The sequence below is a fragment of the Mirounga angustirostris genome, unplaced genomic scaffold, assembly GCF_029215605.1.
Source record: "Mirounga angustirostris isolate CCGP_5_RB_7025 unplaced genomic scaffold, mMirAng1.0.hap1 SCAF_5, whole genome shotgun sequence".
NCBI classification, from domain to species: domain Eukaryota; kingdom Metazoa; phylum Chordata; class Mammalia; order Carnivora; family Phocidae; genus Mirounga; species Mirounga angustirostris.
Window position 1 is genome coordinate 85,796,687 of NW_026991713.1, and position 72,089 is coordinate 85,868,775.

At 40.3% G+C, this 72,089-nt stretch overlaps 1 long non-coding RNA gene across 1 annotated transcript; it reads right to left on the minus strand.

Annotated features, from left to right (window-relative positions):
* Positions 1 to 18,695: 18,695 nt before the first annotated feature.
* Positions 18,696 to 59,439, minus strand: LOC129045797 (uncharacterized). Its single transcript, XR_010411599.1, has 4 exons — positions 57,562 to 59,439; positions 54,141 to 54,200; positions 19,665 to 19,830; positions 18,696 to 19,251 (listed from the first exon to the last, which is right to left on the minus strand). It is a non-coding gene; the product is annotated as an uncharacterized LOC129045797 (long non-coding RNA).
* Between the last annotated feature and the right edge of the window lie 12,650 nt (positions 59,440 to 72,089).

A 72,089-nucleotide genomic window follows, 5' to 3' on the forward strand; every position in this document is an offset into this window, starting at 1 on the left:
ACGTGTACACACACACACACACACACACACAATGGAATATTATGCAGCCATCAAAAGGAATGAAATCTTGCCATTTGCAACGACGTGGATGGAACTGGAGGGTATTATGCTGAGCGGAATAAGTCAATCAGAGAAAGACATGTATCATATGATCTCACTGATATGAGGAATTCTTAATCTCAGGAAACAAACTGAGGGTTCCTGGAGTGGTGGGGGGTGGGAGGGATGGGGCGGCTGGGTGACAGACACTGGGGAGGGTATGTGCTATGGTGAGCGCTGTGAATTGTGTAAGACCAATGAATCACAGACCTGTACCTCTGAAACAAATAATACATTATATGTTAAAAAAAAAAAAAAAGATAGTAGGAAGGGAAAAATGAAGGGGGGGAAATCGGAGGGGGAGACGAACCATGAGAGACGAGGGACTCTGAAAAACAAACTGAGAGTTCCAGAGGGGAAGGGGGTGGGGGGATGGGTATTAAAGGTATTAAAAGGGTATTAAAGAGGGCACGTACTGAATGGAGCACTGGGTGTTATACGCAAACAATGAATCATGGAACACTACATCAAAAACTAATGATGTAATGTATGGTGATTAACATAATAAAATTTTTAAAATGTAAAAAAATAATAAAGTAATTTTTAAAAATTTTAAATGAAAAAAAAATATATATATATAACCTACTGAGACCGAATCATAAAGAAACAAAATCTGAACAAACCAATTGCTAGTAAGGAGATTGAATCAGTGATCAAAAACCTCCCAAAAAATCAAAAGTCCAGGACCAGATGGCTTCACTGGTAAATTCTACCAAACACTAAAAGAATTGATACCAATCCTTCTCAAACTCTCACAAAAAAAACAGAGGACAAGGGAACACTTCCAAACTCATTTTATGAAGCCATAGTATCCTAAAAGCAAAACCAGACAAGAACACCACAAGGTAATTATAGGACAATATTCCTGATGAACATATAGATGCAACAACATATTAGCAAACCAAATTCAACAATACATTAAAAGGATCACACACTGTGATCAAGTGGGATTTATTCCAGGGATGCAAGGATAGTTCAACATCTGCAAATCGATCTGATACAGCACACTAACAAAATGAAAGATAACAATCATATGATCATCTCAATACATGCAGAAGAAACATTTGAGAAAATTCAATCTCCATTTATGATAAAAACTCTCAACAAAGTAGGTACACAGAGAATGCATTTCACCATAATAAAGGCCATATGTGACAAGCCCACAGCTAATATCATACTCAATGGTGGAAAGCTGAAACTTTTCCTTCTAAGATCAGGAACAAGACAAGGATGTTCACTCTCACCACTTTTACTTACCAAAGTATTAAAAATTCTAGCCAGAACAATCAAGAAAAAGAAATAAAAGACATCCAAATCAGAAAAGGTGTAAAACTCACTATTTGTAGAAAACCCTAAATCCCCCACTAAAAAACTGTTAGAACAAAAAATCCAGTAAAGTTGCAAGTACACAATCATATATGAAAATCTGTTCCATTTCTATACCCTAATAACGATCAAAAAGAGAAATTAAGAAAACAATCCCATTTAAAATTGCATAAAAAAGAATACCTAGGAATAAATTTAACCAAGAAGGTGAAAAACCTGTATGCTGAAAACTGTAAGACTTTGATGAAAGAAACTGAAGACACAAATCAATAAAAAGACATTCTGTACTCACAGACTAAAAGAATATTGTAGTATTGGGGCACCTGGGTGGCTCAGTTGGTTGAGCATCCAGCTTTCGATTTTAGCTCAAGCCATGATCTCAGAGTCATGGGATCAAGCCCCATGTGAGACTCCATGCTAAGCGTGGAGCCTGCTTAGGATTCTCTCTCTCCCTCTCCCTCTGCCCCATTCATGCTCTCTATCCCTCAAAAAAATATATTAATATTATTTAATTAGTATTGGACTGATTAGTTCAATTAGTATGGACATACTACTGAAAGCAATCTACAGATTCAATGCAATTCCTATCAAAATTCTAATGGTATTTTTCACAGAAATAGAACAAACAATCCTAAAATTTGTGTAGAACACAAAAGGCCCCCAATAGCCAAGCAATCTTGAGAAAGAACAAAACTGGAGGCATCACACTTCCTGGTTTCAAACTATATTACAAAGCTATAGAAATCAAAATAGTATAGTAACAGACACACAGATTCATAAAACAAAACAGAGAGCCCAAGAATAAACCCACATATTTATATGGTCAATTAATTTATGACAAAGAAACTAAGAATATACAATGGGGAAAAGACAGTCTCTTCAATAAATGGTGTTTGAAAAACTGGACAGCCACATGAGAAAGAAAGCAACTGGACCACTATCTTACACCATACACAAGAATTAACTAAAAAGATCAAAGACTTAAACATAAGACCGGAATTCATATAACTCCTAGACGAAAACATAAGCAGTAAGCTCCTTGACATCATTCTCGACAACGATTTTTTGGAATTAACACCAAAACCAAAGGCTACAAAAGCAAAAATAAGTGAGATAACATCAAACTCAAAAGCTTCTGCAGAACAAAGGAAACCATTAAGAAAATGAAAAGGCAACCTACAAATGGCAGAAATTATTTGCAAAATCATATATCTGGTAAGGATATATAGATAAGGATATATTTGGATACATATCCAAAATATATAAAGAACTCACACATCTCAACACCATAAAAACAAACCAATTAAAAAATGGGCAGAGGATCTGAACATTTTTTCAAAGAAGATACACAGATGGCCAACAGATACATGAAAAAGTGCTCAATGTCACTCATCATCAGGGAAATGCAAATCAAAACTACAACAAGATATCAACTGACACCTACTAAAACTGCTATTATCAAAAAGATAAGAAATATAAAGTTTTAGTGAGAATGTGGAGGAAAAAGGAACCCTTGTGCATTGCTGAGGAGAATGTAAATTGGTACAGCCGCTGTGGAAAACAGTATGGAGGTTCCCCAAAAAGTAAAAATACAAATACCATACAATCCAGCAATTGCACTTCTAGGTATTTCTGCAAAGGAAACAAAAACTTTAACTCAGAAAGATATCTGCGGGGCACCTGGGTGGCTCAGTCGTTAAGCGTCTGCCTTCAGCTCAGGTCATGATCCCAGAGTCCTGGGATGGAGCCCCGCATCGGGCTCCCTGCTCAGCGGAAAGCCTGCTTCTCCCTCTCCCGCTGCCCCCGCTTTGTTCCCTCTCTCGCTGTGTCTCTCTCTGTCAAATAAATAAATAAAATCTTTAAAAAAAAAAGGAAAGATATCTGCACCTCCATGTTCATAGCGGCATTATTTATAATAGCCAAGATATGGAAACAACCCAAGTGTCCAGTGACAGATTAATGGATAAAAGAAAATGTGGTGTATATATACAATAAAATTTATTCAGCCATAAAAAAAAGGAGGAAATTTGCCATTTGCAACAACATGGATGGACTTTAAGGGCATTATGCTAAGTGAAAGAAGTCAGATAAAGAAAGACAAATACTGTATACTTTCACTTATATGTGGAATCTTAAAAAAAAAAGGAACTCACAGATACTGAGAACAGATTGGTAGTGACCAGAGGCAGAGAGGTTGAGGGTGGGCAAAACAGGTGAAAGGAGTCAAGATACAACCTTCCAGTTATAAAATAAATAAGTCCTGGAGATGTAATGTACAGCATGGCAACTACAGTTAGTAATATTGTACTGCATATTGAAAGTTGCTAAGAAAGTAAATCTTAAAAGTTCTCATCACAAGAAAAAGAAATTGGTAACTGTATGTGGTAATGGATGATATTAACTAGGCTGGACTTATTGTGGTGATCATTTCACAATATACATAAATGTCAAATTATTATGTTGTATACCTGAGATGTAATGCTATATGTCAATTATATCTCAATAAAGATAGAAATTTTTAATTTTTTTTTGTTAAGAAAATAACTTTCTCAAAGGAAGGAATACCACATTCAAAGTGTTGCCTTATATATTGGGCCAGTTTCAATTCTAAACATCAAGCACAAACATCTTTGTGCTTCTCTTCAGTGCACCATCTTCCCAAGCTTAAAGTAGGCCTAAGATTTTTCTTTTTTTTTTCTTTAAAGATTTATTTATTTATTTGAGAGCGAGCACACACAAGGGGGGTGGGAGGAGCAGAGGAAGAGAGACAAGCAGACTGCACTGAGCGCAGAGCCTGACACAGGGCTGGATCTCACGACCCTGAGATCATGACCTGAGCCACAATCAAGAGTTGGAAGCTTAACCGAGTTACCCAGGTGCCCCAGGCCTAAGATTTTTTCTATTCTTTGTCAGATTCTTGAGGATGTAAAAAAAATCACTTTTAGATATCAGTGGAGTAAATTTTAAATAAAGTAGTACTGCTTTTATCTTTACTGCCTTTTTGCTGAACACTCATAAGAGAGTTTAATTCTTTGGTGCTCAGGACCACACTTCATGTTCTATAATTAAAGGACACACTATATTTGTAAACTAACTGGGGCATGGCATTCAATCCAGATTTGCAGCAAATCTTCACCCATATTGCAAACCAGATGGAGAATTTAACTATTTTATAGCAACTAGCAGCTGTCTTCTTTTGGTGTTTATATGCCTAGAGTCAAAATCCATAGCCTGCTGTATGTCCCTAGTGAAGTAAGAGGCTTAGAAATGAGATTTTTCTAAGTTTTCCTCTGTTTCCCTTCTTAAAATATTTTTAAAACATTAACCAGCTTGATAGTACCCCAAATAAGCCAACAGAAGGAAATCCCTTCCAAATGTAGCCTTGCATCTATGCAGGACATACCTTCATTTTACCACATGGTGTATCCACAAACGTTTTTCTATATAGTCTGTACACAAACTGGGAATAAAGATCAATGAACTGCCCTCCTATATAACTTACTGCTCAATAGAAGGCCATCATAGGAGATTTGGCAACTAACCCTTACTGGCCAGAAAAACCTACATATGGTTCATCTCTTTCTGGTATACGCTAAATCAGAGCCTTAAAGAGAAATAGGTAGGAAGTTCAATTTAATGCTCTCATTACACAAGACAAATGGTAAAACAGATGGTAGAATATAAAGCAATTCCAGCTCTTTATCACTTTGGTTCTTACAGATTTAAACATTTAGACCACAGTGATTTTTAAATATATCCATGAAAAAGCAGAAAAAACAGAAAAGGCATGCATATTTTTCTGGAATGCAAGCCACAGTCATGGAGATGGAATTCGTCTGGGCCTCAATAAAATGAGAGTGTGTGAAGATGAGCTTTTAATACAAAATTAACATATGACCCAAAGCTCTCTGGTGCTTTCTGGTACTCAAATGGAAACTCTTAGAAAGTTGTTGTTTTGTTTTGTTTTGTTTTTAAGGCTGATTGAACTCTCAGCTGGATGGCAATCTTCAATTCATGTCATATACTTGACCAATTGTTTTAATGCTCATTTTGATAGTAACGGCCAAGAGCAGCTGTAGATTTAACAGACTGTGAAACCCTCAGATTCAATTTCACTGTGAAACTTCACTGTGAAATGTAGTCAGGGATCCGTGTGCAGAAAGACATTAACCAGTATGACTCCAGTCTCAGCCTAAAGACTCAACAAGGGTAGAGAGGCCAATGGAGAGGAAGGAGGGAATGAGTGGGAGAAGGCAGGGAAGCAAACACTTGGATCTTGGGTGCCCTAAATCATTACTGTGAATGAGCCTGATAACATACTCATACAGCATAATATAAACACAAACCTTACCAGGCTGGCATTCCTACACAGTTCCTGCTGCAACGTAATTAACGTGATAGTAAATCATGTCTTTCTTTAAGCAAGAGCAACATCAAGTCATTACAGAAGTGGACGGATTTCAAATAAAATGGAAAATTATGCCACAGTCTTAAGGACCTGAAAAGTCTGACATAATAGCAATGGCAAATTGAAGCCCTACGTCCCAAGACTATCGGTTGCAAGGGGCTCCTCTGCAGGGGCTTCAATCCACACAGAACAGCATTCCCTCAAAAGACTACACTGGACAAGAATGTTCAGCCTTTCTGACACCACGCTGCCCAACTCCACTGTCTCAGAAAGGATTAAGGATTCTGAGAGAAAGAAATTTATAGGCAGTTGGAATGTTCTCCCTACAGAGTGCCAGAAGAAATCAGAGATTAGGAAATCCTGAAGGAAATAAAGGTTTAGTTTTTATTACAAACTTAAGAACAAACTAAGGTGAATTATGGAGTAGGAAAAGCTTATATTCTGGGCCCTGATGCTTTTGTTTCCTTTTAACAGAGCAAAACAGAGAGGCTCTTGGGTATGGAAAAAAGCGCTATGTATATTTTATTTATTTATTTATTTTTAAAAAGCACTATGTATATTTTATTTATTTATTTAAAAAAAGCACTATGTATATTTTATTTATTTATTTATTCATTCATTCATTTATTCATTCATGAGAGAGAGCACAAGCAGGGGGAACAGCAGGCAGAGAGAGAGAAGCAGGCTCCCTACTGAGCAAGAAGCCCGATGCAGGACTCGATCATAGGACCCTGGGATCATGACCTGAGTCAAAGGCAGATGCTTACCAACTGAGCCACCCAGGCGTCCCTACAAAGTGCTGTATTTAGAGACAGATACACTTAACTCTGACACTTCATTTACCCAGTTACTTAATCTCCTCACTATGTTACTAAGTTAGATTTCAAAAAAAGGCAAACTTCATTCATTCTGACCTTGACCTCTAACAATGCCATCCTAGACACTGAAGTCCAAGAGATATCTCTACTCTTGCATTAGCTGTGGGGTGTGGGATGAGTCCACGTGTGCATGCCCAAAACAAAGACATGTTTTTCAAGAGGACGGAGCAATATGGCAATATGGGAACAGATGTGAAAAGTAAACACTATATCCTATAGTAAAATTTAAAGAAATTTGGAGCTTGGGGGCGCCTGGGTGGCTCAGATGGTTAAGCCTCTGCCTTCGGCTCAGGTCATGATCCCGGGGTCCTGGGATCGAGCCCCGCATCGGGCTCCCTGCTCCGCGGGAAGCCTGCTTCTCCCCCTCCTTCCTGCTCGAGCTCTCTCTCACTATCTCTGTCTCTCTCAAATAAATAAATAAAATATTAAAAAAAAAAAAAATGTGGAGCTTGTATAAGACACATTTGGGAAGGGCAAAGCTAAGGGCTCCAAACTAGAAGTGAGTCATCTTCCATCCCAGAGAACCTCACCTCACCCTACTGCCTAGTCAATCTCAATCCAAAGGGGTCCCAGCAAGGTGTCAATTCTCCTCCTTTAGGTATCAGTAAAGTCTTTAAGGTGTTCTTCCCTTGGTGTTCACCTACATGTAGTCAAAGTTCTTGAACTTTAATAGATCACTCATGAAGTCTAAAAAGCGATTACATACATCTCAAAGGAATCAATCTCTAATCATTAAATTTCAGAAAAGATCATAAAGCCTTGGGAGTTGTGGGACTGGGGTGCCCATGTATTCAGAATTCACCTCTCATATCCTACCCCATGGATAATTATATTCTTTTTCTAATCATAAACAGATTGAAAATCTTGCCTGAAAATCTTCAAAGAAATCTTTACCTAGGCAGCTATTTATTTTTTCATTCACTTAGATCAAGTTTGCCTAAATCATAAATTATTTTGTTTGCAAAAAGCCTAACACAGTGCCTTGCACATACTTACGTAATTGGTAAAAAAAAAAAAAAAAAAAATTCATTAAGTTTTTAGTCATAAGCTTTTCAGGCCAATTGAAGAAAATAATTTCTACTTCTAACCAATGAACTAAGGGGTGTGGCATTAGGGATGCAACCTTGAGCTTCTACAGAGTTCTGCCAAGTTTTGTGAAAGAGTTATTTTCCAGAAAGGTAGAATCAGTAGTTCAATCACTACCATTATACTTCTTTTTTTTTTTAAGATTTTATTTATTTGAGAGAGAGTGTGCACACAAGTGGGGTGAGGGGCAGAGAAGCAAGCTCTCCGTTGAGCAGAGAGCCCAATGAGGGGCTCGATCCCAGGACTCCGGGATCATGATCTGAGCCAAAGACAGATGCTTAACCGACTAAGCTACCCAGGCGCCCCAATACCATTATAATTTTTGGAGTGCTGCTCCACAGAACAGGAAGCAGTCTCAAAGCACAAGGGCAGTGGTTCTACTGTAGTTTAAAACGAGGCTCTGACCTTGGAGCAGTGTTCAAATCTCAACTCTCACTTTCTGGTTGTATGACCTTGGTCAGCTCATCCAACTTTGCTAAACATCAGCTCCTCTATCTGTAAAACAGAACTAATACACACCCATTTTTATGTGCACACTAAGCTTTTCCTTGTTTACCACACACAAACTTTCAGAATCTCCTATTATAATCCCCTATGGCCATTATGGACTATATCTCATTGAAACGCATACCCAGGAGCATACAAAATGAAGCCACACTAGACTAAGCTGGGAAATTAACCCAAGGAATCACTGCACAATATTCTAACAGCAATTCCTACAATGGGAGTTATATAATTAGAAATGACAGTTGAATTAAAATTCAAGATTAATTTTTTTTTTTAAAGATTGTTTATTTATTTGACAGAGACACAGTGAGAGAGGGAACACAAGCAGGGGGAGTGGGAGAGGGAGAAGCAGGCTTCCCGCGGAGCAGGGAGCCCAATGTGGGGCTCGATCCCAGGACCCTGGAATCATGACCCAAGCCGAAGGCAGATGCTTAATGACTGAGCCACCCAGGCGCCACCTCAAGATTAATTTTTTCAAGGCTCAAATCTAAACTTTTTGACTCGATAATGGACTACAGATAACTTCAAACTTCCTATTAACTAGAAAAGGTGGTGTATCATTGCCAAGGCTTCACGTGCATCTGGTCAGACAGAACAATTCATCTCTAAACAGAAAATGGCCACCTGGCCCTCCAAGGTAAACCCAAGTAAGTCTGGACTTTTTCTTGACCTAGGTTTGGCAATATGGAATCATGGCTTTGAAGCATTCTACAAAGTCTTATGCTCTTAGTCTTTGTACACATTGCAGCTGCCAAGTATAGACTGTCCAGTCTTAAGTGCTGCTGGGTAGCCACTGTCAAATCAGATGTCCCAACAAAAGAGATAGGGCCAGACCCGAGTCCAACTCCAAACTGGTATTTCTGAGATGAAGGTATAATCTAGAAATCACAACAGTGGTGGTGATCAGGAGTGACTGCGTTGTGGCCACCCCTCCAGCCTGGCCAGAAGATAGCTAAAGGGAGTGTGTGGAGGCTGAAAGCCCGAACAACCACCCCCATCAGTTATGCCATTACAACTACAGAATGCCTTGCAATTTGAGTAACACTTCCTTCTTTTCTCCCAAATCTCACCTTCCTTGCATCTACCTTCACCTCAAGTAATAAAGCAATCCAACAACCTGCCCAAGCTTCTGACATCTCATCCTAAGTTTATCTGAGCCCAAATTTTAAGTAATAAAAACCATGCACTAATGAGAACTCATTGCAGAATGATCTGTGTTTATCTATGTAGGGTAAAGTGTGAGCTGATTAGCCTGCAGCCCAGTATGAAATATTGGGGCTTCCTAAACTCTGCATTTCCAAAGCTTAGAGTTCCTCAGCTGGAACACGACCCCACTGCATACACAATATCCACATAGGCTGCTCCACATCACCCCTGTGGGACTTGGGAGGGCAAGAATTGTGTGAACATGAAGCTCACATTGTTTGTTGTGCCATGATTAATAAAGTCCTTTGTCTTTGACCCAGGAATCTCCTGTACTTTTCCAGCATCTATGAAACTGTGGCAAACTAACTTGTTAGCTGGCAAATAGGTCAAAATCTCAGGTCCTTTGCATTCCTTGTGATACATGTTGCTTTCCCATTTGTCATGTCTTCCAGAAAAAGGAAGAGAGTTAAACAAAAGCTGGAATACTGTCAGTTTTAGAAATTACAAACCCTTTGGATAGAATGCAAAAGCAAATAGTCATGAAAAAAAGTGGTATATAGTTTATATTGGGGTGCACTGGCCCAGATTCCCCCAGTGCAGCACCAACACAGTCATTTTCCAAGTTGCCAGGACTCTTGCCTCTATCACTTTCTAGGAATTGCCCTCGGCAGAAGGAATCTGCCTCACCCAAAGTTGCCCCCTCCCCAGGGGTAGCCTGCATTCAATGATAGGGTACCAAGGCTTGAGCCTTTGCCTCAATTCAAAACAAAATCAAATGGTCACTCTAAATCCATGGCTACCCACTGGATTACCAAGGCCACCATTAAAACTCTCTCATACAAAACATAAGAAGAACTTACACAATTCAACACCAAAAAAAACAAATAATCCAATTAAAAAATGGGCAGAAGACATGAACAGACATTTCTCCGAAGAAGACATACAGATGGCCAACAGACACATGAAAAGATGCTCAAGATCACTCATCACCAGGGAAATGCAAATCAAAACCACAATGAGCTATCACCTCACACCTGTCAGAATGGCTAAAATCAAAACTTCAAACAAGTGTTGGTGAGGCTGTGGAGAAAAGGAAGTCTCATGCACAGTTGATGGGAATGCAAACTGGTGCCGCCACTGTGGAAAACAGTATGAAGATTCCTCAAGAACTTAAAATTAGAACTACCCTACAATCCAGGAATCACACTACAGGGTATTTACCAAAAGAATATGAAAACACTAATTCAAAAGGATATATGCACCCCTATGTTTATTACAACATTATTCACAATAACCAAACTATGGAAGCAGCCCAAGTCTCCATCGATAGATGAATGGATAAGGAAGATGTGGTATATACACACACAATGGAATATTATTCAGCCATACAAAAGAAAGAAATCTTGCCATTTGCAACAACATGGATGGATGAAGAGAGTATTATTTTAAGCTAAGTAAGACAGAGAAAGACAAATACCATATGATTTCACTCATATGTGGAATTTAAGAAACAAAACAAAGGGGAGAAAAAGAGACAAACCAAAACAGATTCTTAACTGTAGAGAACAAATTGATGGTTACCAGAGGGGAGGTGGGTGGGGGGATGGGTGAAAAGGTGAAGGGGATTAAGGAGTACACTTATCTCAATGAGCGCTGAGTAATATATGGAACTGTTGAATCACTCTATTGTATATCTGAAACTAATATAACACTGTATGTTAACTATACTGGAAGTAAAATTTAATAACGAATAAACGAACGAACGAACGAAAGGAAAGAAGAAAGAAAGAAAGAGAGAAAGAAAAGTAGGAAAGAAGGAAAGCAAAGAAAAAGAAAAGAAAGAAAAGAAGGAAGGAAGGAAGAAAAAGGAAAAGAAAAGAAGGAAGGGAGAAAGGGAGGGAGGAAAGAAAGATGGAAAGAAGGAAGGGAGAGAAAGAGGGAGGGAGGGGGAGAGAGGGTGGGTGGGAGGGAGAAAGAAAGAAAGAAAACTAGATAATAAACCTCTGCTTTCACATTTTAAAAAATATATATTAAAAAAAGTAATATAAAAAATTTTTTAAAAACTATCATAGTTGAACTCCTCTCTCTGCCCTATCCTACTTCTTCACTTCCCTACAGGCAAATACGAGAAAATCATCCAACAATCCCCCTGCATGGAAATCTCAAGAGTCTCAGAGTTTGTGCTCAGGAACCTGACCTCAGCCGGGGAAAGTCTTTGCTTCTGTATATCCACAGGATTCTCACCAGCACTTCGCAATGGAGCCTAGACCTGAGTCCTCTGCTATTTAAAACTTCCTCACTGCACTCCTGCATATGCTCAAATTTCAGTCTAATCCATTAATGGTCATTCACCATTAGGAATTTTTTATTTAAGTCACTAACAGGCATATAAACAGTTACTTGATATCAGTCTCTTGAAAGACTTCCTGGAGGGAGATGGAACATCACAGGATTTCAACTCAAGGCAAATTAAGTAAAGATTTGCATGAGTTTAAATTTCCTGTGTGCTTTTTCTAAAATGATGGTCTGCTTCTAAGAGAACAGACTAAAAGCTATCGGGGTACTAGCATCAGCAAAAAAGGAGAGAAGGAAAGAATTGAGCGATTCTGACCAACACAGCCAGAATAAGCAGCCAATATAGTTAGGCCTTCCTTTCATTTTTGTTTTCTCTTATACTGAAGGATATCTTTTTTTTAAATAGAAACAGAGTTCCTTTGCCTGAAAGATTTGAATGCTGGGACTCTGGCCACTTCAGCTAAAATCGTTAATTACCTGGATATTTTTTTTTCTAATTCCAAAATGCTACATATCAGACCCAAAAGGCGTTTTGAAAGGAGTATACAAAACAGTTGTTTGTCAATGTTCATTTCCTGAAGGATTTTGCTTTAATACAACAGGAACTGGGTTTCTACCTTTCTACTAACAGCTAACAGAGCTGGAAAATCAAAAGGCACTAGGGTAGTTATTTTCCCTAAAAAAACAAAAGTAAAAGCACCAACTCTTCAGCCTCTGAGCAAAAAAAAAAAAAAAAAAAAAAAACAAACCTGCTTACTATCAGAAACAAAAGTTCACCCAAAGGTAAATCAGAGTCAACTGCCAGTCTTTTCAGGCAGAAGAAAGAACAAATGCATCAGTCACTGGCCTCGTTACAACACAGTGTTTATAAAACATTCAATGCAGCGTTTTCTTGCCAATTAAAAGTGAGTGTAGGATTTACCTTTCAGTTTTAATATCTTCGCCTGACTTTTATACTAGTAACATGAGCCAAAGGGATTAAGGAAACTATTGAATACATATTTTGGCAAAACTATCTTCACTGGAAATTACCTTCAGGGTAAAAGGAAACAATACTAGAGCCCTGAAAGTAAGGACAGACTGAATTTCCTTTAGATATAATTGGTACAACTTGAAATTTATTGGTATTTCTAATGTAAAAGCCTGATTATCTGGCCATCCCAGAGATTCTGTGAGCTACCTAATACCCTTTAATAAAGCCCTTTCTGTTATAACTAGCAAGAGAGGATTCAAACTAAGAACCGTAAGCCACAGAGCAACTGGTGCCAAGGAGTTTGCAGTCCACAGAGCCAGAGCCTCAAAAAAAAAAAAAAAAAAACCAAGAGTCTTCGGTTTTCTTCCTGGGTTGGGTTTGAAGGCAGTGAAGATATCACGACTTTTAAAGAACTGGCTGTTCACTTTACATAGGGCCGAAGTGGCACGTATGTGATCACCTGCAGTAACCTGGAACGCAGCACCTATCGCTGGCAACACGGCACTCTCCCTGCTTCCTCACTGAAGAGCTTAAAGAAAGAAAATGCCAAACTCAATATTTAAATTTCTTGGCTTCGGGCATAATTACCAAATAGAGTTTCTATGACTACCGTAAAAAAGAGTCTCCTATATCTTGCAGTTGGTTGGCGGAAATCGCTTGGAAGTCAGACACAGAGTGTGAACTTAAGTTGCACAATTGCAAGGTCGGTTGATTTCGCAGCCCTTCTCTGAAGTACTAGTTAGGGAATGGAATGAGAAAGAATAAGGCCCTAAGAGCTAGAATGGAGTCCACTGGTATCTCCAAATCTTCAAAAACACTAATCCTCCAGGGGCATCTGGGTGGCTCAGTCGGTTAAGCTTCTGACTTCGGCTCAGGTCATGATCTCAGGGTCCACTCAATGGGGAGCCTGCTTCTCCCTCCCTCTGCCCCTCTCCCCACTGGTATTCTCTCTCAAAAAGTAAATAAAATCTTAAAAAACAAAAACAGAAAAACACACACACACTAATCCTCCCTTGCCAGATGAAGTAGCTCTCTCTTCCCGTAAGTCCGTTCCTGACTTAATACAGAAGGCTTGATTGTAAATGACTCACCTAACATAGTTCCTTCACAAGGAGTGCCAATTTTCCCCATGTCCCGTTCTTTACAGGACTTCTATAACTAAAAGTAGAGATACATTCCACCACACCCTTTAAGGTAAATTACAAAGTCAAACCATGAATCTACAACAAGAAAAATTACAAGTGGTTAACTTCTATTACCAGAAATCTGGAGAATAAATATGAAAATGAATTGAGGATGTTAGAGGGAAAAGAACATAACTTTAGATTTACTAAGGTTATGAATATGGAAATAAATGCCAAGAATTCAGGACCCAATGTACTAGTTCTACATAACCCCAGTTGCTTCCAACTGTTTTCTTGGTTGCTTAGCTCAAATGTGGACTTGAGGGTGGCCTATGCTAAAGGAGGCTGAGATACCAGATTATATAATGTAGTAGAAAAAAAAAATACAAAGAGCCAGAGAGACAGAAATAATAAACTAAAATTATTATATACATTTATTTATCTATCCCAAATTATGTTTCCCAAGAAGGCCCAAGGTCTTTACCACAGCACTGAGAAATATTTAAATGTTGAGGTCTTTGAAAAGCACTTTAATGGTTGAACCCTGTGAATCAAGATAAGTAGGAAAGCCACCTTTGGAACAGGTCCCATTATTTCAATAAAGATTAGAGGATCCCAGAGTGGAAGAGGCCAACAGAGTCACCTAATCACAAGAGACAGGACTGGCTCCTGGCTCACTAACCATTATAAGCAGTAACGTAGAGCAGACAAGAATTTAATTTGCTTAATAGAGTTTACTCCAAAAACTATTGTATTAATGAAAGGTCCTCAATGTCTGTATAAGTCTGATTAAAATGTGTATATTAGTGCATCCAAAGTCAAAATACCAACAGGGTGAAAATAGCTATGGGATTAGAACACCAAAATCACTGTGAAGGAGTCAATTGTCCAGAACATGAGACACAGCAAAAGTGACCATTTCCCCAAGGAAGGGCAATGCCAAGCTGACTTGCTATGTCTATTGACCCAAAACTGGATTAGGGCCATGTCAAGCATTTTTTTTTAATTATCATTATTATAGATTATCTCTAGAATGATTCTGAGGCAGAAGTTGAGTAAAGAATCTCAGAAAGACCTCCAAATATATCTAAATCTTCTTTAAGAAACTGTGGTGCCACTCCTTGAGTCAGAAATTGTTACTCCAGAAGGACCTTGTTGATTTCAAAATTATACTCATAAATTGTCAGAAAAGTAACAAAAAAGAGACTACTTGATGCCAAAACCCATGGGCCACAGGTAAAGCTATACTCAAAGCCAAAATATACCATTAAATATCTCAATATGTGTTAATATTAAAAATGAAACAAGTACTAAATGTAAGACATTAAAAATATAACATCAAAAAATACCAAACTAAAGGAAATCATCATTAGCATCTAAAATTTACATTTTGATCAGAATGCAGTAAGAAATAAGAAACGTATAAAACTTTCTCTGCAAGAAGTTTTTTCTGCTAACATTCCTTAAAAATGCATAAACCCCTGGAGAGCCTAATTAATGGAAAAAGAGAAAAAAAAAACAAGAATATACAACCTTAAAAAAGATGATAACCACAGATATTTTTTTTATTTTTGATTGTGATAAAACCACAGATTTTTTAAGTGATTTAAAAATCATAAAAGAATATATATGCAAATCTATGGAAATTGTTTCAGACACATTTCAAGGGTCACCTCAGATTCTCAAGACTGCACCCGTCTCCTGGAGCCCTCAGCCCACAGCTGCCACCACCACTGATCTTTTCGTTCTCTCCTGAGGTGACAGCCAGGCCCTGGGAAACATGGTGTCCCTCACCCCTTCCCATCACGACAGAAGCCACAGGGCTTCGAAACATTGGCATTCCACGATAGTGGTATCCAGTTTCCACAGCAAAGAGGCCAGGTGACGTAGGCTGGCAGGGCAGGGAGTAACCTCCCAACGGGGCCAACACTGACCAATGAGAGAAAGGAGATGGGAGGGAGCTGGCAGATAAATCCACCTCCCTTCCTCTCTCCTGCAGACTATTCCAAAACATTTTCCATACAACCTGTTTGGAGATGCCCTTCACCCTTCAGGAAGCACTGGGCATCATGGTCATGCACCAACTTGCATTTGCTTCCCATCCTTCCCAGGCTCCCTTTTCCCTCTCTTTCCCAAGCCTGTCCCAGGATAGCACCTCCCAATAAAACAGCACTACAGCCTTGCCTCAGCCTGTGTGTTCTAGGCATCCCAAGCTAAGACAGTGATAAATATGAAAATTTAGAGAAACACTGATTTTCAACCAAAAGAAAAATTATAATACATTTGACCAAGTAGTAGATAGAAAGCTTGAAGAGATTAATAATCACAAAAAAATATTGAACAGCAAAGTAAAGGTCCCATTTCTAGAAACAGAGCTTGATGATATAACAGCTGAATCATACCTAACTTTTAAGGTACAAATAATTCCTAATTTATCTATTCTCAACCAAAGAATTCCTTTTATTTATTTTATGGGTTATCATGTTCTTAACATAATATAATAAATATAATTTGGGAAAAGAAAACCATAGGCAAATTTCATTTATAAATAAAGATGCAAACATTTTTAAATGATATCAACTAAATTCTGGCAGTGCATTAAAAGAACAATTCATCATAACCAATTTTCAAATTATTAGCAGGTCAGATCAATGTCAACATGTATGAGGGAATTCAATAACTTTCTCAAATGTAACACAAGACTCTCCAAGATCTCTCCCTCCCTGTCTCTCTCACACGCACACAGAAGCACACTGTGACCATATGAATAAAACATACTAAAGATACATCTGGTTTCCTCCCAGAATCCTTTCCAGCTTTCCTTGTGCTCTCATTCCTCATTCCAACAGGAGTAGCATTGCCATTTGAGGAAAGACCATTCCTCTCTGGGTAAACCTGACTCAGGCACTGTAGGATGTTTATCATTTCTGACCCTGCATATTAAATTTCATAGCACTCCCAAATCACTGACAACCGAAAGCCCCTACATGTTTCCAGTGTCTGTGAGGATAACCCATCCCCCATTAAGAAACCCTGGGAGGAACTCCAGAGAGATACCCCTGCACCTGTATCCAGCAACTACTGGGAACTCTCTCTTCCTCAGACCTATCACCAGCTTCTTATTTGCCCCTCCATTCTAATCTGCCTTTTTCAGAAACTGAAGAGGACACCATCATTTTAATTCTGTTGGCCTTTCCTATCTGAGTATGCTAGAATCAAGGCCCAGCAAATACAGATCACCAGAAAATGCAGTAATATGCACCTCCATACAAAGTGCACAAGCGAGCAGCAAAATCCACGCTGTATTCTTTCGTGCGGTTTTGTGGATCTATACGGGGTCCGAAACAACAGAATTTCCACAGAATCAAAAAGAGCAATCTACCATGACTCATTAGGTCAAAATATTCGCCACTCACTGGAGCTTTTTTTTCTCCTCTGATGATAAGTAGAACAAATGCTCATGGTCCAGGCTCTAGAGACAAATGGATATAAGTCCAAATTCCACTCTACTCTTTCCTCTACATGCCCTTGGGCAACGTATTAACCCCTCTGGCCTGAGTTTTCTTCATCTATAAAATGAAGGAAATAGTACTTACCTCATAGGGTTGTTATGGTAATGAAATGAGATGTAAGATGCCCTGCACAGCAGCTACTAGGTACTAGGTGTTCAGTAAGTGTGAGCTGTTTTATTACCTCATTTAAACACCAAGCTAGCATATACTTCCACAAGCAGGCTTCCAAATTCATTTTTAATTTGAGCCAGTTAATGCATTTTCAATGTTCCTTCTGCGTATTTTAAGGAGCTTCAGTTAGACTTCAATGTGATAAGAAACAGTTTACTCTTCAAAGAGAGTTATGGTTAAATAACTACCTCTCCTCCAAAAGCTCTGAGTAGTGACAGCAGAAAAAGGTTCACCACAATAGATTCAATGCCCATCACACTGTAGACGCTGAACAGCTACTTATTAAATGTGGAATGAATGAAAAAAGCTCACAATCATCTAGTGCCTTAGAACGGCACTCCACTTAGTATTCTAAATGGATGACTTCTAACAGTCACTACTACCCTGAAAGTAGGCACGGTCAGCAACTGATTAGGGGTACCATGGCAGCAGGGACACATCCTAAAAGCAGAGGTTGGTGAGAAAAATGAAAACCAGAAACAGCTACAGAACACACTAACATCCATGTAAACTAACAATACATATGTCAGTTGTCAAAACTCATCGAATAGCATCCTTAAAAGTCAATCATTCCTCTGTAAATTTTAACTAAACAAAGTAAACAAATATATCATTAACCTTAATTTCTAGACGCATTTCAAAGTAAACTGTAGATATCAGTGCCCTTCTAAAGCTTCGATATACATGTTATTAATTAGATTTAAGTATGGATAGAGGGATGGAAAATGAATGAATACATGATAAAGTAAATATAGCAAAATGTAAAATCTAGATGGTGTTCACTGCACAATTCTTCAAACTTTTCTGTAATCTGATTTTTTTCACAATAAAATGTTTGGACAAATGTATGCAAAACCATGGCTATTTTCTAAGTATACAGAGAGAAACAGGATATATACTGAACATGTTGAAAAACTGCCTGGTGCACAGTAAGCAATTTATACATACTGTTATAAGAGTGGGTGAGAGGAAGAAAATGCAAATGAAATGTGGAGATAAAAGAATAAATAAATGAGGGGCACCTGGGTGGCTCAGCCGAATAAGCATCCAACTCTTAATTTCGGCTCAGGTCATGATCTCATGGGTTGCAAGATGGAGCCCCAAATTGGGACTCCGTGCTCAGTGGGGAGTCTGCTTGAAGATTCTCTCCCTCTGCCCCTCCCCCACTCTCTCTCTCAAATAAATCCTTTAAAAATAAATAAATAAATAAATGAATGAATGAAAAATAGGAAAGAAAAGTCAAAGTATATATGGCTAGTTCCCATCTTCTACAAATAACTGAGTTCCAACAATATTAAAAGCTTCAACTGAAATATATATGAATTTCTTAAGAAGGACACCCCATCTCAAAGAGGGCAATTATCTAAAGAAAACTGTCCCCACCTCCATCTCTTCTTCCCTTGCCCTTTTTCTCTCTCCCATCTGTTCAGATCATTAAAACTTCATTAATGTACTCTTTCAAATAATTAGCATTTTTACCTAGAATTGGAAAAAAAAAAAAAACTTTTCAAAACATGGTTAATATTTCTTGCCAAAATATGGTTAATACTTTGTATGTTTATGCAAGGTTTTTGATGACTCTTCAATAGTTTCTTACCCGCGTCTTCTAATTGGCTTTGACTCCAATTTGTCTTTCACTGACTTTTCCATGATCCTTAGCCATGCCGCTGGCCTTAATCCTTTGTAGGAAAGCAGTGTCTAACTCCTCATGTGAAAATATCTCAATCTAAAATGGAACCGAGGATAGAAAAGGAGAATCTCGAACATGTGTCCTCAGGAAAACAAACTTAACGACTGAGACTACTTTCCCATAAATGCCTAATTTACAGCCAACTAAAACTTATCACTCAACCAAAGAAAAGCCACCAAGAACCTCTCCCCATCCTCAAGCCAATGGACTTGCTGCTTGGACTCTTGCTAAACTCCCCCTTCTCCGCACTCCTGGCCCATACACATGGCCTGCCCCAAACCCTCAGGACTCACCTCTAGCATGCTACAGGTTGTGCCCTGAATTGCAATTCCTTTGCTATTCCCAAATATCACCTTCTTGCCTCAGTTTACCTATTTAGTTGACACCCACTTTAGGAGCATTTGTCCTCATCATTTTTCACTTCAGGAACGACAAGAAAAGACACATACCCAGGTGTATGGCAGATAGTGAGGCAGCCTGTCATAGTGAGGACATCAACAGGGTTGGCTCAGAGTTCCGACGCCATTTTCACTGAATAGGTGATGTTAGGCAGGTCACTTAGTCTGAACTTTGTTTTTATCAAAAAACTGGAATAATAATGACTATTTCACAGAGCTGTAATAAGAATGAATAAGACAATGAGGCTATAAATATCCTACGCATATGGTTAGAAATTACCCCTGGGCTTGCTTTCATTCTCCAAAAAATGTTAATTTTCTCCATCTTTTGCTGGAGACTTTCTTTCATGTATATATGGAAGTCATTAAAACAGTTCCTGAGAGAAAGTTTTAGAACCTCACAATCATGAGCATATAGTCTCATGCATAGGGATTCTGTCTCTACACTGCATGTTAAAGTACCTCATAATTGTTTAGTATTATATCTTTAATCTTCTCAAGTTACTTCATTGTATCAATTCTCTCTTTAGAATAAAGCATGTCCAAAAACTCTAATTCTTAACATGTGCTCTTGGAAATCAGCATTTGAGTAGGACCAGAGAAAATGAGTTACAGAACACCTGACAAGATTTCATACATTCTTGATCAATATAGTCTGCTATTAACATTTTTTGTTGTTGTTCTTTAGAACAGCAATTTCCAGTGGCATTGCACATAATCCAGGGAGTAAACGAAACAACTCATTCATGGGACAAAGAAAAGAAGAAAATATAAGAAAGTCTATATTTTGCCTCATTCTTTGGAATTTCAATTTTTATGTATAGCACTAATCTATTAATAGAGTATGTATTAATCAAAAAAGTTTAGAGGGGCACCTGGGTGGCTCAGTTAGTTGAGCATGATTCTTGGTTTCAGCTTAGTCATGATCTCAAGGTCATGGGATTGAGACCCACATCAGACTCCGCCTTCAGCTCCGAGCAGTCTGCTGGAGATTCTTTGCCCCTCCCTCTCCCTCTGCCCTTCCCCTGGCCACTCACACTCTCTCTAAAATAAATAAATAAATAAAATCTTAAAAAAAAAAAGTTTAGAAACTACCGTTTTGAACTTACAATGTATTAGGAAGTCCTAAGTCCTTTTTGCTCCCTGATTTATAAAATGAAATTATAATAACAACAATCTACAGGGTCAAAAGAATTTCAAAATATAGAAAATAACCATTCCATTCATTCAGCAGTGTTTTTTGGGACTGAAGTCATGATTTTCTTGACAAATAACAGCGGCCAGTAATTTCTATCAAGTTCTTCCTAAGAATAGTAAAGACAAATCAGATTTTCTAACCCACAAGTCAGAGAGATGCTTGTGAAACTCTGGACTGTAACACTTTTGGGGTTCTTTGTAGGGAGAACACTCCTCTTAGAGATAAGCAGAATCACTTGACTAAAAGCTTTAAGGTCACTAAGAAACAGAGTTGCACCTTCAGCCCCCATCTTCTCATTCCCAAATCTATTGTTTCAATTTATACTACAGATGCATCTTTCTGGGTATCTGAAAACCCCATTATAGCACGGGGGCAATGTGGCAGAGTTAATGTGGTTTGGGGAACAAGGGTGAGACTAGAAAGGCCAGAAGCTAGAGTTGTTTGTTTAAGATTTTATTTACTTATTTATTTATTTGAGAAAGAAAGAGCACGAGTGGGCTGAGGGCAGAGGGAGAAGTGGACTCCCCACTCAGCAGGGAGCCCAATGCGGGTCTTAGTCCCAGGACTCTGGGATCATGACCTGAGCCAAAGGCAGATGCTTAACCGACTGAGCCACCCAGGCACTTTTTTTTTTCTTTTTTAAGATTTTATTTATGAGAGAGACAGAGAGTAAGCAAGAAAGAGAGCGAGCAAGCACGAGCGGGGGAAGAGTAGAGGGAGAGGGAGAGGGAGAAGCAGACTCCCCGCTGAGCAGGGAGCATAATGTGGGGCTCGATCCCAGGACTCAGGGATCATGACCTGAGCCCAAGGCAGACGCTTAACCAACTAAGCCACCCAAGCGCCCCAAATTTAGACATTGTTTAACACAAAAGCAACAGAACCTGCAGCTTCACTAGCCACCAGTTGCAAAACAGTGAATATCTATTCAAATTTGGCTTAAGATTAATCCAAGCAAAGAATTTAAGAAAGATGCTAAGGAAAAGGGGAGAGCCTTTAACCATATGTAGCTATGGAAGGCAAATCATTGCATGCCCTGAAATCGGAAGGAAAATAGAGATGAAAAATGTTTAGTTTGGCATTCTTAGAGAACTGTGTACACAAGTCAAAAGGAAAATAAATCTTCCTGTTCCAAAATCATCATCTACTGGAAAGAAAATCAGAGTCTGTTGCTTCTTTCTAGACAGGCTCTGTCACTAAGTGTTCTTTGTAGGAAGTTATTGTAACCAAAGAACTACTGAAGGAATACTAAGAGCTAATACCTTCCTCAGAATCACTGTATAATACGCAGGTGGAATTTTTATTTTAATAGCTATGCAGAGAGTATTTGATCCTTTTAAATTTTTCCCTAGCCATTTTTGCAGCTCCTAGTTTGCACCTCAGATAAATGAAAAAATATGACTGGTAAAACGGAGTTGAAAAAGGAAAACTTTCTCCAACATCCTCCCTCTGCCTTTTTTTTTTTTTTATTTTAAGATTTTATTTATTTGACAGAGGGAGAGACAGCGAGAGAGGGAACACAAGCAGGGAGAGTGGGAGAGGGAGAAGCAGGCTTCCCGCTGAGCAGGGACCTGATACGAGGCTCGATCCCAGGACCCCGGGATCATGACCTGAGCTGAAGGCAGACGCTTAGCGACTGAGCCACCCAGACATCCTTCCTTCTGCCCTTTTATTGCTCATGAGGATTGGCCTGAAGGGTTTAATGGCCAAAGAATTAATTAGAAATGTCTGTTATGGCAGAAACATTGCTGCTATTCCTGTGTTTAGTGATTTCTCTTTTAACACAATTTTAAAAAGCTAAATTATCACCAAGTAGTAAAATGCTCTCTCGGTAGAGCCTTCATTTTTCATATAAATTAACTGCAATTTCAGAGAGAGTTTGGGACCATTTTTCCATTATGTTAAGTAGGTAAATGAGCCAAAGGAGCTCCTAATATTTCTAAAAGTCCTTACAAGCAATTCCTTCCAAACTTGAGACCACACACTAAGATGGATATTGAGATTTCTTGCTTTCAAGACTAAGACACATGATAAATAAGCCAAGCAAAATAAGATGAAATGACCATAAAGTTATTTAACACTCCCCAGACAGTGACCTGGCATTTCTTATGAGAAGAAAACCACTTCAGAATGACAACTATGGGGAAAATCATATGTAGTCCAAGGAATCGATAGGTATAAAGAGAAAGTCAATGATAATGAGCACAGTGACACAGGAAACTGACCAAATTAGAACCTTAATGAAGTGTTCTGAAAAAAAGTCTGTCATTAGATCCAGCATCTTCAGAATCAATATGACGGACACAAATTAGGAACTTGATAATAATTGAATACATAGGATGAAAAGTTTAGCCATTCTCCAAAGTTACCCAAGGATTATTTTTCTCTAGAAATTTAATTTTCAATCCTTAGCCTTAAGAGCTAGAAAAAGCTGCTCATATTCCTAAAGAGCATAAATAGCAAAGTCCAGGCCTCTGACACAGACCATAATTGGCAAGTCCTACCAAGCAAAACATCAACTTCCATTGCTTTGAATGACCCTCCGCATAGTCACATATGCATCTAGAATTTAAATACATTTCAGTGACATTAAAATATCCCAGATACAAGAAATGTTGTATAGAAGCACCTCAAAAATACTATTTTCAACTTTCTAGTTACTAAAAGAGGCAAACGTAAAGACATATAAAGTAACAAAAAGATATGCTTTCTGGGCCTTGTTGTCAGCAAATAAAGCAGAGAACTAGATGGTTGAAGGCCCATAAAGTTTTTTGTTATGAGTCAGAATTAAATCCTGCAGGATTTTGTGTTTTCTTTTTCTTTTTCAAAACAAGCTTGCATCCCTTTTCCAAAGCATGTTATTTGGTCTCATGTGTGCTACTAATAACTACTATTGTTCTTTTAGATGACAAACTATTACCTCCCCCCTCCTTGATGTCTAGCACGGTCCATTCAAGTCATTGTGAAAATGGACTACATGAAAAAAGATAGAACCCCGGACTAATGCCATCCAAGAGGAAAGTAAATGGGAGCAATGAAGCAAGGATAAAACTTCCCACTTGAATAGCAGGGGGGACAGTTTTTATTCATAATGAGGGATATCCAGTATCATCTGGAAGATTTTAAGACCTAGTTTAAGATCAGCCACTGAAATCTGCATACTAATGACTCTTAAATTTTTATCTCTAGTCTAACCCTCTACCTGGACACCTGATTATCTTGCCCTGTGCCAGGCCCACCACACTTGACCACATTTCTGTCTTCTTGAGTAACCAATTAGTATGACAACTTCTGACACTGTTTCTAAGATGGTAATTAATTCAGCCCCAGAAACTTGAAAAAAAAAAAAAACTTAATGAGGATAGAATTATTAGGAAACCCTTTTATGGCATGTGTTCTGAGGTCTTTACATATATTAATTCATTTAATCTTCATAGCCCTATGAGGTAGATACTGTCATTCATGTTTTTGCAGACCATGGAATTAAGACAGAGAGGGGTCAAGCAGCAGGCTTAAGAACACACAGCCAAGAATCTGTGGAGCTGGAATCTGAACAGAGGCAATCTGGTTCCAGAACACATTAACTTCTGCCCTAAGTTACCTCTCAAAAATAAGCAAGCAAGCAAACAAAAATGCAAGATGCTAAGTAGTCTCTTAACCCCTTGCCTACTTGACACTGATTATTGTGGGAATTTTCCAATCCCTTCCAGTTTGTTCTCCACTTTTTGAAGAAGGTGCACAAAACAGGAGATGAGCAGAATGAAGCCTTCCAATGGAAACAGTCAATAAAATTGGGCTGAGTAAATGACTGAATGAAATCCTGGGAACCTCTGCTTTCTCACAGCCCCGTTAACATGAGATTATCCTCAGCCAACAGGCCTAATGCTTCCCTATTGTGCACCTTGCTCTGCAGACAGGTTTTCTACCAACTTCTATCTCTAGCACTCGTAATGAACCTAGACATAATCTGGCCTCTGTCTTTCCTTGCGCGCTTTCTTCTCTGGTCCATCTCCTCTTTTGAGGATGCATTCCCTGCAGATTCTCTAATGAAGCCACACTGGCTTCTGCTTTTTATAGTTTTGGTGAAATATTTTAGGCATATAAAAATGTAACAGACACCACTCAGCTAAAGAAATAAAAAATAAAAATGAATGCTGAAACTGAAGCACTGGTGAGCCCTGCTTGATGCTTTTTCCTTCTCTTCCCTGAGTTAACTGCTATCCTCAAATTTGGGGTACATTTTTTTAAGTAGGCTCCACACCCAACGTGGGGCTCGAACTCACAACCTTGAGATCAAGAGTCGTGTGCTCCCCCAACTGAGCCAGCCAGGCGCCCCTTGGGATACATTTTATAACTTTAATACAAATCTAGAAAGAATAGCTAGTTCTATATGATTTTTTTTCCTCGTTCTGATGTTAAACTTTATAGAAATGACATCTCATTGTACATAGACTTTTCCCTTATCCTTATTCCCTTATTAAAATAATAGTAATAACAACAAAGTAAACAACTTTGTCCCCCCCCACACAGCTTAAGGAAAATAACATTTCCATTACCACGGGCACCCCCTTGATTCCATCCTCCTCCTCGACTCCCAAAGGTAATTCCTATCCTGAATTTTTATTCCTCTACTTGTGTTATAGTTCCTACCACTTACCACACGTATCCCTAAGACAAGTATTACTCCATTTTGCCAGTTTATTATCTTACATACTGTTTGTATGTATCCTTCTGTGACTTGCTTCCGGAAATTCTTCCACACTGGTTCACAAAGCAGTACCTCCTTCATGTGCACCGGTCTACACTGCAGACTACACTGTGTGGGGATGATGCACCACCAGGAGTTCATTCTGTTGTTGTTTTAACCCTTTTTATATCATGTTGACTATACCTGAGATACACATATGAAAGAATCCGTCTATTATTTTCAGTGACACAAGTTTTCTGGGGAGTCACTTTATGTTTTCTCAACGTAGATTTGAACTCAGTCAATTCAGGATTTTTGGCTCTGACTTTTTCATCAAATGGGGTAAAATGTAGTCCATGTGGCATCATGAGGAGTCATAATTTTGTATGGCAAGAAGGCTTCTGGTCCAGTCATACTCTGTCTTCCGCTGGCATCCTCTGGGACGGATCTCAGCCTGGTTTTGTTATTTTTGTCACTGTTTTGGTTTTGGCAATGTTCTCTGGTGGTACTCTCTAAGAGATGTCATAGATGCCTCCTGGGGGGGGGAGGGGGCACACGTTCCAGATGCCTTCCAGCACCACTCTGTGGCCATGAACAACTGGAGTGCTGCCTCAGGCCCTCTCTTCCTAGATTCACACTGGCCAAGAAACTTTTCCACAAGTTTTTGTCTCCCCTGACTTATCAGGAAGAGAGGTTTGGAATCTCTTTGGATGCATGGGGCACTGGGCACACAAACAATGGAATTATGAACAAAGTTTTAGGCTGCAGTGAAATTTCAGTCTATCTTGATGGTCTGAGTTAATTAGCTTAATTCTTCTGATTACCTGGAAAGCAAAGGAAAGACCATTCCCTCTTGTGGAATAAACTAGTGAGATCATCCAAAGGCTCAGTCTCAATCCCATAAACATACACTGCCAACATGGTAGCCGCTAGCCACATGTGGAGATTTACATTTAAATTATGAATAAACAGAATTTAAAATTCAGTTCCTCAGTCACACTAGCCATATTTCGAGTACTCGAGTAGGCTAGTGGCTACCCTATTGGACAACACAGACATAGAACATTTCCATCATCAGAGAAAATTCTATTGGACAGCATGGTCTTAGAGGATGCTTACATAAGAGAGAGCCAAGAGGATACTCTAAATAAAAGCATTAGATCCCCAAAGAGCAGAATTTTTTTATTTTGGCACCAGGTGTCCAGATTCACAAACTAGAATAACCTCATTTAACCTCAGCATCCAGGACAACTAGAAGCCAGAAGGGCTCATACCAGGGATAATCGGCAATTCTTGAGAGACCCCAGGGATCACTCCTTCCCTTGAACTATAGGGAGAGTCTTGGGCAGGCGCTATTGTCAAAGCTAATCATAGGTTGACCCGGGCTATGACGGAATGAGACCATCATAGTCTTTCACCCTGGCTGTTCCTCACACAGCTGACAACTACTACAAAATGAAGGGAGGAAAATTCTCCTCTGGGAAATGTGTATTCTTTAATAATACAGGCCCATTTCCCCAAGTCTAAATAATATCAAATGAAAACTTTCATGTTTTCAATATTTATATTCCTTTTATTTGCCATTCTCTACACTTTGATGTTTAACTAGTTAGTCACTGTATATTGATTGGTATACTTTAATTTAAAATCTAAACCCCTCTTCCTCTATGCTCCTTTCTAAAGAACTTTATAAAAAGAACTTTGTGTAGTTCTTGGTTATTCAGTTCAGTTCCATATTTTCTTCTCTGTCATCATCGTACCAAGCTTGAACCTGTGAGCCCTCAGAGGCCATTCCGCTCCTGTTCCCTGGCCTGCACTGTATAGCAAGGGGGCTGAGCCTACAGGCTACCTTTCCAAGGTTCTCCTGTAGTTGGAAGATCTGCAATCAGCCGGGAAGGGTCCAGGAGGGAGCCTGGAGACCTGGAGGAAAAGAGAACCCAGGGGATTTCTCCCCTCCCTGTCCATCTTCAGCAGCATCTCCAACAGGGGCTCATTTTCTCCCTCCAGAGTGCCAGCTCAGACCAGCCAGGCCTACCATGGCTGCATTTTTCCACGGTGTGCCTAGCCTTCAGGCTCCAGTAATACTAACACTTCCCTCTGTCACCCTGGCCCACAAATGACGTTAGCTTGCTGTTATTGCTAGTATCAGGATTGGCTCACCACCTCCTGTTTGACTTCTCGGTAATTCCATTAACTGTGTAACCAATTCCTGCATTCAACTTCTCTAACTACTCAGAGAGGCTTCTGTGTTCCTGCTAGGGTCTGACACACCTCTTCGAAATCTGTTCAAGCTCACATGAGAAAGTTGACAAGTATCTGCCCCAGTTACTACAAAGTGCTCCCATCCCTCCCAGGAGTGTATCATTCTGTCTATGAAAGCCAAGTTCACAAAATTAAATCCGTCCCCTAAATTGCATGCACATATGGTTGCATGTGCTGTATCCTGTTTTGTTTTTTAGCTATAATCTTCAAAAGCAAGACTTACAAAAACCTACCCCTAGCAGGCCACCATGTTTAATGATTCCAGTTGTGCTCAACAGACTGCCCTGGCGGGGGCCACTGTAACCAACTGCTCCAATCCCACCCTCTGTCTCCCAGGCCTGGTGCCCTGCCCGGGACCGATCTGGCTCACCCAGAGGGATGCCTTTTTCTGACTGGTCTTCGCAGAAGAGTGGAGAAGCACATTTTGCAATGTATCTGTCAAGAAGGAGTTTTTCTTTCGCATTTGCACGAGGTAATTTGTGCTAGAGTTGGCCCTCCACCTATGTATCCATTTTCTGATTCAGATACACATGGTACTCTGGAGCGAGGTCATCTAATTGTGTAAACTTGTAATGAGGAGCCCAAGGGGTCCAGGGATCTTACACTAGGAGGGTCCCTCAATCTTCTAAGTCCATAGCAATTTTTTACCTTCCAGATCAGACTGCATTATAATTATGGGTCCATCTGCCATGCCCAAAGATTGTTAGCTCCCCAGGGGCAAGGACTTTCAGCTCTGTATCTGCAAAGCTTAACAAAGTGCCTTGCTCACAGCAGTGCTCAATGTGTTATCCGAATGAAGACTGAATTCTATTTTACAATTTACAAAGCACTTTCACATGTTACCACCTTTAGTGCTCACAGAAATACTGTGAGGTAGTCTCAGTGATTTTGTGGATGAGGAAATCAGGACAGAGAAGGCAAGGCCACACTCACTGTTAGTAATGCAGGAAGTACTTAAACTTGGGTCTACATATTTCTAGACCCATGTTCTATCACACCTATCCAAGGACGACTCCTGGTCTTCCTTTATACCAACTCTGCACAGGACTTTGAATAAATTAGGGAAAAGCGCCCCCTCTGGGTGGATGAATTACAAAAACTTCTTTCCTCTGAGTTGACAAATCAGAAAAAGACTCCTTCCCCACCAGGTGATTCTGTATGAAGCACGTCCCACCCAATCATACATGGGCATATATACAATGCAATTTGTTATAAGCCATTTAGGAAAATGAAGTTCAGGGTTCAGGAATTCCTTTTGATTTTGCCTTTAAATTACACAGGGCTTCTTTTATTAACTCTACTACATATTTATACTGTAAAAGTGCTCTTCTTTGCTTTGTTTTTAAACTTTTATAACATATTTAAACTCAAAGCATTACTGAGGAAGCTTCTGATGGCAGCAATATTTCTACTGATATCCCAATAAAATAGCTATTTTATGTTAGCTACTTTCTTATCCTTTTTATCACAGTGATCTTCAAATGCTTATAGCACTGTGCAAGACAACTTTGAATAGATTTACAACCTCTTTCCCCTAAGTCTTCCCTCCCTCTCACTTGAAAAGGTAGATTTCCCTGCTTTGCCTCTGTTGTTTTTTAACAAAGTTGATCCAGAGCTCTAACAGAGATGTGAGTACACAGTCTTTTATCAGCTGTCAATTTTCCATAATTTTTCTTATGATAACTTTAATTCTCGTATTTTCAAACAGAGAATACCAGACTTTACCATTTAGAAAGCAAATCTTATCCATAAACCACACATCATGCCACACCAGGCCTGCACTGCTCTTGTTCCAGGATCATTTAGCAGACGTCAGAAAATTCCTTTCCAGACTCATGAAAATGATGGTGGCTCTCTTGACATTAAACTGACCAAAAAAAAAAAAAAACCTCTGAAAAATTTTTTATAACTTTCTTTGGTCTTCCCCTGAACTTCAAAAAAGAACCGCATCATTCCCTGGTGGGTTTTTTTTTCCTCTCCTTTACAATATCAATTGGGATTCCTTTCCTTACATCTTTTTAGGGAACTGTTAGAGACACTTCTGGGATTTATAAAATAATTTCCTTCACATCAATGCAAAAATTCTCTTACTTCCCAACTCAACAGAAACAAAAGTTATGACTCTAATTTTATTTTTCTCTCTTCTCTTTCTAATCTTTACCCCATGTGCCTTTTATCTTACCTTTTCAATTTCTAACCCTCAAGATCAATCTTTTTCCTCTATTTCTCCATACCACCCTGTAACCCTTGCACAAAACAGGGATTCAGTAATTTCAAACAGGGTCATGAGCACGACAGCTCTCTCTTCTACCTTCTGTCACTGACACTTAGTGAACACCGCTCTCCCCTTCCTAGTTTAGAATGGTCTTTAAAAATTATACATTACTAACACCTTTTCCACTGAATGATATAACCTGGACATTGATCTGGGAAGATTCGTTTTTTTTCCAGTTTGAGATATAATTGGCATATATCACTGTATGAGTTTCAGCTGTATGGCATCAAAGTGTGACTTATACATATCATAAAATGATTGCCACAATAAGTTTAGTTAACATCCATCATCTCATACAGATACAATAAAAAGAAATGGGAGAAAAAAGGACAAAAAAACTTTCTCCTTGCAATAAGAACTCTTAGGACTTACTCTCTATGTATATATCACACAGCAGTGATAACTAGACTCGTCATGCTGTCCATTACATCCCTAGTACTTACTTGAGATTTGTGTTTGTTTGTTTTAAATCACTGTGGTCATCAACAGATGAATGGGTAAAGAAAGATAAAATAGTAGCTAGGGACCAATTTGGGAGTAATTGCACTGGTCCACAGAAAATATCATTAAGGCCGATTAAGGCAGGAGCAGAAGCAACATACAGAACATGGAGTCAAGAGACCCCTACATGGCAAAACTGACCACTCTGTCTGGGATGTGGGGGTTGAGGGAAGACACAGAGAATGACTTGTGAGTTGGGCTTCAGTAGCTGGGCAATGTTGTCCTTCATGAGAAAAGATGACAGGAAGAAGGGCAAGTTGTTTTTTTTAAGATTTTATTTATTTATTTGAGGGAGAGGAGCAGAGTGAGAAAGGGAGAAGCAGGCTCCCCACTGAGAAGGGAGCCCGATGCAGAACTTGATCTCAGGACCCTGGGATCATGACCTGAGCTGAAGGCAGACGCTTAACTGACGAAGCACCCAGGTGCCCCAGAAAGGCAAGTTTGATGAAAACATGATTCATTCAGTTTTGGTAAATATTCTTCACCTGGAAAACAATGCTTTGCTTCTGTTTTCATTCGATTTAAAGTTGACATGTAGTATTTTTTAGATACAGTGAGTATGGGGAAACAGGTTTATGCTTAGCAGTTAATTTTCTGTGTTTGCTTTTGATATCCCCAAAGACAACCAAAAGGGAATGACTGATAAACCGAAATGCAAGCCTGGAACTCTCAAGAAAGATTCTGGGCTAGAAAGATATTTTTTGAATATATTTTATTTATACAAAACATTTTTAAAAATTTTATATATATATATACCCTTTGTGACATTTTTTAGCTATTACCCTCCAACTCTAAATCCAATTCTGTACTGCATTTTGTGATGCTTGGGACAAAGATTCTGCAAAATACATTTCCCAGACTCCTTTGCCAGCTGGCTTCCTGTTAAGCCTTGCACTAGAGAGAGACTGGAAGGCAGATCAAGCAGAACAGCAACCTTCTCCCTCCCTTTGCTCAGTGTTCCTGTCAGGGCACTCAGTCCCAGCTGCAACACTTGGTTCCCACTGCAAGCACTGCCAGCACCCATAACCAACCTCCCTCGGGCCATCGGAGTTACTAGCTGCAACCTGGTCATAACCACGCCTCAGAGGCCTGAGCCCCAGCTCTGCAGGTCCCCTACTCTGAGTTCTAGCTTTTAACAACCCAACCTCGTCCCTGTCACTTCCTCCAACACCTGTGGAAACAATTCCCTATATGAAATTCTCTGTTAAAAATCTTTAGCATGGTTTCTATTTTCTGACTGGACAGTAACTAATACACTTTGGGCATATAAAAAAGGATAATAAACTTTCCTCCCTTCCAGGAGCTCACAAACCTGTTAGGAGATGAAAACCAGTAAATGCAGTAGTTTCTTTTCAAGATGGGGGACAGCCCATCTTCCTTTCCTCTACATCCCAAAGTTCGGAGGTAAAAGACTTATAACTGATGAAGTAGGGCAGAGAAAAATCACAGCCTGAAATACACATAGAGGGGCTGTGGAAAAGGATGGAGACAGTCTGCCCAGGAGAGCCCCAGAAGGGATAGAAACTAGAAACACTGATTACCACGGAGGGCAAAATGGAGGGACCAGGCTGAATTGAACGTGCGTAGACTGGCTTCCTCTCCATCCCCACCCCCTCGAGTAGAGTGCTCAGCAGTCAGTCAATCCCCACCCCCCACCTCCAGGAATATAAAAATGATTATCTCCAGTGAAATAAGATTCACCACCTGGGGTGAACCAGAACAGCTAGTGGCAATGTTGTTGCCCCACAACAAATTCTTCTGGAACTTAGGGAACCCAGCTTAATTACAGGGTCCCTAAGATGAAGCTTGTCAGTAAAGAGGCTTCACTCACATCCACCACTGAAATCAAATTTTTTATTGTGTAAGTCTTCATTTAAAAAAATAGAAAACAGTCACATGTTCAGAATCAAAAATCAAATAATATATAAAAAGAATACAGTTTAAATACTCTAACTTTTCCCCACCCACCCCAATCTCACCTACTCCCAACCCAAAGATAACCTCTCTGATTAGTTTCTTAGATATCCTCTTAGAGTTTTCACATAAACACAAGAAAATATATTTGTATATTCCATTTCTCATTAAAATTAGTATACAATACATATTAGTTATTATTTTTTCAATATTAGCTATTCCAATAAGTATGTAGTGGTATTTCATTCTGGTATTAAGTTTCACTTCTCTCATGTCTAAATGCTGTTGAGCATCGTATTTTGACCATTTGTATTGGTCTCTTACGGCTGCTGTTGGGCATTACCACAAACTCGGTAACATAAAACAACAGAATTTTATTCTCTCTTAGTTCTGGAGGCCAGAAGTCCAAAATCAGTCATAACTGAGCCAAAATTAAGGTTCAGCAGGGCTGTGCTCCCTTGGGAGGCTCTAGCAGAGAATCCTTTCCTTGCCTTTTCCAGCTTCTGCAGCTGCATTCCTTACATTCCTTGGCTCCTGGCCCTTCCCCCATCTTCAAAGCACGTGGGTAGTATCTCCTGACTGTTTCCTTCTGCCGCCATCCCATGTGAACGAACAAAGCAGAACTTCACGAAATTTTTATGACACACCCTCAGAAGCCACATAATATCACTTCCACAATATTCTGCTGGTCAAGGCAGTCAAAAAAGCCCTCCCCAAAGAAGACATACAGGTCACCAGCAGGTACATGAAAAGGTGCTCATCACCAGTGATCAGGGAAATGCAAATCAAAACCACAAAGAGATATCAGCTGACACCTGCTAGAATGACTATTATCAAAAAGACAAGAGATAACAAGTCCTCAAGGATGAAGGGAAGGTGAAGAAGAGGGAACACTTGCGCACTGCTGGTAGGAATGTAAACTAGTACAGCCTCCACGGACAATGGTACGGAAGTTCCTCAAAAAACTGGAAACAGAACTACTATATGATCCAGCAATCCCACTTCTGGGTATAGATCCGAAAGAAATGAAATCAGAATCTTGAAGAGATATCTGCACTCCCATGTTTATTGCTGCATTATTCACAAGATTCAAGATATGGAAACAACCTAAGTGTCTGTTAACAGATGAATGGAGAAGAGATCACACACACACACACACAAAGGGATTTTATTCAGCCATGAGAATGAAATCTTGCCATTTGCATCAACATGTATGGACTTTGAGGGCATTATGCTAAGTGAATTAAGTAAGACAGAGAAAGACAAAATACAGTCTGTTCTCACTTACGTGCGAAATCTAAAAAAAATTTAACCCATAGAAACAAAAAGTAGAGTAACAGTTGCCAGGGAACCAGGAGTAGAGAAATGGGGAGATGTTGGTCAAAGGCTACAAACTTTCAGTTATATGTTCTGTGGATCTAATGTACAACATGGTGACTAATCAGTTAATACTGTATTATATACTAGCAAGTTGCTAAGAGAATAGATTTTAAGTGTTCTCATTACAGAAAAAAAAAGGTAATTATGTGAGATGAGGGAGGTGGTAGCTAATCCCACTGTGGTAATCAGTTTGCAATATATACGTGTATCAAACCACATTGTACACCGTAAACATATCCAATGTTATATGTTTTGCGCAGAACTAGAAAAGAGAAAAAGGTCTTATGTATACCCTAAGACCTAGCAATTCACTCCCAGATATATACGCAACAGAAATGCATAGATATGTCCCAAAAGACATGCCAAAGAACGCACATTGCTGCATTATTTGTAATAGCCCAAAGCTGGAAACAATCCAACTATTTTTTAACAGTAGAAAAGGTACATGTCAGTATCATGACAGATGTAGCCGATCGAATACAGAAGTAAAAAATGAGCCAAATGCAACTATATACCTCAACATGGGTGAATCTCACAAACGTACACACTGTACAACTGCATTTCTATGAAGTTCAAAAACAGGGAAATCTAAATGACAATGTTAAGAGTATTTTATTGTTTGCCATGTGTAAGGTGCCATGACTGAATAAACTATAGTGTTAGAAATTAGGATAGTGTCTACCTTTGGGGAGAAAAGCGGCTACTGACTACAGGGAGCTCTGGGAAGGCTTCTAGGTTGCTAATAATGTTATTTCTTGATCTGAATTGTGGCTACAAAAATGTAGTTGCTCTGGGGTGATTTACTGAGTTTATTGTGTACTTCTTTACACGTAGATCAACAAGCAAATATTTGTTAAGCCCCTAATGTGTGCATATAAGATTGTGTGGGGCACTGTGTTCTCACTTCTTTTACCTACTTTGTTGGCATCACCCCACTGGAAGGAGCCCATTCTTACTAACTGGCTCAAGGCACAGGACGGCCAACGAGCGCGGTCAGGTCTACGGGTCCATTCTGAGAGAGGCAAGTAGAGCCCAGGCAGGCTTAGGCCAGAGGTTCAATCACTTTGATTGGCAGAAGTCACATCAGTACCTCCTAGTTCATGACAACTCCTCTGTGCCACATTTACATTTCCAAAGATAACTGCACTGCTTAGGGCCAGGATACCCCTGTTCCAAAGCTCAAGTGACTCTTGCTGACTCAGGGACGCTTGGGTGGGTGGGAGGCAGCGCCAGGTCTGAACTTGTGGAGAATGGTGCTCTGGCTACACACCCACCACGTGACTCATTTTCTCAGCTATAAAGCTGTAAGAATGGTAACACACCTATTAGTATTTGAAAAGAACTTACTTGCATAATTAAATTTTAAGGACATCAGTGTGCTTGACAGTCTTGCCCATACCCAGATGGAAATTTCAGTTATAAACGTAAAGAAATAAACACATTCTGATTTGGAGGAAAAAAAGGCCTTCAAACTTCAAGGAGAGGAGACAGAAACTCTACCTCTTGATAGGAGAACGGCAAGTTTCTAGAAAGTTATATGACTTGAGGAAATGCTAAGTAAAATATGCCAGGCACAGAAAGACAACTACTACATTATTCCACTTACACGAAGTACCTAAAATAGTCAAATCCGTAGAATCAAAGACTGAAATGGTGGTTGCCAGGGCGTAAGGGGAGGAGGACACGAGTTGTTGTTAATCAAAGGGCATATAGTTTCAGTCAAACAAGATGAATGAGCTCCAGAGATCTGGGGCACCTGGGTGGCTCAGTCGTTAAGCATCTGCCTTCTGCTCAGGTCATGGTCCCAGGGTCCTGGGATCCAGCCCCGCATCGGGCTCCCTGCTCTGCGGGAGGCCTGCTTCTCCCTCTCCCGCTCCCCCTGCTTGTGTTCCCTCTCTCGCTGTCTCTGTCAAATAAATAAATAAAATCTTTAAAAAAAAAAAAAAGCTCCAGAGATCTGTACCCACAGACCAACAATAGTATACTGTACACTTGAAAATTTAAGAGGGTAAACTTCATGTTAAGTGTTCTTTTCATAATAAAATAAATTTTTTTTAAAAAGAAAGTATGTGAGATAGGAGACACTCTCTTGATCATCTTTAGAAGATATAATCTGCTGCAGTGACCTTAGTATATTATTTGGAGATATTAAGATGACCACCAAAAGAGCTAAATACAGGATCAGTTTAAAAGAATTAAAAGAGATTAACCCTGGAGGATGGAACTGGCGCTGATTAATAGTAGGATGGGGACCATGATTTTTACCTTACATGTTCTGTAATACTTTTTAATCAAATGAATGTATTAGTTTGATAAATTCTTTTAACACTGTATTTAGAGGGGCACCCTGCTGGCTCAGCTGGAAAAGCATGCAACTCTTGATCTCGGGGGCTGTGAGTTTGAGCCCCATGTTGGGTGTAGAAATCACTTTAAAAAATAAAAAATCTTTTTAAAAAATTGTATTTAAAAAAAAAATACGTATGTACTTAAAATATGAGCCGTTCTCTGACCTTTATAAGCTGCCACTTCTGGTCTCACATCAGCCAGTGCTTAGAATGCAGCTTCTTTTTTTTTTTTTTTTTTTTAAGATTTTATTTATTTATTTGAGACAGAGAGAACGAGAGACAGAGAGCACATGAGAGGGGGGAGGGTCAGAGGGAGAAGCAGACTCCCCGCGGAGCAGGGAGCCCGATGCGGGACTCGATCCCGGGACTCCAGGATCATGACCTGAGTCGAAGGCAGTCGCTTAACCAACTGAGCCACCCAGGCGCCCCATAGAATGCAGCTTCTTCACTGGTTTCCTTAAAAAAAAATTAAAAATAGGGCGCCTGGGTGGCTCAGTTGGTTAAGCGACTGCCTTCGACTCAGGTCATGATCCTGGAGTCCCGGGATCGAGTCCCGCATCGGGCTCCCTGCTCCGCGGGGAGTCTGCTTCTCCCTCTGACCCTCCCCCCTCTCATGTGCTCTCTCTCATTCTCTCTCATATAAATAAATAAAATCTTAAAAATTAAAAATAAATAAAAATAAATTTTTTAAATGTTTTAAAAATCACTCCAAATTTGGTGATTATTTGAAGTCTTTATGGAGATTTTTAGGACCATGGGAAATGATCACAGAAAATCAATTGTTACACTGAAGTTTTCCTAAATATAGTTTTTTTTAAAATGTATCAAACTATTACATGAATTTGATTTTTAAAATTCAAACACTACAGGCTTGTGGTAAAAAGCAACTGCCTTGCCCCACCTGCTTTCCATTCTGGAGGGCCAACCTCTTTTCATTCTTTTCAACTAATTCTGTATTTAGTTCTTCTGCTGGTTTTTGCTTGAAAATCCTCCATTTGAAATTTCTGTCCTCCTTCCAAGTCTCCTCTGTCTTCTCAATTTTGTCTGTCCCCCGTCCCCAAGAGGAACCTGTGAAGAGACTTGTCTGAGTCTCAGTCCTGGGGGCTCAGCTGCGGCTCCTGAGCAAGCTTACCAAAGCTACCCCTCTTCAAAGGTTTGGATCTCCCCACAAGGAATTTGACACCTGCTGCTCATAAAGGAAAATCTCTCCTTATTTTACACAAATTAGTAAGATATATAGTATAATCAATCATGGAAGTACATTCAATGCTCAGAGAAAACTCCCAGAATGGTTAACTCTAAGGAAATCAAGAAAACATTTTCCAGAAGGAAAAAACAGTTTGCTAATAAGCAGGGAAGGCTTTTCAGATAGATTGGAAGGGCTGGAAATGGTAAAATCACAGTGTCTGAGGGGAACCTGTATTTTTGCAGTATAAAGTTCAAGAGGAGAAAATGTGAGAAATGAGCCTAAAAAAGTTAGTAAGAGTCAGATGGTCCTTATATGTGAGGTTAAGGAGCTGGACTTGAGCCCACAGTCCAGGAGTTGAAAATTTAAATGCCTATAAATGCCAAACAGATCGTGTAAATGAGCAAAATGAAATCATGTAAATGAGAAAAAAGACAGGAAGTGTACAATCCTGTGGGAAACTAGGGAAACTGTGCCCTTCCAAATGGAACAGTTTAATTATTTTTACACAACATATAAGACCAGTGTTGCCAGAGCATCCACTGTTTTAATAATAGCAGAATATCCATATTTTTCTGTCAAATTCTCCAATTTTTAAATGTTGGCAACTATTACATGTTTTTTTTTTTCAGGCTCACCATATGTGGTCAAAAAATATTATATATTATATATATATATATGCTTGAAAGTTGGTTTCAGCCAACAGACCACAAGTTTCTTCCTCTTTTAGAAGCAAAAGAAAACCACCATTGTAAAACTTTAAGACAGGGTGGAGCCATGGTCAGAAACACAGGTTTTAAAGATGACCCTGGGGGCACCTGGGTGGCTCAGTCATTAAGCATCTGCCTTCGGCTCAGGTCATGATCCCAGGGTCCTGGGATCGAGCCCCGCATCGGGCTCCCTGTTCCGCGGGGAGCCTGCTTCTCCATCTCCCACTCTCCCTGCTTGTATTCCCTCTCTCGCTGTGTCTCTGTCAAATAAATAAATTAAAAAAAAAAAAATCTTTAAAGATGACCCTGGTGGCAGACTGTAGAATGGACTGATTGGGAGAGTGAGAAGTTGAAATTGAACATACAGAGATAAATTTGAAGGCTCTTGCAATGGATCATTGATAGATGTGCTGAGAGCTTAAGGCAGCATGTTTACATAATCACTGTTATTTTTCAGTGCAAGCAGTGAAATAGTCCTGAGCATTTCCATGAGAATTAGACCCCAAATGATCACAGAGAACTTGATTTCTGTAAATCTTGGGTGTTACATTTTCAGAGTCAGAATGGATTTATCTCTTCATTACTTTCCAGGACTTCCTTTTTTTTTCCCCCTCATAAAGGTACTTGCCAATAGTAATAAAGAAAAGATTGTACATCTGGCTTTAGAAAGACAGCTTGTTGAACTTCTACCCTCTGCTTCTGTATTATATCAATCGCAGAGGCAACAGAAATATTTTCTGCAAACGGTTCCCATGTGCCCACATCTCTGAATGTAAAATAAACAGTGCGGGCCATGAAAACAGTGTTTTAAACAGAGCATTCCAGCTGGGAAAACTGTCTAAACATCATCTTTATTTTTATAGTCATTTAAAGATGTCCTTAATCTATTAAATTAACTTTTAAAAAGGAGAAAATGGGGAAGAGAGAGGGGTAGAGGAAAAGGAGAGAAAGAGTTTATTCATCTGTTTTTCTGTGACACCTAATATTTCCATTTCTTTATGCTTAGATGTTAATATATATTTCCAGCACAAAATTATTATATCCAGGCAAAGAGAGAAAGTTTTTAGGTGCTTTCAGTGTATTTTTAAGATTTTTTTAATCAAATCTGTTCAAGACAGATCAAATGCTATCTTTGTCTCATGTTCTAACCAATTTATTTAACCAGTGAGAAGCAATGTTCCCTAGTTCTGTGGACAGAACCTTTCAGGTGCTGGCCAAGCTTTCGCCCCCATCCCATGTCATGAATTCAGAGTATGCCCAGGCGTCAAGTCTATCCCACTTGTCCCCAGAATGAAAAGGAAAGGAGATACGCCATCAGTATCACATTGCATGCCAGGCAGGCTTTGAAGATAGTCTAGGCTTGGGGCGCCTGGGTGGCTCAGTCGTTAAGCGTCTGCCTCCAGCTAAGGTCATGATCCCAGGGTCCTGGGATCGAGCCCCACATCGGGCTCCCTGCTCCGTGGGAAGCCTGCTTCTCCCTCTCTCACTCCCCCTGCTTGTGTTCCCTCTCTCGCTGTGTCTCTCTCTAACAAATAAATAACTCAAAAAAAAAAAAGAAGAAGATAGTCTAGGCTTTAGTGACATTATCAACCATTCACAACCTAAGCAGCACATGAAGAAGTCAAGGGTTCACATGCAGGGAGGGAGTTCTGGCCTGCTTTCTCACCAAGTCCTGGGTTCTGGGCTCTGTTCCCACATTTCATAAAGATATATATGGATAGGACCCTGGCATCAGAGGCCCCACTCTCGTTGCTGTAAAATTCCCTTTCTCTGTGGAGATAAAAATCAACACTCCCACCCATTTGTTCCTGCTTCTATCTGTGGAGTTTCAGCTTAAAGAGAGTATAGTTCCCATCTTCGAGATCAGAATAGAGAGAAAGTGAAATTCCTGTGAATCTTTCTGGAGTTGTGACAAAGGGAGATGTGTTCCAGATATCCTGAGTTGAAAACTGGAATGCATTTTCTCATAGAAACAATCATCAGCTTCCCAGGCCCGTTCATAAAATCCTACTTAATCTACTATATTCTCAGAATATTCCAAAAATTTCTACGTTACCCATCTGCTCTGTTCCCATCCTTGCCCAGCTTATTTTTCTTTTTTAACTGAGTAGCATGAATATAACCCTGCTTTGCCAAATTCTCCAAGTTTCTCCACTCAAATTTACAAAGTTCCATTTGTGCAACCCACCAGATCTTAAAAACCTCTGTATGCTCCGCTGATGAGTTTTGCAGTTCCAGTCCCGCCCGCCCCACCTCAGGCCAGTGACAGAGTGTAGGTATGTTCCACAGTTCTTCCCTTTCCTTCTATCCTTCAGGGTCATGGAAAATGCAGGAAAGTTTGAGGCCTATTATTTTAGATGGTAGCCTGCCAGAGACAGGCCCATTTATATGTGTAAATTTTATATGTGATATCAACTTATTAATGGGCAAAAGAACAGCTTACTGGATGGAGATGAGAAAATCATTCAATGTATGGCAAAAAAAAAAAAAAATCAGGGGCGCCTGGTGGCTCAGTCATTAGGCGTCTGCCTTCAGCTCAGGTCATGATCCCAGGGTCCTGGGATCGAGCTCCGCATCGGGCTCCCTGCTCCGCGGGAAGCCTGCTTCTCCCTCTCCCACTCCCCCTGCTTGTGTTCCCTCTCTCGCTGTGTCTCTCTCTCTGTCAAATAAATAAATAAAATCTTTAAAAAAAAGAAATCATTTTTCTGGATCTTAAGATTCCTCTCCCTCATGTCATTGAAGAGAAGAGGGAAATAGGGAGAGAGGTGCACTGGACCCTTGAAATGTACAGACTGGACAATATCAACAGAGCTTATCAAAGTCTCTGAATGGAGAGGTGACCTTCTGGTATATGATCCACACCTGGGACATATGAAGAGGGATGAATGATCTACAATGATCAGCTCGGCTCCCATTGGCTTCCTCAACTCAGGCACCAGTGAAACTCATCAGGCTCCTAAACCTGACCCCCAGGTGAGGACCTCTTATTCTCCAACTCTGATCTCCTACAAGTAAGACCCCACCTCTCCCAGCCCAGTGTCCTCCACTGGTCTCCTCAGGGATACAGATCAGGCGATCTCATTATTCCTCAAGTTTCTTATTAATTGTATAACTACAGTATAAATTCTGTATCTAGCTTCTCTCAGGTCCTCATTTTTGACTCTCAAAACCCCACTTGGAGGAAGAAAAAAATTTTAGGGGCACCTAGGTGTCTCAGACGGTTAAGTGTCTGCCTTCAGCTGTGATCCATGGCCTTGCATCAGGCTCCCTGCTCAACAGGGAGTCTGCTTCTGTCCCTCTCCCTCTGTGTGTGCTCTCTCTCTCTCTAGCTCTCATTCTCTCTCAAATAAATAAGATCTTTAAAAAAAAAAAGAAAGAAAAAGAAAAAAAATTTTTTAAACCCTAAGATTCAGTTATCTCTTGCTCTCTTCTTCTCAAGGCAATGAGGACGCCTTGGAATAACATGTCGATATAGCATAAGGAAGTGGGAAGCAAAGAACACAAAGATTCTTGTTTCTAGATATTAAATGACTGCACATGAGTCATCCAGCACTATCCTTAAATAATCATAGAGAAAAGAGAGCTGGAGGTCCCCTCATTAAAAAAAAAAAAAAAAAAAGCTGGGAAAGTCTCTGATTGGTCCAACTAAATTCTCCCATCCCTGATCAAGCACTGGTCAGGTAAATGGGGTACTGTGAGAAGCCAACGCTGTGGAAGGGAAGGACTTACCAAAACCACATATTTGGGCAAAGGAATCGTCAACAGTTCTCAAAAGGTGGAAGCACTTTTCAAATCAAGTAAAAGTGTTTACTACACAGGAGACTATTCTGTAAGTCGCTGCAGAAATCGTTTCTGAAAGTGTTTAAACAAATGATTAAAGCCGATACTTAAAAAGAATGTCTTCCACAACTAGAGAGAACAAAACCTATCCAAATACAGACACACACGATTTGTGTGTATATATATCCCTCCTGTGCTATATAAGTGAGACCATTCTTGAGAAAGTTTCCCAAGAATGATTTTTAGCTCTCAGTGCCCCCGGCACACCGCAGATCTGTCCCCTCGCTTCACTAGCGGACAAAAGAGACTCAGCGACACCCCCTCTTCCAGCTTCTGACCACCCTCCAACCGCTCTTCCAGTCTCAACCTCTAGGACCGCCTTCTCTGCCATCCTCTGCCCCCAGGGCCGGCCAACACTGTTTTGAGCTTAGCCCCTCATCGCCCGTCATCATGAGCTCTCCACTTGGTCAGAATTATTCCACTGGTGGAGGCCCGGCTACATGCACCTGCGGGCCTCCCACACTTACCTCTCCCCGGGCTTCCATCTGCACCGAGACTGTGAGGCTCCGGAGCGCGCGGGCCGTTTCCGCGAATTAGCAGACAAGCTGCAGGGCGTCAGCTTCTCTCGAAAATGCCAAGCCAGCGCAGCACCGGCTGCGGCCTCTCCCAGCAAGTGGAGAAGCCGTTCCAGGAGGAGCGGGAGGAAGCCCTGAACTCCACGGCACCTGCCGCGGTCGCGGCGAAGAACCGGAAGCCAGCGCTCCCGCTCCGCGTGCCCGGCTTCCGTCTGCGCAGACGCGCGTCTCGGGGACTTGCCGCAGACCCGCTGCCTCGGAGAGGAAGGTGAAGCTCTTCGCGAAGGTGGCGAGCCCCTGAGTCAGCTCCGCAGGCCGGCCGGGTGGGCGGGTATCTCTTCCTCTGGGAAAGCCTCCGGAGCCCAGCGGCCCCTGAGGGGCCCCTCGGGCATCCCCCTGGTGCCAGGGCTCGAGCCGGAGCGCCTCCCTGCAGCCGCTAGGCAGCATTCTGACCACCCTGGCGCCCTCGCCCAAGCAACGCGGAAATAAAGCTTTTAGAAGAAAATTTTTAAGAAGGCTCGCAGGCGGGCACCTGGGTGGCTCAGATGGTTAAGCGTCTGCCTTCGGCTCAGCTCATGATCCCAGGATCCTGCGATCGAGTCCCGCATCGGGCTCCCTGCTCCTTGGGAGCCTGCTTCTCCCTCTGCCTCTCTCTCTCTCTCTCTCTCTCTCTCTGTCTCTCATGAATAAATAAATAAAATCTTTTAAAAGAAAATAAAAACAATTAAAAGGCCTGCAGACTATCTGCATCAAGAAATTTCTCTACACACTATATAATCCAAAATACAATGATTCCACCAAGTTTAGTGACCCTGTGACCACATTTAGACTGTTTCCTTGCCCATAGTCAGAGAAGGTACCAGACTTAAAGAGAATCAATCCACCTAGGTCTTAAAATCTCTTAAAATGCAGGTCAGCTTCACAAATAACCAGAGAGGCCTTGGTCACCCTGGAATTAGAAGAATACTTGGAACCGAACTTATTTCCTGGTAGAGATTCCATCCACACCCCCACCCATAGAATACAGAAGAAGATGGCATTCTGGAACTCTATGATATTATACTGAAATGCCTGAAGCCAAAAGAACCAGCTGATTTTCTTCTCAAGAAAGCCAAGAGAACTTTCTCTATTGTCCATTAAACTGGACAATGTATCTGCTCTAGGAGTCTCTGAATGTTCATGATTCTACTAATATTTTTACTGGTAAAACTAGCATTTAATTCCCATGATTAACAACCAATAAACAATGGATTATTCTTCGGAAGTTGATTCAAGGTCTTCCTACCAGTCCCCGAACAAACAAGAAAATAAGATCAAGTATTTGCAGCATTAGTGATACGTGAAAAAGGAATTTGAGGATAGGCTTAACATAAGATTCATAACTATATGCAGCTCTAGTAAGACTTGACAGGATTTACATAGCCCTGTGACTATTCAACACAGGTAGTTTAGCTGAGACTTTAGAAGATCTTGTTCTGTAGGCAACATAAAAGGTGCAATAAATTGCAAAAATGGCCTCAAATGTTTTTCCTCCAACCAAAAGATATAGTGTATATCTTCACTCTTGAATCTGGGTAGGTTATATCATTTGCTTTGGTCAATGTGATGTAAGCAAAAGCTTGAAAAGTACTTTCACTTTGCAGTTTGTCACCTGCTGTTCTTAGAACTCTGCCACCGTGAGAAAAAACCTGGACTATTTTGCTGGAGGATAAAAGACATGTGACCTAGTCACCTCAGATAGACCGCCAACTCACCAAGTGACTGGAGACACATGAGTGAACCCAGCCAAGATCAGCAGAAGAACCATCTAGTTGAGCCCAGCCCCAAACACCAACAATGGAATTGATGAGCTAAATAAATGATTATTTAAAGCCACAAAACTTAGCATGATTTGTTATGCATCGAATGCTAACTGATCCCAAAGAGGCATTTAGGGGCGCCTGGCTGGCTCAGTCAGTTAAGCGTCTGCCTTCAGCTTGGGTCATTATCCCAGGGTCCTGGGATCAAGCCCCATTCATGCTGTCTCTCTCTCTCTCTCTCAAATAAATAAATCTTTTTAAAAAGAGGTATTTATAGGGCGCCTGGGTGGCTCAGTCGTTAAGCGTCTGCCTTCGGCTCAGGTCATGATTCCAGGGTCCTGGGATCGAGCCCCGCATCAGGCTCCCAGCTCCATGGGAAGCTTGCTTCTCCCTCTCCCACTCCCCCTGCTTGTGTTCCCTCTCTCACTGTGTCTCTCTCTGTCAAATAAATAAAAAAAAAATCTTTAAAAAATAAAAAAAAAATTTTTAAAAAGAGGTATTTATATACTCTATAGTCTATTTAATTGAGAAGTCTTAGGGATCCTTTGTGAAGGGCTACTTTGGGGCTTTTGTAGGAATTAAAGGGCCAACTATGGGAGGCTCATGGGGTCACTATGGTTTGGTATGCAAGGCACAGGCCGGATATCAGTCTTCATTCACTTCCTAGGCAGAATACTCTTATACAGTGAACCTACACATTTGTAAGAAGTCCTATTCTTATGCCACCAGGGTATGGCTTGAGTTCAAAGACTATGCTCAAAATAATGTACATAGTTATTTTTATTTCCATATATCCATTTCATATTTCAAATGGCCCAGGAATACAGCCAAAAAGGACCAATAAGTTTCCTTCCTGTAGATTATAGAGGAGAGAGAATTTCCTCCTAATGAGAGAGTAAACTGTAGGAACCATGCAAAGCCCCTCCTTGCTAGGCACGAGCTTTCCCACCACAAGGAGAGAGCCTATTAGAGAAGGAAGTTAACACAAAGCAAAACAAAACAAATAAATGGAGAAAGAGTCCTAACAACAAAATTTGAGAAGTTGAATCCAATTCTACCTGAGACCAGGAAAAAGTATTATACCAACTCAACTTGGATTCTGTCCTTTGCAATGGAAGTGTTCAGACTATTTTACCTGAGATAAGATAAATGTGGTCCTTGCTATGACTAGTATGGGTATGCAGAGGCGGAGTCGTAAGGTACCCACGATTACCTGCTTAGAGAACGGTGTTTGGAAAAGAGTATAAATGCCTGTGGAAATAAAGTAACGATTTTCTGAGGGGCTGTTTTCATCTGCTTAATGAGAAACTTTAAACTCTTAAAACATTCTTCTCTTCATTACTCTCTGGCAGCCTTTTTCAGAGTTCTACAAGAGAATAAAGTCCTGCGGTCCTACAGAAAATGATTTGAATAATGATTTTTTAATTCAGTTATCTAAAAGATGGTACACAGCTAGTACTATTCTAGATAGAGGAGGTAATTAATCACATAGAAAAATGTCTACATACAAAAATTCTCTAGCAGAAACTCCTATAAAAAGAGCTATAGAGCCTTTATCTCATATCTGATATGGTTTGACTATTGTATATAATGGTCAACCAGTATACTTCCAGATCCTAAAATGAACTTTTTTTTACATATTTTAATATATCTTACATTTGATATAACAAGCATTCTGGTTGTATTTTCTTTCTAAATAATATGTATAAGATAGCAGTGTATCTTACAATCCATGGCCTCTTGATTTATTGAAACATTTCATAAAATATATGGTCACTTTTTTTTAAAGATTTTATTTCTTTATTAGAGAGAGTGCGCACAAGCAGGGGGAGCTGCAGGCAGAGGGAGAGGGAAAAGCAGGCTTCCCGCGAGCAGGGAGCCCAATGCGGGGCTCGATCCCAGGACCCTGGGATCATGACCTGCGCCCAAGGCAGACGCTTAACCCACTGAACCACCCAGGCGCCCCTGGTCACTCTTAAATGTATACATCTTAAAGGGAGATCTTTTTTAAATCATACTTCTTTTATTTACCATTCTTTCCTCACCACCCACTCATCCCCAACATACGCATAATCCACAGCATAGTAACACCATATGGCTGTATTAAATTTTGTAATGTGAGTTTTCATAAGATTTTATAATGAACTTCTAAAGCTGCAACTAAATACTTGTGCTTCAACTATCAGGGTCTAGGCTGCAGGAAAAAAATCTTTATTGTCTTGCTAAAAGGAAAGTTCTATGACATTGACTCTGTTGGCATACAAAATAATGTAATTTTTCATTCTTGTATTTATTTTTGAGTTCATTTTCTTATTAGTCTGCTAGGGCTTGCATAACAACATGCCACAGACTGCGGGACCTAAACAACAAACATTTATTTTCTCACAGCTCTGGAGGCCAGAAGTCTAAGATCAAGGTGCTGTCAGGGTTGGTTTTGGGTGAGGCTTCTCATTCTGGCTTGTAGATGGCCACCTTCTCACTATGACCTCACATGGCCTTGCCTCAGTGTGCACGTGTGAGAGAAGTCCCTAGTATTTCTTCCTCTCCTTATAAGGACACCAGTCCTATCAGATTAGGGCCCCACCATTCGGACCTCATTTACCCTTAATTACCTTCTTAAAGGCTCTGTCCAAATATAGTCACAATGGGGATTAGGGCTCTGACATATGAATTTTGGGGGACAATATTCAGTCCGTAACGGTAATTTTCAAATTTCATTAATTATTTGTAACAATATTTACTGATTATTTACCATGCATCCTAATCTATGTTTAGTGGTTTACACATATTATCTCATGTGATATTCACAGCAGACTTCTGAGATAGGTATCCCATTCAAGGTGAGATAGCGGAGGCTTAGAAAAGTTAAGACCCAGGGTGCCTGGGTGCCCAGTCAGTTAAGTAGTTAAGTGTCTGACTCTTGATTTCGGCTTAGGTCATGATCTCAGCATCTTGAGATCAAGCCCGGTGTCGGGCTCTGCTCTGAGCATGGAAACTGCTTAAAGATTCTCCCTTCGCCGCTCCCTGCTCACATTCTCTCTCTCTCTCTCTCCCTAAAAAGAAGAAAAAGAAAGTGAAGAGCCTTGCCCAAAGAGATGCAAATGGTAGGTGGTAGACTTGGTCTTAATCCAGGTCGGCCTGAGTCTAGAATTCAAGCTCTCAATTGCTATGCCACACTGCTTCCATTTTGAACTGTTTTCATATACATTCTTCAGACTGGAATACAAAAAGAACAGTAACCTCCTGGAGTATGAAAACACAGAGATGTGTAAACGATTACGTAGACAAGTAAAACCAACAGATCGTGCCGAAAACTCTTGACTCTTTGTTCAATTAAATCCAACCTCTTTGGGCGCCTGGGTGGCTCAGTTGGTTGAGCGACTGCCTTCGGCTCAGGTCATGATCCTGGAGTCCCGGGATCGAGTCCCGCATCGGGCTCCCTGCTCGGCAGGGAGTCTGCTTCTCCCTCTGACCCTCCCCCCTCTCATGCTCTATCTCATTCTCTCTCTCAAATAAATAAATAAAATCTTTAAAAAAAAAAAATCCAACCTCTTCAGTCTAGGATTCCAAGTCTTCCAAAATTCACTCAACCCTCCACTTCCAATCATATGCCTCATTACACTTCACTATCATCACCACCACCACTATCCACCCCAGAGAGGCCCCTACATGCCCATAGTAGACTCTCTTCCTCATCTCATGGATCCTCTCCCTTCTGTTTCCTCTGCCTGAAGTGCCTCTCCGTCCCTCTTCATGTGTCCAAACCCAATGCTGCCTTTTCCAGGAAGGCTGTCTGATCTTTCTCCCTCACATGACCCAGCATTCTGAACTTGGATTAGAGACAGACTCTTCCTTATTTGCTTTTTTCTTTTTATTTTTCCTCTACATTTTTGGTTCCTTCTGCTAGATTTTGTATTTCAGGAAGGGAGGAAATTAGCAATATGTGCTTTTGGAAGTCACTTACCCTAAGTCTCAGCTTCCTCATCTATAAATTGGAGATTTATAGCAAAATGCGGCCTCTGGGGAAAGCTCAGCTCAAGTGTAGCTATAGCAACGATGTGGCTGCAGCTCGAGAGGATCATGCTAAATGAATAAGTCTGTCCGAAAAGACCAGTACCATAGGATCTGACTCATATGTGGAATTTAAGAAACAAAACAAATTAACATGGGAGAAAAAAGAGAGAGGCAGACCAAGAAACAGACTCTTAACTATAGAGAACAAACTGATGGTTACGCTGGGGCAGTGGGGGGAATAGGTGATGGGGAGGAAGGAGTGCACTTGTCGTGATGAGCGTGGGGTGATGTATAGAAGTGTTGAATCACTATATTGTACACCTGAAACTAATATTACACTGTATGTTAATTATACTGGAATTAAAATAAAATGAAATAAAATACTATGGCTATAAGGCCCTTTGTTAAACCTCAGAAATATTTAAGTTGTTGCCTCATAGCTCCTCTCAGAAAGACCACAGGTGTACTAAGGATCTTAAAAGCATTCCTCCCACAGCACCCTGTGTCTCAGCACAAGGTAGAGGGCTTTGGCAAGTGTGGCTTTTGCCTAAAGGAGCACATTCTAACTTGATACACAAGTTGTGCAGAAACACAAGGAAGTATGTAGGAAGCCTACAAAGTCTTTGAAAACTTGGGCTAAATGGGTCAAAAACAGTTCAAAACAGGAAGAGCAGAAATCAAGCTGAGCGTGCTCCTCAGATGCAAGCATATGCCATTTCTTGTGGGGGAAAAAAGTGTGACTTAGAAGGTTGACCCAAAACCCAGAAGGCAGAACCAAGAGCCATAGAAAACTACTTTCCAGTAGCAGAAGTGAATCCTAAAGAATATTTCCTGTTCCCAGAGTCAGCAGAAATGGTGGCTTGTGCCCAGCTTGGTTCCAAAATTGCTACCTGCCTCCTTTCTCCCCCTTTTTGAACAGGGTTGTCTCATGGGTTATCTTATCCCTCTGCCATTATTATTTGCTGGATACATGAGTGTCAGACAACTTTTTTTTTTTTTAACATGGCTTTCCTTCTAAGGAACTACACCAAGGAATCCCAGCCACACCTTGCTTTAGCTCAGGCTGCTATAACAAAACACTATAAACTAGGTGGCTTAACAACAACAGAGATCTATTTCTCACAGTTCCAGAGGCTAGAAGCCCACGATCAGGATGCCAGCAGGATCAGGTCCTGCGGAGGGCCCTCTTCTGGGTTTCAGACGACTGACTTCTCATTGCATCCTCCCATGGCTGAATGAGGGCAAGCTAGCTCTCTGGCCTATTCTTACGGAGGCACTAATCCAATTCATGTGGGCTCCACCCTCATGACTTAATTACCTCTCAAATGCCCCAGCTCCAAATCCCATCACTTTGGGGACTGTATTTCAACACAGGAATTTGGAGGGCATACATTCAGTCCAGAGCACATTTGAACCTAATCAAATGGGTATTAAGGAGGGCATGTATTGAATGAAGCACTGGGTGTTATATGTAAACAATGAATCATGGAACAGTACATCAAATAAATAATTTTTTAAAAAAAGAAGAAAGAAAGAAATACCAAAATCTGAGCCAATGTTGTAATAAGATGAGACTTTTGAGGGATGCCTGACTCCAAGATCAGGAGACTCCAGGAGAGAAAATGTAGGCCACACAGGAAGTTCATGAAGAGATAATTCTAAAACCAATTTCTCCTGCCTTCCAAATCTGTTGAGGCCTTCCAACAGAATGGTTGAACAGACCTGTGTTCTCCAAATCACAGTTACATTTCAGAATTACTCTTGAACATGATATAAAATCCTGTTTTATTCTTTTGAAAAAGAGCAGAGGAAGCAATTTCTTAGATGTTAATATAGAGTTTCTGAGAAGATATTTCTATGACTATGTGGTATGTATGAAGTGATTTTTGATAAATTTACTCAGACAAATGATTTAGAGAATGTCTCTCTTCATATAAAACTTCACAAGAGAAAAGGCTGGTGTTGGAGAAAGAAATATTCATTTAAAAAAAATTCTATAAAGAACAGGAAAGATCTGGCTGTTGTTCAGAGTCATTTTTCAGGTGGCAAGGAGGTCTGGAGACCATATGTTGTTTCCAAGGTGAGGAGAATGCTCATGGGAAGTGAAGCCTTAACACAGCTGTACTGTCAGTGGCAATCCAAACTAGAGCTACCCAACATGGAGAGGTCCAGGAAATCAACCCTTTACCCTTTGAAGGACCCTTGAAAGAGGCACTTTTTTTCTCAAAAATTTTTGATGATTAATTCTCAAGCAGATGGGCAAACATGCCATCATCTGCTCATCTTGATTTCTGTGACAACTATCTTATTCTTTGGAAGCATAAACCAGTCTTTTAAACTGAATCGTCTTTTAAAGTGAATATTGGGGCACCTGGGTGGCTCAGTCAGCTAAATGTCCAACTCTTGATGTCAGCTCAGGTCTTTATCAGGTCTTGATCTTGGGGTCGTCAGTTCAAGCCCTGCTTTGGGCTCCATGCTGGGTGTGGAGCCTACTTAAACACATACATACATACATACATACATGCATAAAATACATAAATCTTAGGAGGAAAAACATTTGACAACAGAAATTTGATTTTATTTTACATGAACAAATGGGACATAAAAGGGAGAATAGTGACCTTTTCACTTTCAGACCATTGCAAGTTCTTTTTTTTAAGATTTATTTATTTAGGGGCGCCTGGGTGGCTCAGTCGTTAAGCCTCTGCCTTCGGCTCAGGTCATGATCCCAGGGTCCTGGGATCGAGCCCCGCATCCAGCTCCCTGCTCAGCGGTAAGCCTGCTTCTCCCCTCCCACTCCCCCTGCTTGTGCTTCTGCTCTCTCTCTCTCTCTCTCTGTGTCAAATAAATAAATAAAATCTTTAAATAAAAAAAAAAAGATTTATTTATCCTAGACCGAGAGACAGAGTCCAGTGGGGAGGGGCAGAGGAAGAGGGAGAGAGAGTCCGAAACAGACTCCACACTGAGCATAGAGCATGACGTCGGGCTCCATCTCACAACCCTGAGATCACAACCTGAGCCACAACAAAAGGTCAGTCACTCAACCGACTGTGCCACCCAGATGCCCCCATTGCCAGTTCTTAAACAAACTTAACGAAATTCAATATTTCAGTTTAAATGTCACCATGTGTCATATTACACAAATATTCAATTTACCTATTCAGCTTTGCCTCCCAAAGTATCAAAATTTAGGGAAAAATATAAATGCTTAAGAGGATGATACAGTTATCTTTTGGTAATTATGTTACTATTCTTTGCACCATAGTAAAAAGACTATGAGCTTTGAACAAACTGCATATTTTGCTTTGGTCCCTTTCCTTGGAAAAGAAGTAAATATTTGATATGAATTGTTAATTAAGCCAAAATTAAGACTCAATTCACCATTTAAAGGTCTTGAAAAACCTACCCCTTCATTCTTCTTAGGCCTTAATGAGTTGTGTTTTATAACTTCTATTTTTCTTGGTTTCTAGATTTTAGAATCTTTTTTCACATGAGACCTACTTATGTAACTTGCTCTGACCCTTTTCTCTTCATAAAAACTCAATAAACTTGTAACTAGCGCATTATGCCTTTACAAGTGTCAAGGCACTTTTTATCAGATGACAGGAGGCCTGGTTTCCCAACTGGAATCGTAGAAGTGTAATTGTGATTTCTGTCAGCAAAACATGAGAACACTGAATATCTAATAAATAAGATCGTTGGACACAGACATTACATTTTCCAAATCAGCATTCTTATGAATTAAAAGATGGATCTGAGGTTTGGGTGAACTTTTCTCTGAAATATGCATGGATTAAACAAAAGGAAAAAGAATTAAATAAAAGCATTTTAGGTTTTGTTCGCTATTTGGACAGCTATTAATAAGACACTATCATATCTGTTGACATCAGAATACCTATTTGTTCTTCTCAGGAAGAAAATATCTCCTTCAATTTATCTTTTTAAAAATATGCATTAATGGCAGCTTTTTCTGCCCACAGAGCCTGTCCCCATGCTTTAATAAAACCACCTTTTTGCACCAAAAAAAGCACGCATTAATATCAAAGTAATAAATCTTTTTAATGACAGTTTTAGTATTAAAATGTCTTCTAAAAAATTATACTGATAACCAATTTATGTAAGCCCTACTGATTACATTTCTATGACCCTTTCAAAATGTATTGTTTTTACATAAACTTAATCTTCATTGATAAAAAATTATCTTTTGGGGCGCCTGGGTGGCTCAGTTGGTTAAGCGACTGCCTTCGGCTCAGGTCATGATCCTGGAGTCCCTGGATCCAGTCCTGCATCGGGCTCCCTGCTCGGCAGGGAGTCTGCTTCTCCCTCTGACCTTCCCCCCTCTCATGTGCTCTCTCTCATTCTCTCTCTCAAATAAATAAATAAAATCTTTAAAAAAAATTATCTTTTAATTTTTTTTTACTTTAAATTCGTTTGCTATATACATACAAGTCTTTTGTTCTTTGTATATAAAACATATAAAGGGGTACCTGGCTGGCTCAGTTGGTGGAGCATGTGACTCTTGATCTCAGGATTGTAAGTTTTGAGTTCCCTGTTGGGTGTAGAGATTACTTAAAAATAAAATCTTAAAATATATATATATGTATATATATATATATATATATATATACACATACACACAGTCTCCAAAACTATTATTTTTTTTTAAAGATTTTATTTATTTGATAGCAAGAGAGGGAACACAAGCAGCAGGAGTGGGAGAGGGAGAAGCAGGCTTCCCGTGGAGCAGGGAGCCCGACGTGGGGCTCGATCCCAGGACCCTGGGATCATGACCTGAGCCAAAGGCAGACGCTTAACGACTGAGCCACCCAGGCGCCCCCCATAACTATTATTTCTAATGATTGCAAAATAGTCCATTAAGTTATCAGAATATAAATTATTTAATTTCCTCCTTTTTAAAAAAAGATTTTATTTTTAAGTAATCTCTACACACAACATGGAGTCAGAACTCACAAAACCCTTAGGTCCAGAGTTGTATGCTCTACCAACTGAGCCAGGTACCCCCAACCTTTTTGATGTAGAACTTTTTTCTATAATATATAGAGAGACTAAGATAATCTCTCTAAGCACAGTTCATTTATTCTTCGGAATTATTTCTATAGAATAAATTCTCAGAATTACAATTACCGGAAAACAAAGTCTAAAATTTCTGTGGCTCATTGCCAAATTGCTCTTCAAGAAGGTTGAACCAGTTAATAATTCTCCCAAGAAATGATGATTTGCCACTTCCTCCAAAATATTATCAATAATTTTTTTAACTTTTGTTTATATTATTCTTACCTTGTTTTCCTGTCAACAATTTGTAACTGTTAAATTAATATTTGTATATCATTTTATGCAATTTTCTCTATCACAGCCATCATCCATTTTTTCCATTGTGAACTTAACAATTTCTTTAAAAATATTTTTCTTTAGGGGCGCCTGGGTGGCTCAGTTGGTTGAGCATCCGACTCTTGATTTCGGGTCCAGTCATGATCTTGGGGTTGTGGGATTGAGCCCCACAACAGGCTCCACACTTGGCAGGGAGTCGGCTTGAGATTCTCTCTCTCCCTCTCCCCTTCCCCCCACTCATGCGTGTGCACGTGCACGCACTGTCTCTTTCTCTAAATAAATAAAATCTTTAAAAATATTTTTCTTTAAAAATATTTTTGAGGGGCGCCTGGGTGGCTCAGTCGTTAAGCGTCTGCCTTCGGCTCAGGTCATGATCCCAGGGTCCTGGGATCGAGCCCCGCATCGGGCTCCCTGCTCCGCGGGAAGCCTGCTTCTCTCTCTCCCACTGCCCCTGCTTGTGTTCCCTCTCTCTCTGTGTCTCTCTCTGTCAAATAAATAATAAAATATTTTTAAAAAAAAATTTTTTTTGGTATCAGGCTTTAATCAATCACTTACCATACATATGTGCCATTTTGTTTCTTTTACTTTGATTGTACAAAAGTTTTATTTGTATCCCTAAAAAGAAAAAGAATCATATTTAGATAAGCACACCACTTTTAATTTTTTATGAATTTTCTTTAAATAGTTAACACTCTAATTAATGGGTGACCTATTAAACAATGGTTTAACATACATGCAACAAATTGTTCACACCAACAATTCTGTCAGCTATGTTAGAGAAATATTCTTCAATATTTGTGGTTTATATAAGTTCCTAGCTGCAGGACAAACTGTATAATAGTGGGATGGAAAATAAAAGATAAAACTCATGTTATATGTTTACTGGATTTCTTGTGTATCTTTTATTCTATTATATATGTTTTGCCTCTTTATTTTTTCCTATACATCTTTCTGAATAGTTCAGGGAAAAACTGAAAAAACTGGTTCATTGTTTGTGATAACTCTATCATACTAATAAAAGATGTTGATAAGGGGAAAGTGAATGTGGGATATATGAGAACTCTCTGAAAGCCTTTCACAATTATTTTGCTAAATCTAAAACTACTCTAAAATAAAGTGTTTAGGGCACCTGGGTGGCTCAGTTGGTTAAGCGGCTGCCTTCGGCTCAGGTCATGATCCTGGAGTCCCGGGATCGAGTCCCGCATCGGGCTCCCTGCTCGGCGGGGAGTCTGCTTCTCCCTCTGACCCTCCTCCCTCTCATGCTGTCTCTCATTCTCTCTCACAAATAAATAAAATCTTAAAAAAAATTTTTTAAATAAATAAATAAATAAAAATAAATAAAATAAAATAAAGTGTTTATTTTTTAAAACTCTCTATGTATCCAATTTAAAATTTATTCATCCAGTCCAACTTCCCAACCCCACACACCAGTCTCTCTCCCCCAGGGAGAAGGACTCCAGAGAAATCATGCCAGATTCCCCTAACTGTGATATTATTGCCTTTTGGTTCAGTCCCTGTGGCAGTGGTTCCAAACCCTCCCATCACATAGCTTAAAGGACCCATAATAAAGACTCTTCCTCTATAAGGGCCAGGGAGGTAAAATTCCACAAAACTCTACTACAGAATCCTTTGAATAACCTTTCTCTCTCCAACGAATTTTGATAAATGGGTCCAGCGTATCTCTTTAATGTGGGATTTTAATAACCATAATACCATAAAACCCAGTTCTGGGACCTCAGCCAAAACCCAAGACAAAAGAAAAAGTGCCATTTAACATCATTTTACTCTAGCATAAAAGACTCTTCTTTCTTAGAGAATATTTCATTGGAATTATAGTGGACCTGACTATTGGACAGGTACCTTGGGTTTAGATTCAAAATCTCCCCAGAAATCACCACAACAAATCTTTAGGCCACATCTCCTGAAATCCACTGAAAGATGGATTAACAATTTTCCAAACAATCTATAGACAATAGAATTCTGGCCATAAAGAGTACATTAACTCAATTTGTCAGCAGGACAATAGTCCTGCTGATCATCCATTATCCTGGTTAACATCTGGGTCTTAAAAATATTTAACTTGAGACTGTAATTGTAAATTAGTAGACATTGGTTAAGCCTCTCCTCTATTCTTCCTCACTTGATTGGAGAAAATGTGCATGGCTAAAACACAGTATGCGTGTTAGTAAATCTTGATATTCTTCAAGATATTAGAATAAAAGCTTACCTACTGTTCAAGCTTGGCTTTGGACAAAGTACTATTCATGAAGACAGGAACTCAGAGGAAAATCCACCAACCCCCTGATTGACTGAATCTGACTCTTGAGGGCAGGAATAAGACTTGCCATGTGCATTAAAAAGGGGGGTGTCTACTGGGGAAGAAAATGGGTTTAGATCTGGACTGGATAACCAAATGGAAATACTAAAAGATTAGGTGGACATATAGGTCTGAAGCTCAGGAGAAAAAAGGATGGAATTGTCAACGTAAGGATAATACTTGAAACAATGCAAGTGGATGAACTTATTGAGGGGGAAACATGTAAGTGTGTCAGGAAGAGAGCCCCAGATAGAATACTAAAAATTACCAATATTTAAAGGATATAGAAAGACAAGCCCACAAGGTTTAGATGGGCCAGAAAGACAGGAGGAAACCTACAAGAGGGCATTCTTCATCTCTAAGGTCACAAGGAAATTGCCTCCCCCACCTTTCCCCGGATAAGACAACAAAATATTACAAAAAGTAGATCCAAACCGGGAGAATGGATATTCCACCACTCCCTCCACCCTTTGCCACAAATAGATTTAAAAAAAAGCTCTCAACAGAAGAAAGGAAAAGGAGAGTTTTAGAGAAGCATAGTGGCAGCTCACGGGTCAGTTACCAGAGAAGACTTTATGGACCTTTAACTGGGAAATCCCAAAGTAAACAGAACATGTGTTCAGCTCCAAATGTGAGTATTTGGAAAGTCACAGCATATAGAGCACTCTGGGTTCTAAGGGAGCAAGGGAGTAGAGAAGGCAATAAGGCATATCTATATCAAAGAGGAGCTAGAAACAAACCCCTGGGTTTCCCTGCAGCTCCTAAGGGGATGGAGGAGATCCAGAAGTTTCCATGGGCCCCATGTGGGTAGGCATGGATGTCCACCTGCCTGGAGGCCATCTGCAGGGCAAAGGTACACACATGACAAAGGTAAGGCATGGGGGCACCTGGCTGGCTCAGTTGTAAGAGCTTGCAACTCTTGATCTTGGGGTCGTGAGTTCGAGCCCCATGTTGCATGTAGAAATTACTTAAATAAAACTTAAAAAACAAAAACAAAGGTAGAGCATGGACCTCCTGACATAAGTAAAAGAGAACGCAGCTAAATTTGAGAGCCATCATTTCTGCCAAGTTGTTTGGTGCAAATTAAATAAATACAGGCAAATTTGCCATCCACTCCCCAGTAAAATAAGCCGAGGAAAGACCAAGAAATGAAGTGTCCCCTCCTCCGCGATTTCAAACAATGATAATGTCAGCCCCTGGGAGTTTAAGATCAGAACCTGGATGAGGGGAAAGGAGAAAATCTTGAGAAGGGTCTCCACCAGAATTGTTTAAACTGAAGCCACATAGACATGACGAGATCAGACAGAGGAAAAAGAAAAGGATTTAACTAGCTTGGACTAGACCAAGCAAGACCTTTAGGCAGGCTGAGAGCCCAGGCAGGCGGGAATCAGCCATTATACATTGTAACTATTTTTAAAGTGTCATTAAAAACACCAACTTTGGAAACACTGGAGACCACCATCATATTAACTTTTACTCAGGTTTCCTCGTTTTTATGCTGACCTTGACCTATAGCTTTTTTTTTTTTAAGCTATCTTTGAAACACATATAATACCCTGAATAGCTAGTAATTCTGCACCAGTCTTTTTTTTTTTTTTTTTTTTAATTCAGACTTGCGTGTGGCCTCTCCCATACAATTACACAGGGGAGTAGACTTACCTCAGCACACATTAATCAAATCCGTCAAATGCCTGATGCGGCTCAGATGCTTCTGCCCCGTGCTTGCTCATCAGGAAGACGCAGAAAACCTTGCAGCAAACAAGTAACACATGTCATGATAATTATTTAAGCTACTTTTTGTTTAAAATTTTTTTTTTAATTTCTAGTGAGATGAATTACCTTTAAAAGTAGAAATGAGTCATTAGTTTAAAAATTAACTTTAATGAGAAAATACGATAAATAAATAAGATTGTGTCTCATCATGAAACGGGCCAATTTGACACTAAGTGATATTTAATGAATGGTCAATGAAATGAAAATAAGTGCCTATATATGTTTCACATGAAATCTTGTAAAGGCAAGAAAGTACAATGAGAGCAGTCACCCAGTCTCGTTTTAGTGAGACCAAAATTGCTCAACTTCCTATAATTCATGCAGTGAAATCTTCCAATCTTTAGTCTGGCTAAATTACATGATTTTGCAACAAAACACAAAGGTTCCAAAAAATAAGCAACTCAGACATTCCTGATTAATTGAACTACTTAGTGTCATCAACTAAAATTTTATATGAACAAAATTGAAATCTGACAATGAAAACTCCTTAACAGGCCCATCCAAAGTTACAAATGAGGAAAAGACAAATTCTACCCAAAAGAGCTTGTTGAAGTCCAAGTTACGTTAAATAAGAAGATATTTACAAAAACATAATCCCCCTTCTTTTCTGCCGGCATTTCAAGTGAGACAAGTGTGAGTCACTTAGCTTCCTTGGCTGGAGGAAACCAAGTGTCAGGTGTGCCTTTAGGTACTGAGACAACCAAAACTGCCCCCACATATTTCCAAATACCTTTGAGGGCCCATACCGATGCTGGTTCCCATCACGGATCTAACCCCCAAATACACAAAGTACATATCTGCTGGATTCCTTCGAAGTTCAGGTTTTAAGATTCAGATAAATGAAAATACGGATTTTCAGTTGTCTGTGTTTTGCTTGTTTTTATACAGAGTCACACAAATGAACACAAGGAATACTCTAAAAACACCGGGGTATGTGGCTGGCTCGGTCAGTTAAGCATCTGCCTTAGGCTCAGGTCATGGCCCCAGGGTCCTGGGATCGAGCCCCACCTCGGGCTCGCTGCTCAGTGGGGAGTCTGCTTCTTCCTCTACCCCTCCCCCTGCTGGTGATCTCTCTCTCTCTCTCTCACTCTCTCTCAAATAAATAAATAAAATTAAAACAACAACCAAAAACAGGGAGCACCTGGCTGGCTCAGTCAGTGGAGCCTGCATGCGACTCTTGATCTTGGGGTTGTGACTTCGAGCCCCACGTCGGGAGCAGAGATTACTTTTTATAAAATGAACACAAGGAAGACTTACTAGATAATACACAACTGGAGAAAAAAAATTAGGTTTTTAGATTAGATTATAATATATCATTGAATAACTTGTCAAAAAATGTATCTACTCTGATGACATAAAAAGAATTGCTCGGATAAAAGCAGTGGCTGAAATATGCTTGTGGTCATCGTACATGTGCCAAATAGTTGTCTACCCGGCATTGCGAAAGAAGTTTGATAAGCTGTAAAAATTGTCAAATTTATTAAGGCATTAGTCTTTAAACTGGGGACTTTTCAGTTATTTTAATGATAAGGATGGTAAGTTCCAGAATGTATGTTTTTACATTGAAGTTTTTAGTTCCAAGATAAGGTTCTGCTACAGATATTTCAAATTAAAATGTAAATAACTTCTGTGCTTTAAAAATAAAAACCTCCAGGGGCGCCTGGGTGGCTCAGTCATTAAGCGTCTGCCTTCGGCTCAGGTCATGATCCCAGGGTCCTGGGATCGAGCCCCGCATCGGGCTCCCTGCTCCGCGGGAAGCCTGCTTCTCCCTCTCCCACTCCCCCTGCTTGTGTTCCCTCTCTCGCTGTGTCTCTCTCTATCAAATAAATAAATAAAATCTTTAAAAAAAAATAAAAATAAAAATAAAAATAAATAAATAAAAACCTCCATTAATTAAACATCTCTCAAATGTGATTTAGTTGTAACCAGCTGGAGTATCTAGATGCTATTTTTAACCAGCTGAATGGGTTCATGCTGGTAGTTCACGTCCCGACGTTCCATTCCTGCTCACAGTGGCAGAGAAAGTGTCAGCAACAAAACTGAAACCAAATTTAGACTCAATACAATGTAACACTATTTTTACTCTTTTGCAATTTTAAGGGAATGTCAGAACATGCCACTAAGGAGATGTTTTGAGATGGCACCACTGAATAACTCAGGGTTTTATGACATTTGAAAACATAGTGTCAGCCAAATACAGTGATGATTTAAGTGACCTCAGGAATCCAATCATCAAGTCCTTTTAAAAAGTGAACACTTGGGGCACCTGGGTGGCTCAGTCGTTGGGCGTCTGCCTTCGGCTCAGGTCATGGTCTCAGGGTCCTGGGATCGAGCCCCACATCGGGCTCCCTGCTCCGCGGGAAGCCTGCTTCTCCCTCTCCCACTCCCCCTGCTTGTGTTCCCTCTCTCACTGCCTCTCTCTGTCAAATAAATGAATAAAATCTTTAAAAAAAAAAAAAAGTGAATCCTCATTGGTTAAGAAAGGTGAGTCTTTTCTGGATATTTTCAGTAATTTAACGGTGATATGTCAATTTCCTAATGTGGCCCTTTGAGACCTCTGGATCAGTGTAAGTGAAGAGATGGAGATTGGGATTGCAAGGTGACATGTGAAAAAAAAATTACAATTAGTGTGGACCAGTATTTTTCTCAATACTGTGCTACTAAACAAAATAAATAAATACTTACATTAATATAACTATATACTATATTCTATAACTCTTCCCCAAAATGATATGTTGAAATTCTAACCCCCGGTACCTGTGAATGTGACGGTATTTAAAAATACAGTTTTGCAGATGTAATCAAGTTAAGATAACGTTCTACTCTCTTAACGCAAAGATTGGTGTCCTTATAAGAAGAGAAATCAGATATGAGAGGAGAACGCCAGGTGAAGACACAGAGCCGCACACAGAGGGAAGGCGGCCATGGGAAGATGATCAGGCAGGTGGGAGTTAGTTTACCTCAAGCCAAGGAGGGCCAAGGGGCTACCAGACGCTGCAAGAAGCAAGGAAGGATCCTGCCCTGGAGACTTCACTGGGAGCATGGCCCTGCCAGCACCTTGATTTTGGATTTCTAGCCTCCAGAACTATGTGAGAATAAACTTCTGTTGTTTAAAGCCACTGGTTTGTGGTAGTTTGTGACGGCAGCCCCAGGAAACTACTACAACTCCCATTTCAATCATCTACGAACACCAAAATGGCATCCTCATTGCCTAACTTCTTAATAAAGGTTATAATTTAAAATTCATAAATGATATAATAAAATATAGCTTTTATCTATATTATGTACTAGAGTTTGTGTAAGATTACATTTGAAAAGAGGACACTGCTGTGAAAAACATAAAGTAAAAAAAGGAAGTGCAAATGCACTGCCTCAGTTCAACCACATCATTCCACTCATCATTCCACCAAGGTGTAGAGGGAGGGAAAATGATGTGCTCAAGATGACAAAGCAAATCCGCAGCAGAGATGGAGCTAGGACTTTACATCTCTTGATTTCTAACCCAGTATTTTTCTCCTGCCCCTCCAGATGAAGCTTCACTCTCCAGGGCTGGAAGCCAAGAATGATTTGAAAAAGACAGGCTTTCCAGCATAAAAATATTTAAACAGCATGGTTCCCACACAATGCTCTCAAGGGATTGCCTCTCATATTGAAATAAATACACATTCTTTACCATAGGCAGGTCTAGGGTTTGTCATAAATCTACAAACAATTCTCATGTGTTTGGGTAGAGGGCTAAACTCTGCCCTTTATGACAGCAGATGCAAACAAACTTCAAACAATTGTGTTCTACTGAGTCAGAAAAAGAAAAAAGAATGAGAGAAAGGGGGACTTAGGATGGCTACCACTTCCCATGTGAACAAAATAATTACTTTTTTTTCACCCTAGGAGATTCCTGATTAAAAAGAAAAATAAAAAAGTAATAACATCCTCATATTGCCTGCCATGCTTGTGTTGTTGAGGGAAGTAACTTTCAGGGGTTGCTGAGGGAAGTAACTATTTGCGCCCTCATTTGGGAAGATAGATGCCCTGATATTGTGTTTTGTACACTCTTCAGAATTTTGATAGTTTAATTTCTTGGCTGAGTTCTTGCCTTGGTTGAATTCCCTCCAAAGGTCAAGGTCAGAGGGGCTTCACAAACGACAGGCCACCATTTCTCCAAATGGAGAAAAGACCCACATTGGAAAAAAGAATGCAGAGGCCGCGTGCCTTCTTTGTGTCTACAAATCATCAATGATATGGAAGGTCAAGCAAGCAGGGCTGAGATGGAAACAGTGTGTTTCCATGTTAAAGAGGAATGTTCACGGATGGGAAAAACTTGCAAATATGAAGACCAGTGGACTTTTCCTGAGGCTTGGGAACAGAAGGCTGCAAGTTTGGGTGCTTCCAACAGCATCAAGATGCCCCAAGCAAAACGTTACTTGTAAATGGGGCCACTGGTTAAGAAAAAGGTACGGAGGGACGCCTGGGTGGCTCAGTCGGTCAAGCAGCTGCCTTCGGCCCAGGTCATGATCCCAGGGTCCTGGGATCGAGTCCCACATCGGGCTCCTTGCTCAGCAGGGAACCTGCTTCTCCCTCTCTCTCCCTCTGCTTGTGCTCTCTCTGTCAAATAAATAAAATCTTAAAAAAAAAAAAAAAAAGAAAGAAAAGAAAAAGGTACGGAGCCAAACATAATAAAGGAAAGAAGATCGGGGCGCCTGGGTGGCTCAGTTGTTAAGTGTCTGCCTTCGGCTCAAGTCATGATCCTGGGGTCCTGGGATCGAGCCCCACATCGGGCTCCCTGCTCCGCGGAAAGCCTGCTTCTCCCTCTCCCACTCCCCCTGCTTGTGTTCCCTCTCTCGCTGTGTCTCTCTCTGTCAAATAAATAAATAAAAATCTTAAAAAAAAAAAAAAAGTTCAGTCCTTGGCTGTAGGGAAAACAAAAACCTCCAAAGGAGACTGTTTCCCTCAATGCTGAACTGCCTACCTTTGTAGTTCTGAACTCAGAACATCATTACTCTGGGAGGCATGGGCCAGTTACTCCCAGGCCAGGAGTACTCATGCCTCGTTTTTCCAAATGTGCTGTGTCTCTAGTTAGATCTAAAACTTGCCATAAATCTAAAAATCATCACCACCATTGGAAAGCTATCCAAATTAGCCAGAACAGGTTTTGCACACCATTTTGGCTGCACGAAATAAGAGCTGCAAGGGCTGAGTTTGTGTTTTTAGACTGACTTTGCTAACTCCATTCGAAGGGTTGAGGGTGACTGCCACGAACAAAATTTTAAGTCATTTCATTCTTCCTTCAAGCTTCCAAAAAAAGCTTGCCACCAGATTTGTTTAAAAGAATTCCATCTCACATGAGTGACTTCTTGGCACAAAGAACCTTTCCTTTCATGTTATATTAAGAGCGTGTGCACCACATTCCTTCAAAAGGCAAGTTTTCCTTTGATGAACAGAAAGCAAGCTCATGGAACCTATGGCAATCCTAAATAAAGCTACATTTGGGTATTCCATTTCCCTAGCCTTAGGAAAGCCTGCAGTATATCTACCACAAAACCTGAAGTATATCTTCCTTGCTTGGCCTAATCAGTCAGGATTTTGTAATGGTACTTTTCTTCTTCTTCTTTCTTCTTTCTTCTTCTTCTTCACCTGAATCAGTCAAGATTTTGTAATGGTACTTTTCTTCTTCTTCTTCTCCTTCTTCTCCTTCTTCTCCTTCTTCTTCTTCTTCTTCTTCTTCTTCTTCTTCTTCTTCTTCTTCTTCTTCTTCTTCTTCTTCTTCTTCTTCTTCCTCTTCTTCTTCTTCTTCCTCTTCTTCCTCTTCCTCTTGTTCTTCTTCCTCTTCCTCTTCTTTTTCTTCCTCTTCCTCTTTCTCTCCTCCTCCTCCTTCCACAAAAAAGGAAACAATTTTCTTTGCTTCTTGGGGCTAAAATCATAAATAGGCTTTCTTGCTGCATTGGAAAATACAACTATATCATTAAAAACAATGTTTACTGTCCAGCAAACATGCATGCCCCAATAGTCTGGAGAAGAAATCAAAGGCACTTCATGGCATCTGCTGCCTGCTGCTGGAATCTCTCTCCAGCCAAACAAAAAGGTGGAGACACAGAGCAGGTCCTCAAGCAGTTTTCTGTTGACACGAAGCAAGTTGACTTGTGCGTGGAAATAAAAATTGCTATCTTGCCCCCACACCCAGGCTGTATTCCCTGTCTACTCACCTACTTACTGATATGCACTGAGATCCGGAGAAATCAGCAGCCAGCTCACAGCCACACAGATGCATCACTGTCCTGTTTTTTTGGGGGGGGTTTTGTTTTGTTTTGTTTTTACCTGAACTCCTTAGTAGGCTCTGGAGGTCAAACGAAAGATTTGACACAAAACACAGAGCAATGCAGCTCTCCGGGGATTTTTCAGACTTAGTGGTTTGAAATTAATTTTACTCCTCCACAAAAGATTGTGAGGCAAATGGTATATTATTCCATTTACTGTATCTGGTGTGGACAGAGAAGGAGAACATTTTTATTTAGGAATCTGCTTTCTCTTCTCTACCTGCTTTTTCCAGAAGAAGGCTTAGCACATTAAGTACGTAAGTAACCAGATAATGTTTCACTTTTTTTTAATGTACACCAAAAATGAGCTGTATGATTATCGAGGACTTCAAAGTAGAAGATCTTGCACCCTCTATTTTTAGGACAAAAGAGGTAGCAAAATAGGGGACTTGTCAGATGGGACAGGCTCAAATCATGGCTCACTCACAGACTTGCTGATCTATCATGGACCTGCTACCCAAACTCCAGCGACTTCTCTGTAAAATGGATCTTATACCACCTTCTTTTCAAGGTTGTTGTGAGAATTAAGTATAATGCATTACGTAAAGGGCCTATTACATTATTCTTGTCATTATTGCCCAAACTACTAATGCCTAATAAAAATTACATGCTTAAAAGATATTTGTTTTGTGGCTGTATGAATAAATGAATATTTACAAATGGTTCTGCTTAGGGCCCCTCAATTGTCTGTGATGTAATTAAATCCTAAAGCAGTGCCTCTCATACTTTGAGGGACCTACCAGTCACCTCGGAATCATGTTAAAATGCACATTCCGGGTCAGGAAGTCTACGGGGGCATCTGAAACTCTGCATTTCTAACAAGCTCCCAATCCATGCTGACACTTTGACTTTTAAATTCCTAGATAATTCCATTGTGGAGGAATAGACCAACCAGTTCTTTAAAAATACTCACATAACACCAAAATACATTCTATCCGAAGAAAAACTCATCACCAATTAGACACAATTGATTTTTCCCCACCAGGGCAACTAATGATGGATTCTCAACAGTACGATTATCCTGGCTCAAGTGATCAGGGAGTTCAGCTCCTGTTCTCCCATCAATGAATTTATCACATGTGATGAGCTAAACTCAAATTGTAGCTCATCCTTCTGAACAAGAGTTGGGTCACAACTACCCCCCAAGCTTTGTCTTAGAAGTCAGAAAACAGGGCACCTGGGTGGCTCAGTCGTTAAGCGTCTGCCTTCGGCTCAGGTCATGATCCCAGGGTCCTGGGATCGAGCCCCGCATCGGGCTCCCTGCTCCGCGGGAAGCCTGCTTCTCCCTCTCCCACTCCCCCTGCTTGTGTTCCCTCTCTCGCTGTGTCTCTCTCTGTCAAATAAATAAATAAAATCTTAAAAAAAAAAAAAAAGAAGAAAACATCTGCTATTTTTCATGGTAACTAGAAACTGAGTTTTGAACGTCTCCATAACAAAAGCCAAGAATACATGTGAGGATAACATTTATTTGTAATTCCACATCAGTTGGGTTTGTGTCCAATAGGTGCCAGGCAAGATAAACACCAGAACGGGGGAAGGGGAGGACGTGAGAAATAAGGTTCCTGGTTCCAGGGAGCCGACAGTCTAGTGAAGAAGACACAGTGACACAGGTAGACCCAAAATATGATCAGTCCTTTGGTGCCCCAGGACCCTAAGCTAAAACAGGGAAGCCTAAGTGAGATTGAGAGGCACCAGGAAAGGGTGCTATGATGCTCAAGCCAAGATCAGAAGGATGAATGATCAAAGCCAGGTATTCAAGAGAAAAGGTGTGGACAGTGCTCCAGGTCGAAGGAACAGCATGCTTAACGGCACCAAAAAACAGGAGGGCAGGGACTGCTGGAAGAATAGAAATCAGTCCAAAACAGCTTCTCTCCACCAGCTAAATATTCCCATAGGGAGAATAAAAGGGTAGAAAAGCAAGAGTCTCCACATAATCCATATGTCAAGACCTGTCAGAGTTTTAATAAGCTGTTATTTATAAATGCTTACTGGCTTTATATGGCCTATAATAAGTGCTATAAAAGTGCAAATAAGTAAATAAATAAATACCTAAACACATAAATGCATTGTAGGTAGGCTTCATTCTACCAGGGCACTTGAGATCAACTGGCAAATGAACATGCCAGAGAGACCTCTCCATCCAAAGATAGAGGAAAAAAATAAAGAGAACAGAATAATCCTGTTTCATTATAAGGTTGGATATTACTGAATGAATGAATACATTATATACTTGGGAGTGGAATTTTTTTTCTTAATTAGAGAGAGTGAGAGAAAGTAATTAATCGTTGAAAAATAATACTTCAAAAGCAAAGTGCTTTGTAAAACATTGTTTGCAAAGCGGTTTTTCATTTGACTCCCATAGGTTTTAATTATAAAGAGGTGAGTAGGTATGAATTCGCTTCAGGAGGCTCAGTAATAAGACGTAAAGTTTCATTTTTTTAAATTTTTACAAATCAAATTAATTTGGTTTTGCTCCCAACCTACTTTCACCTAGTAGGATTAATGGAAAATTCAATGTAACATGGTTTAGAAGGAAGGCAGGTATTTGGGGGAAAGTCTTCCCATCTGGTTCCCTAAGATCATACAAGAATTCCTGGAGATGATACAGGGTTTGGAAAATGAGGGGAGGGGCTTTAGTCTGTAGTGGTTGTCGTGGTAACCATGTTCCTTCTACACTGACAGTGCTGACAAACTGGTCACCATCACCCCCAGGCAGCTCTGAGATGCAATCCCAGCTGTCCTTTCCTCTTACCTTAGGCTCACCTGGAGAGATACTCAGTGACGCTCTCAAAACCAAGAGCCTCACTGTCCAATCTCCACACACAGTCCGGAGTGCTGCAGGCTGACTCTTCCCAAAGTCAAGGGAGTTTCTTCCCAGAGTCAGCCTTCAACTAACCCTGCCGCCCTCCTCTTATGCTCTGAGTCATCCAGTTTGTTCTCCATCAATGGCCTGAAATACAAAAACCTGGGGCATCTGCGCAGCACAGTCAGCTGAGTGCCTGACTCCTGGTTTGGTCTCAGGTCGTGATCTCAGGGTCATGAGATTGAGCCCTGGGGCCCGCTCCGCGCTCAGTGGGGAGTCTGCTTGAGATTCTCCATCCCCTTCCCCCTGCCCCTCCCTCCCCCTCACCGGGTGCTCACATGCTCTCTCTCTTTCTCTCTCTCTCTCTCAAATAAATAATCTTTAAAAAATAATACAAAAACCCAGCACTTTCCCTATGGGGCTGTAAGGTAAAAGCAAGTTGTAGAACAACTCAGACCTTTAAGAAACAATGCTAAGCTCATTTCCTGAGTAGGAGTGGTAATCAGAGATACTTCATGCTTCCTGGCAGCAAAATTTAAAACCCAAGGCATCAATTATTTTTTCCTTAATAATTCACAACTGTGATAGAAGTATTTAAAAAATTCTCTCTACTTGGGGTGCCTGGATGGCTCAGTTGGTTAAGCATCTGCCTTCAGCTCAAGTCATGATCCCAGGGTCCTGGGATCGAGCCCCACATCGGGCTCCCTGCTTCTCCCTCTCGCATTCCATCTGCTTGTGTTCCCTCTCTCGCTGTGTCTCTCTCTGTCAAATATATAAATAAAATCTTTAAAAAAAATTCTCTCTACCAAATAATTTCTCTACAAACCACAATCTATTTTCACAAGCGTATGGTCACAATTTAGTTCAACAAAGATTAACTCATCTTCATTTCCTCTCCATCTCAGCGGCCGTGGCTACTGTACTCAGTTCTTCCCATTGATGCCTCATTTGAGCAGATTTCATTCATCCTCTGAGACTTCTCTCCAGATGCCTTTAGGAGTCCTGTTTTTTTGTTTTTTGTTTTTTTTTTAAAGATTTTATTTATTTATTCATGAGAGACAGAGAGAGAGAGGCAGAGGGAGAAGCAGGCTCCCAAGGAGCAGGGAGCCCGATGTGGGACTCGATCCCAGGATCCTGGGATCATGACCTGAGCCGAAGGCAGACGCCTAACCATCTGAGCCACCCAGGTGCCCAGGAGTCCTGTTTTGATGCAGGGATCTCATTTCCAACTCCCTGACTCACCTAGGCTAAGTCTTCATCTCCTACACCCTTCACGGATGGGAGAAATCAAGTGTCTTGTCTACATCGTCAAGAACAACTCGCATCCCAACCCACTTCCTGCATCCCCACACCTACCTACAACAGAAACCACCACTACTATCTCTCTCCGGAGCAATATCAACTTATGCTAAGAAGGATATTCAGGGGGCGCCTGGGTGGCTCAGTCGTTAAGCGTCTGCCTTCGGCTCGGGTCATGATCTCGGGGTCCTGGGATCGAGCCCCGCATCGGGCTCCCTGCTTGGTGGGGAGCCTGCTTCTCCCTCTTCCACTCCCCCTGCTTGTGTTCCCCCTCTCGTTGTGTCTCTCTGTGTCAAATAAATAAATCTTTAAAAAAAAAAAAAAAGAAGGATATTCAGATCAGTCTAAATGGTCATAATGCTGGAACCAATATTCACTTTCTCTGTTTACTCCCTTAACTGATACATGAGACCCATTTAGTGGGAGGAAAGTGGGACCTCTCATATTTCTTAAGAAATAACCACTCAGGCAGGAGATCAAAACCCAAAATTCTGTAAGATGAAATCCTTACGATTGTGAAAGGAGAAGAAATAAAAGTAAAAAGCACAGGCACTTAAAAACCACAAACTTTGATGCCGAGAGAGGGGAGCTTTGACTAACCAGGAATAAAAAGACTTCTGAGAAGAGAGAAGCCTTTCTGACGAAGATGGGCAGCTTTACAAAAACTTCTAGGGGCAGACAGCTTTAAAGACAGGGACTGGGTGGTCCTGGCCTATGTGAGAGAACACTGGTTTTTCCTGGCTAGCTCTCACGCTCAATCTCTCCAAATTTCCACACTTCCTCAGTCAGTAGCAGCTCGGGAGTTGTTATAAGAGGGATTTAGGAGCAGCAATGAGATTGGTAAAGAGGCTAAAAGAATGATCTTGAGCTTGAATTTGCACAGTTTCACAATTCATCCTTAGGTTGTAGGTTACGTGTTGACTAAAGTGACAAAGCTATGTAAAGGTATTTTCATTTATAATATACATAAGTTTCAAAAAATATCCATTGTCCTAGTCAAATATGTATTTTTAAAAAAAATGTGAAGTAGTTTTAGGGGTGAGGGTGGATGGATTTTGAAAAGCTATTCCTGTTGCACCTCTACCTTCAACCTCAGCAGATGACCTACCTCACCTTTAACTTCTAAGACAAAGTGAATTCACCTATCAAGAATTTCTTTAGTTTCCTCAACTGTAGGACGGGGATAAGAATATCTCTCACAGGGCGCCTGGGTGGCTCAGTCGGTTAAGCGTCTGCCTTCGGCTCAGGTCATGATCCCGGGGTCCTGGGATAGAGTGCCGCATCGGGCTCCTTGCTCAGCGGGGAGACTGCCTCTCCCTCTATTCCTCTCCACTGCTCATGATCTCTCTCACTCCCACCCTCTCTCTCTCTCAAATAAATAAATTAAATAAATAAATAAAAACAAAAGAATATCTATCACATAGCAGTGTTGTGAGGAGGATTGAACGAGTTATAATTTGTGAAGCACTTGAATCAGTAGCTGGGGTGGGAAGCATTAAGTGTTAGCAATTGTAACTATTATCCCTCAAGCTCCCCCAGCAGATCTATAAACCTACCTGTGTCTGCACCTACCAATTTTCCTTTCCTCCTCCTGTCTAAGCCCCTTGTGCTCTGGAGACCCCATCTTTTCCAGGCTTCTACAGGACATATTAGCCATTATTTTCCCTCATTTCCGTATCTTCAACTTTGTCCTCTCCATAGGCTCCTTCCCATCACAAGAAACTAAATTTTAAACTCATTTACATTTCCATAGCAATAAATCCATATTATAATACCTTTTTCACTTTTTAGACAGATTGTTGCTAATTCCTAGTTCTGGCCCCAAACTGAACTTGTGATCTCCCCATCTATCTGTTCTTGGAGACCCTTGGTTCAGTTTCTCTGAAGCCCCCAACCTCCAATATCCACCATGAAATTAATAAATTTCTCCTGTATTAGTCAGGAAAAAGTAGGTTATGCTGCAGTAAGAAATAACCCCTATTGTCAGTAGCTTAAAATGATTGAGGTTTATTTCTTACTCAAATTATATACCTGTTGCCTGTCAGTGGGGTCTCTGCTCCATGCTTCCTCGATCAGGGACCCAGGCTGACACAAGAGGTTCCAGCATCTGAAACATGCAAGTCATAGCAGCAGGGGGAAGGAGATAGAAAGGGAAATTTGGGGGCGCCTGGGTGGCTCAGTCATTAAGTGTCTGCCTTCGGCTCAGGTCATGATCCCAGGGCCCTGGGATCGAGCCCCGCATCAGGCTCCCTGCTCCGCTTCTCTGCTGCCTGCTTCTCCCTCTCCCACTCCCTCGCTTGTGTTCCTGCTCTCGCTATCTCTCTCTCTGTCAAATGAATAAATAAAATCTTTAAAAAAAAAAAAAAGAAAGGGAAATTTGGCTCCAGCCCTTAAAGGTTTCCTTGAAACATCTCCTTAAACGTTTACTTGAAAATATATGTTATTTCCACTCATATTTCACATGGCTGTAATTCAAGGAGATGAGATATAATCCACTAAGCATGCAGGAGGACAGGCGAAACAGTGGTGAGTAGCCCGTATGTCTACAAAATTGGAAATGATGTGTCACCCTTATGTCTACTACATCTCCTTTGGCTAACAAACAGGACAAATAAACTATTGCTGTTGTCTTTTGACCTTATCCAATTTTTTTCTGATAATTTTTTCTAATATTTCCAATTTTTACTAATATTTTCCTAAAGGACATATCATATATACATTATACCCACAGGGAATACATTCCAAGACCCCCAGTGAATGCCTGAAAGCGTGGATAGTACCAAACTCTATATATATACCATGTTTTGTCCTATACATATTTACCTATGATCTAGTTTAATTACAAGTGAGACACAGTAAGAGATTAACAACAACAATAATAATAAAATAGAACAATTATGATATTCAGTAATAAAAGTTCTGTGAATGTGGTCTCTTTCCAAATTTTTTATTGAACTGTACTTACCTTTCTTGTGATGATGTTAGATGATAAAATGCCTACATGATAAGATGAAATGAAGCGAAGGACATAGGTGCTGTGATGTAGTGTGAGGCTACCACTGACCTTCTGACCATATCTCAGAAGGAGGATCATCTGCTTCCAGATCCCAGTTGACCACAGCCAACCGAACCCTTGGAAAGTGGAACCATGGATAAGAAGGGACTACCGTATTTACATTGGCAATAAGCATGAAAACATAAAATGCTTGCTAGAGTCCTGTAGGACATCTCTCTCACCAGAAATTACGTTCACCTACTATGTAATATATGTTTTAGGAAAAGCCTGTTCTTTGAACCTGCCATTATGGGTCATCACCTCTACCTCCAGGGAAAAATGAAAGGTGTCAGAACCCCTCCCCATTTTCTAACAAGCTATATGTTGACTCTAAAATGTCTGCCCTCCAAAACTAAGAGAGCTACGCCAGACCATAGTTTCTAGAGTGTTTGGACTTTCAGAGTAATTCTACCTCAAAGATTGAAACAGAAACTAATAAAATTGCTGTATATAGGCAGTGGATGAGAAAGAGGAAGGGCAGGAGATAGAACAGGACTGCTAAGCACACCTTTTTAATATCTAGTTTTGACCTCTGAATGGTATTAAATTTTATATATTCAAAATAATAAAAATAAATGAGTAGGCAAAAAAAAAACCCAAACACTGGAAATAGTAATTTTTTAAAAATATCACTTACAATAGCATCAAAAACATGAAATACTTAGGGATAAATTTAAACATATACATAACTTAGCCAAAGAAAACCATAAAATTTAACCAAAAGAAATTTAAAAAACACCCCCCCACACACACACAAAAAAGGAAATATATGTTATATGCATCACTTGGAAGCCAATACTGTTATCTGGTCATTTTCCCCAAATTGATCTATAGTTTCAAGACTATCCCAATCAAAATCTTAGCAAGTCTATTTGTAGAAACTAACAAGCTGATTCTAAGATGTATATTGAAATGCAAAAAAAACCCCCACAAAAACCAAAAACAA